Source organism: Sarcophilus harrisii, chromosome 1, assembly GCF_902635505.1.
Source record: "Sarcophilus harrisii chromosome 1, mSarHar1.11, whole genome shotgun sequence".
Taxonomy (NCBI): Eukaryota; Metazoa; Chordata; class Mammalia; order Dasyuromorphia; family Dasyuridae; genus Sarcophilus; species Sarcophilus harrisii.
The window spans coordinates 59,306,690-59,378,778 of NC_045426.1; the positions used below are offsets into that span (position 1 = coordinate 59,306,690).

Below are 72,089 nucleotides of genomic sequence, written 5' to 3' on the forward strand. Positions count from 1 at the left end.
ATTCCCTCTTCCACCTTAGAGTGACAATATTCAGGTCTCTTTTTTCACAAGATTTGGAATGGAATCTCCCTCAGAGACAAACAGAGACAAAGCCACAGACACTTACTGGCTGTATGACTCTGGGTAAATCACTTAGCCCTGTTGCCTCGGTTTCCTTATCTGTAGAATGAAGGTTTAGACTCTGAGCCCCCAGATCTCCTCCAGCTCCCGGTCCACTCGCCAATCTTTGCACTCCTTCATTTCAAAAATCCTCTAAAAACAGGCAAACGTGTTACCCGGGCACTAATTCATAAGGAGCGGTGGGGTCACGTATGAACAGCCAGCAAATCGAAGCTTGAGACCGCGCTCATCAGCCTCCACGAGTCCATCTCACTTTTGACCTTTTAATTCAGTCTGCGCCACATGGAAAGAGGCCGGGGAATGACTCAGATCCTGGAAACATTCCACAAGCGGTGACCGCGGTCCAAAAGGAAATGAGAAAAAGCAAAGGGTCCGAGCCCTGTTTGACCCACTAGCCTCCAGATGTCCCCACCTTCTCCCCATCCCCCACCTCACACAGACACACAATGTAAATGCAAAGGTATACAGACCTTTGCACAAAATACACATATGTGCCCATATATAAAAATGTACACTTTTAGGCACAAAGATGCACACATATGTACGCACACCCTGAGCTCCTCTGGCTTTTGATGGATGAAAAGTGTTCATCATGGCATGGCACTCCAGGAGCCTGTTTCTGTGGAACCCCCATTGCCGTCCTTCAGTCCCCTGGGGAGGAAGTAGGGACTTTTGGGTTTCAGCTGGGGGGGGGGGGGGACTCTGACTCAGGTAGGAAAGGCAGGATGCTTGGGCACTGAGCAATGCACATGGGGGCTCAGGTCTCTGCACCCGCCTCCTGCTTCACAGAGCTGCTGCTTCCTCCTCACCTCCAGTCCCAGCTCCTCTGGCCGCATTCCTGTGCCTGAGTCACCGAATCCCACCGGGGGAAACCAGAGCTCCTAACCCGATTTGCAGAAACCACAGTGTTTCCTGCTAATGGTGTCCCAGGGAGGGCCACCTGATCGCATTTCTGGGGGGTGAGCAGTGTGTCCCTTGACAAGGGAGAGAGAGAGAGCAAAGCCTGGGACCAGCTGAGGTTGGAGGGTTCCCCTGGGAAGAGGTTTACTGGGGGACAATTTCAGAGTTCTGATGACCATGAGCTAACGTCTGCCTTCTCCATAGTCCAAGACACATGCAAGAGCAATTTATCTCTCTCCTCCTCTTCAAGGGTCCAGCCCAGCAACAGAGCTGAATCGTTTCACATTGCTAAGGTTCGTGCGGCTACCTCCTGAGCAGGGACGCATTAACAGTCCGAACATTAACTTACTAATCACTCTCTGTTTCAGGCAAGCAACGTGTAGGACCAAAAATCTAGTCCTACCATCCGTTCTCTCAAGTCAACTTCCCCTCCTGATCTGGTGTCGGTGAAAGTATAAACTGGTCTAACTATTCTCTGGAATCATGCTAAAAAAAAATTGCTAAAATGTTCCTTTCACCCACAGATATGGCTTGCATATAACCTCCAAGAGGTCAAAGAGAGAAAGAAAGGTTCTATATGTACCAGAATATTTACTGTAGCTCTTTTTATGGTAACAAAGAACTGGAAACAAGTTGTCCAATTGGAAATAGAAAAAAGCTATCAAAGTTGTGGTTTTATATCAGTGTAATAGATTATTTCTGCATTATACAAATATGATGACTTTGGAGAAATGTGAGAAAATGTATATGAACTGATGCAGAGTGAAGTCAGCAAAGTCAGAAACACAATTCACACAATAACCATGACAATGTGAATGGAAAAAACTAAAAAACTGAAACTCAATACTGTTCAATGATAATGTCAAGCTTAGCCCTGGAGAATAGAGAAGTAAATTACTTACTTCTCTTCTTTGCATGTACAGAGTTCTATGGAAATGAAACATCATATATGCTGTCACAATCAATGAGTATGCTAGATAATTTTCCTAAACCACTTTTTCCCTCTTATATTAGGAGAAATACTTGCTTGTAGGGAAATGAGGAAGATATTAAAAAATGAAGATAATGTAAAAATTTTTAAGTCCATAAATTTTTCTTGAAAAACAACAGTGCTGTACTAGATTATTTCTATGGTCTCTTCCGAATCTAACATTTTAGATTCTGACACTCCACGTGTCTAAGCTCCTTTTTGGTCATAACAATAATTCACAGCTTTATAGCTATTTAAAGTTAGCAAAGCACTTCCTCAGAAGGAGGTAGTGCATATTATCATTATCATTCTCTCCTCTCACCTCATTTTTCAATTTGGAAACTGAATTTCTGAAAAATTAAGTGAATTGTTCATAATCACTTAACTAGTTAAGCATATGCCTTGGAATTTGAAGCCAGTTCTCTATCTAAGGCCCAAGTACCAATTAAGCCATTGCTGTATTTCATCTCTGGAGTCCAAAGTTCCTTCTAACTTCTACCTTCTACAGCTTCGTAACCCATACTCTAATCTCCCTTCTAGTTCTGACATTTCTAAGATGAGTCATGCTAACACTAAAGCCTGTTTCCATATTTCTGGTCTCCAATTCCAAATCAGAATTCCATCTTCTCACCACATGGTGCAGACCTATAAACACTTCACCAAAATCATCATATTTGTATGATGCACAAATATCCATTACATTTATATAAAACCACAATTTCGATAGCTTTTTTCTATTCAATGGACTTCTGTTTCCCATTGGACACTTGTTTCCAGTTCTTTGTTACCATAAGTTGCCCAACTCAGAACTGGCAGTCACTCTCTCTCTTGCCCTATCATCATCTCTTCTTGATACTAACAGAGAGCTCTTAGGTCCAATTGATTCATTTCTACAAGAACTTTTAAAATACCTATCATGTTCAAGGAGCAAAAGAGACAAGGGCAAAAATTTTTTAAATAATCCTTGTCCTCCAGAAACTAACATTCTATTGATGAAATACAACAAATCAGAAAATTCACCATTAATATGATATAATAAACAGTTACTAAGTACCAACTATGAGCCAGGCATTGTGCTAAGTTCTAGGAACAGAAATAGGAAATTTAAGAGAATTTGAGAAGACTAGTAGAATGGCAGTCCCCTTAGTAAAAACTGAAATGTTTTGGGGGAAAGCACTCTTATGAATTCCCAGGAAGTTTCTAAAGAGAAAATACAATCTCAAGGCACCACCTCCAATAGCAAATTATTTCAGTGGAACAACTGGTTTTCTGCTTTGTCACCAATGGTCCAGAGCCTGATATTGGTAAAGGAAGAAGCATCCTGTTAGTTTGCTCCTAAGTGGATAGAGGTTTGGGAGCAGATAGATCATACTTAGTATGATATTGAGTAAATAATAAGCTCTTAATAAATACTTGTTGTTACCTTGTTGCTTGACCACATGATGGGAGTACTTCCACCATCCTCTAATAACAATTCAGATTAAATTAAAGCTAAAGCTAGAAAATACCAATAAAACCATACCTATGTTCTTGGATCTATCTACAAGCAAACAACAAAAATGAAAATACTATGTTGTGATCCACACTCAGTTCCCACAGTTCTCTCTCTGGGTGTAGATGGCTCTCTTCATTACAAGACCATTAGAACTGGCCTCAATCACTGTTGAAGGGGAGTTTACTTTAATGAAAGAAGACAACACATTAGAGGGAGTTGTAAATGGGGACAGAAAAGTACCTAGAACATTAGAAGCAAGCCGGGAGAGCTTGCATAATCACATAATCAGAACTGTAAGACCAGTGTTCCATAAGAGAACATTTTAAATGAAATGAAAGTTGATTGATCTTTGCAGAGGTGAATGCAGAAAATCATCTTTGCATATATTTAGAAAAATAAAATACTATTTTAAAAAGTTGATTAATCATAGTAATAACAAAATTTGCCTTTAACTCCATTTTGTTTGTTTCCTTTAAATGAGTGAAATAACCCTTTCCCACATGAATTTATATTCACATTCCTTCACATGTTATTTGCATCAAAGAGCTTACAAAATCAATTTGGGAGGACCAGACCTATTGGAAAAAGATATTCCCTCTGAGGAAACTCTATCTACCAATACTGATTGGCATCTGTTTTGCAATTTATAGTTTTAGAGAATTGCCTAGAGTACTGGGAGATTGACTATCTTGCACAGGACCCCACAGATACTAGCTATTAGAGGCTGAGGCCCCTCTCCATTCATTAAGCCATAGCTTCTTCTCATTTTCAAATTATACAAGTCTATTAAACTATATATTATATGATATATACTATATTATATGTTATAATGGAATATTATTGTTCTATAAGAAATGATGAATAGGATGATTTCGGAAAAGCCTGGAAAGGCATAAACTGATGCTAATGAAGTGAGCAGAACCAGGAAAATATCATATACAGCAGCAGCAAGATTGTATGATGATCAATTATGATAGACTTAGCTCTTGCAGTAGTAATTCAGTGATCCAAGGCAATCCCAATAAACTTTGGAAGGAAAACGCCATCTGCATCCAGCAAAAGGACTATGGAGGTTTAATTTGGATTGAAGGATACTGTTTTTGTCTTTTTGTTTTTTCTCATGGTTTTTTCCCCCTTTTGTTCCAATTTTTCTCTCCCAACATGATTCATAAGGAAATATGTAAAAAGTAAATGTACTTGGATTACCTCAAAAATAATTTTTTTAAAATTTTAAACTATATGCTTTAAAAACAGGGACTATCTTTTGTCTTTCTCTATATCCCTATCCTTAGCACGGCACCTGTCAATAGTAGGCATTTAATAGATGCTAATTGACTGATTTCTATCTTTTCTTTTGATATACCAACACAAAGCTTCTTTATAATGAAATCAATCCCCTGAAGTCTCCTGTATCTATTATTTGTTGATCAGAAAGAAGTAACTTTCTACCTTACCCCTTTTAGAAGAGTGAAACTGCCTCCTCCCTCCCTTTTAATATTTGTTTTTACCAGTTGACTTGTACGCATGCTAGTAATTTCCTTAGGAAGGTTGTTAACAACAGTTTCAGCATATAAACCTCCTCTGAACACAAAATCATCAGACTTTATGCTGGAAGAAACTTAAAAGATCATCTAATCCAACTTGATTACTTTAGATAAGGAAACTGAGACTCTAAGAGACAGACTTATAACCTTTATTGAGCTTTTCAGTTGAAAGTGATCTTTTCCTATTCAAAGTTTCTTAGAGAACCCTATCTCCTTCACCCTCTACTTTGTACACCTTTCAGATCTGTTTATATATCACATCCCTATCCCTCTAGATTCTAAGCTTTTTTTAAAAAAGACTATTCTTTTTATTTATATGCCCAGAATCTTGTACATAGTTAAGCATTTAACAAATTTCTATTGAATTGATTTAACACAATATCCTAAGCAAATTTTAAACAAGATATTTAAAAGTTATAAATCTGTATCATGTAGGTCTGAACTGGATAAAGCTGCAACCACGATTTGGGGTCAAAAATTAAAGCCATGGCATGTATTATTACCTGGTATAACATACATATTGAAAATATCCTTCATGTAAGCTGTATTTTTTAATGAATGATTTGATTTCACTTTTATTTATGTATTTTTTTAAAAGACTGCCTAAAATAAGAGCACTATACTTCATAAATAGACTAATTATGCAGATTCAGTATTGGATTTCTTGGGATAATTAATCAGATGGACATTAAAGATGCAGTCTTTAAACTGATAGCATCATCTGGAATGCCCTCTGTAAACCATTTAAAAAATTTTCCCTCTGCCTTTTTTTACCAACAGTGTTTTAAATAAAGACCATTAAATGCAAAAAGTTAAAAAAAAAAAAGCCATGGATATAAAATGAGCAGCTCAGAGGACATAGATTGGAAGTGGAGATCCCAGAATGTGAATTTGGAGTGGACATTCAGAGCTGAGTTGGTCAGATTGGCAGCTGATTAATGCAGAAAGGTGGAGGCCCACGGCACTACTCAGCCTACCCTTGACTGGGTCCTACAGCCAGTCATTAAGGCACCAGCTTGGACACTTTGGGGAGGAATGAATGGTATTATTACTTATCTTCATCTTGACCATCTCAGTATAGATCTAGTGCTGGAAGGAATCTCAAGGATCATCTTATTCTCTCTCTCTCTCTCTCTCTCTCTCTCTCTCTCTCTCTCACACACACACACACACACACACACACACACACGCACACATGCACACACGCACACACACCAGGTCCCTAGAGAACCTTAAGTTGATTGAAGTCACAAATAGTAAACAGCAAGGTCAAAATTTGTACTCAGGTCTTCTGGTGATATGGCTCTTTTTCACATAATCTCCAATCTCTCAGACCCCACTTTGCTTTCCCCTTCACAGCATTCCCTCCCCATTCACTCCATCCCTCCCAATATGCCCATGATCCCTTCTCCTTCACTCCTCTGGGTCCATTTCCTTGATTTACTCAATCAACAAGCATTTATAGAAAATCTGCTGTGTGTAAGGCACTGAGGAGGAGGAGACAGGGAAGAGGATAAGTCCCTGTGCTTGAAGAGCTTATAGTCTAAAATAGTGAAAAGAAAGGGTGAAACATTATTGCAAGTGACTGATACATAGGAACCATGTCAACACCAGCTGATGCTCATTAGCACATTGGCAATGGAATCGACTTGAAAACGGACAGCTCCCGGCAAACCATGAGCTGCTTGCAAACTCCTCAGAGCCATCCCAAACCCACTGAATTCCTATGTTCCCTGAACTCTTTGTAATAAACACAAACATGAACTGATACTTCCTTCCTGTGTGACCACAGGCAAAACACTTAACCTCTCTGAGTCTCATCTTCTTCACCTGTAAAAACAAGGGGACTGGGACAAAACAAATGAATCAAAATGTTTTGAAATTATGATAAGCAAGCTTGGTCCCAAGAGATGTGATATCTGACAGATGGGAGTACTTGCAACTATATAACCCATATAAACTTTTTAATCTTTCATGATTCTTGTGTGTTCTTGCGATGGTACCATTATCCATCTATATTGCCTTATATACATACATACATATATACATATATATATATATATATATATATATATATATATACTAAAAGAATATCTTTATAGACTTGCCTATCCAACTGCATGTTATAGTTCTGGGGGAAAAAAACAGGCATTTTGTATTGTAGTATTCACTTCCCCATGTTTCCCCATCATATAGAAATATAGCTAGATATATTGATATGTATTAATACATATTGATATATATGCACACATATATACATATACACATGTATGAGTATTTGTGAGCATGAATATTTAAATGTACATACATTATTTATATAAATGTATGCATATAAAAGCATCCATACATACATTGAATTAACCCAGTACAATAAAAATTCTTTGAGAGTAAAAATTATTTAATTCTTAAGCTTATGTCAAAGTAGGTACTTAATAAAAAATGCTTCTTAAAATGAGAAAAAAAAAGATGTGAGAAGATGCCTCCCTTTTTCCACATGATATTAAACTTTTTTTAGTAGATTGATTTGTTTTTCTGGACTCCCCTCTTTTTAAAAGTACTTATTATAAAGAACAGCTCTCTAGAAAGGAGAAGAGGAGGGATGCCTTTGGAAATGTAGGTGATGCGAATGTTTGTGGCAGCCCTTTTTGTAGTGGCTAGAAACTGGAAACTGAGTGGATGCCCATCAGTTGGAGAAAGGCTGAATAAATTATGGTATATGAATATTATGGAATATTATTGTTCTGTTAGAAATGACCAACAGGATGATTTCAGAAAGGCCTGGAGAGACTTACACGAACTGATGCTGAGTGAAACGAGCAGGGCCAAGAGATCATTATATACTTCAACAACAATACTAGATGATGACCAGTTCTGATGGACCTGCCATCCTCAGCAATGAGATTAACCAAATCATTTCCAATGCAGCAGGAATGAACTGAAGCAGCTACACCCAGCAAAAGAACTCTGGGTGATGACTAAAAACCATTACATTGAATTCCCAATCCTTATATTTTTGCCCACCTGCATTTTTGATTTCCTTCACAAGCTAATTGTACAATATTTTAAAGTCTGATTCTATTTGTACAGCAAAATGACGGTTTGGTCATGTATACTTATTGTGTATCTAATTTATATTTTAATATATTTAACATCTAGTGGTCATTCTGCCATCTGGGGAAGGGGGTGGGGGGGATAAGAGGGGAAAAATTGGAACAAGAGGTTTGGCAATTGTCAATGCTGTAAAGTTACCCATACATATAACCTGTAAATAAAAGGCTATTAAATAAAAAAATTTTTTAAATTAAAAATTAAAAAAAAGGAAATGTAGGTGATGGCGTGTACATTTGGCACAGCTCTGTAACTCTAGCTACTAGGAAGGCTAAGCCTGGCGGATCTCCTGAGCCAAAGTGGGTTATGGAGATCAAGATGCTGAGCCTCTGGGCACAGTAGAATCATCAGCTTGTCTAAATAGGGTGAATCTGGCCAGGTCAATCAATGGTAGGATCTGGCCCATAACAAGCCCCTTTTACTTCCAGGTTGTGAAATGGGGAGACCCAGACTTTGAAAAGGTGGTTGGATGGTGCAATGGATAGAGGGCCGCGTCTGGAGTCAGGAAAACTCATCTTCCTAAGTTCAAATCTGACTTCAGACACTTATGAGTTGTATGATTCTGGGCAAGTCACTTAAATGTTGTCTGCCTCAATTTCCTCATGTGTAAAATGGGGAATAATAATAATATTCCTCCCAGAGTTATTGTTTGAATAAAATAATATTGGCAAAGTTCCTCAGACACTTACCAGCTGTATGATCCTGAGCAAGTCATTTAACTGCTATCTGCCTCAATTTCCTCATATGTAAAATGGGGATAATTAATACTCCTCCCAGGATTATTGTGAGAATAAAATAATATTGACAAAGTGTCTCAGATACTTACAAGCTGTTCATATAAAAAATAGGGATAATAATAGAATAAAAATTCTGCCTCAATTTCCTCATATGTAAACTGGGGAAAATTAATACTTCTCCCAGGGTTATTGTGAGAAATTGGCAAAGTGCCTCAGACACTTATTAGCTGGGTGATCCTGGGCAAGTCACTTAACCACTATCTGTCTCAATTTCCTCATTTGTAAAATGAAATGGAGAAGGAAATGACAAACCATTGAAGTATCTTTGCCAAGAAAACGCCAAATGAATCACAAAGAGTTAGACAAGATTGAACAATAGCAATGGGCTTTTAAAAAATGTTCTATAGAAATAAAAGCTTTTAATAACAATGTATATTTAAAAAGGAGTTGCTTCTAAGGTCCCTTCTAGCTCTAACTGCACAAACTTAAAAGATTTATCTAGCGTGTTAAGATTGGCATATGTTTTACCTGGATTATCTTTTTTAATCCCTCCACAATCCTATAAGGTAAGTCAAGTCAATAAGCATTTATCAAACATCTCCTATGTGTCAAGCACTGTTGGTAAACCTGAGAGGGGTGGGGAGAGATACTAAGAAAGGCAAAAACCAGTCCCTGCTCTCAAGGATTTCACAAAGTCCCCTCAAGGATCTGATGGGGAGATCGACGTGCAGACAGAGAGGTACAAACAAGATATAGACCGTGGGCATTTCTGAAGTGAAGATAAACAGGAAAGCCAATTTGTTAACAATAGGACAAGATTTCCAGGGGCAGACTGGAAAGACAGGAACCCCAAAGGATGGGGCTGACATGGGAGGGTGTGAAGGAACAGGGAGTGGGGGGATCGGCAGGGGAGGGTCTGTAGGGAATCTCACAACTGAGAATCACAGGGTTTCTGGGGGAGGTATGGAGGACAAGACTATCATGCCTTTGACAGCTACAGATGTCATGCTTAGAGGAAGGAGATGGCACTATAAATGGCCAGTCTCCGATCTTATGTGATGGTCAAGGCAAGAGCTGTATCCAAACCCAGACTCATTGAGATTTTCATTGCACCATAATGCCTGTCAATGGTAGGAAATAATAGTTCCAGAAAAGCTGCTACTTACTCAATATCACAACATTAATAAGTGTCCAAGGCAATATTTGAACTCATGACTTTCTGATTCCTTTTCTTCATCATTACCTTTCTATTATTACTTATTTCTTCATTATTACCTTTCATTATTACCTATTCTTCATTACTCATATCCTCCCTGGTCCTGTTCCAAAGGAAAAAAACTAAATTCTTTAGTTCCTTTCATTGCTTATTGAGAATGGACTGATTGTGGGGTTTAATGTATTGATAATTGATGCATAAATTTCCTTCCAGCTCAACAATTCTGTGTCCTAAGGGTCTTCCTGATATTTTATGTCCTGAGGTCACTTCCAGTTTTCAAATTCTATGCTCTTTTTCTTTTCCTTTTTTTGCAAAGCAATTGGGATTAAGTGAGCTACCCAAGGTCACACAGCTAGGAAGTGTTCATTAAGTCTCTGAGGCCAGATTTTGAACTCATGTCCTCCTGATTGCAAGGCCGGTATTCTATCCACTGAGCCCTCTAGCTGCCCTCTAAAATTCTATGTCGCAATAGTCCATTACTTGAGAATCAATCAATTATTAACAAATGCTTTTTAAAGGATCTACTCTGGATCTAACCCCCTTTGTATCCTCAGAGGGGGAAGTAAAAGCCCGTATTCAAATCCCGCCTCTGACACTTAGCTTTGTGATGACAGGCAAATCACTGAACCTTCTAAGACTCAGCATTTTTGTCTGGAGGGTTTACCTACAGGATCAAATATAAAATCCTCCTTATAAAAGGCTTTAAGAACCTTTCATAACCTAACCCCTTCCCACCCTTCCAGTTCTACTCCTCTCTGTGTTTTCTGCAACTGAAATAAGTTGGAAGTCCTGAGTTCAAATGTCAGAGATTGCTTTATAGCTATATTATTTACAGCAACAACTTTTCTCTGGGGTGACTACAGGATGGAGAGAGGAACAGAGGGACCCAAAACAGTTTTTACATTGCCTGATGAATGGGGATGGGATTAAAACTGATGATGCTATTTGACAGGGAAGAAAATTCAATCCAGGATTTGGGACACCTTTTAATTTGGAGCATCCAGGGACTTTGTTCTGATTGCCATACCCTAGTTAGGACTCTAAAACCAGATAATCTTTAAGCAAGGGGAAAAGGTGTTGCATTTTTTCATGCAGATCCTTTTTGTTTTAATTATAAATTAACAAAAAGGAGAAAATAGAAAAATCCTGAAAAAGACAGAGCTTTTTATTCAATCTATCAAAATCAAAACTTAGACACTTTCTTGCTGAGTAATCATTGGCAAATCACTTAACCTCTCTGGGATACAGTTGCTTTTTTTCCTACAATGGGAATAATACATAGTTTACCTCTCAGGATAGTTGTGAATCATCAAACTTTAAGGCATTATAGAAATGTAGGTGGTTATTACTGTTATTAGTATGTCTCAGGTCTTTTTGGAGCTACAGGTAGCCATCCCCGTACTGCGAGGTGGTGGGATGGACCTCAGAAGCTCTTCCTGCCCAAGCTCCAAAGCCTGCAAGGGGCTGCCCTGAAAGGCAGTCTGCCAGCCAGCTGCTCCCTGGGGGGGCCAGATGCTGCCTGCCATGGATGAGTTATCAGCTGGGGCCGTTCCCCTGACTCTCTTCACTAGCCCATGCTGATAGATCCTGATTAAATAAAAGATGTTTCTTCCGCCTCCTCCTTTGTCCCCCTAAGATTGCAGCAGGGACTGAGAGTCTCCAGAGGTCAGCCCAGGACGTGGGAAAGGCCGCATCCAGCATTTCACGGCAGATAATGCCCCCACTGATTTACAAATGGCTCCAGAGCCTGCTGCCCTTCTGCCAACGCCAGCACCTCCAACCACCAATGGTGAGAATGCCAGTCTTCAAACACCAATACTGAGGCTGCCAAGGCTTTCAACCTCAGAATCCCACTGCCAGCCCCTCCACCCACCCGGAGGAGTCTCAGCTCCCTTCTAGCCACACAGCCACTGCCAACACCTCTATCCAGAGACTTCCACTGTCCCCGGCCATTGCCAAGAGCTCCAGCCACCAACCCAACCAGCGCCAGCGCTTCCGACCACCAATACTAAGACTGCCAACATTTCCCACCATTAACACGCAAACTGCCAACACCTCCATCATGTTTCCCACCACTGCCAACGCTTCTAACCACCAACAGACATGCTGCCAGCCCTTCCAACCACCAGTACTGAGACTGTCAGCACTTCCAACCACCAATAATGGGATTGTCGACACCTTCAGGCACCAATCTCAGCAGCTCTTCCCACCATTACGGTCACTGCCAGTACCTCTAACCCCCAACGCTGGATTGTCAGTGTCTCTAGTCATAAGCATAACTACCAATAATATATCCAACCCCTGATACAACCAGCGCCAGTACCTCCAGCCTTCAATACTTACAAACCTTAACACGACCATGGCCAATATCTCAGACCACCAACGCGAAGGCTGTCAACAGTTCCAACCGCCAATTTATATCATCAAAATGATCTGTTAGACTAGAAGCTCCCTGAGAGTACGGACTGAATTTTACTTCATTTTATCTCCCCAGTGCTTAGGACATGCCTACCACAAAGCAGGTGCTTAATGTTTATCGAATGAACAAATTGAATAAATCTATTTTATCTTTTGACTGCCTCTATTTCTTGTTTGATTAAGAACTCTGACTACAATTCCAATGAGCTTGTGATGAAGAGAGTCATCTACACTCAGAGACAGGACAGTGGGAACTGAATGTAGATCACAACATAGCATTTTTACTTTTTGTTGTTGTTTGCTTGCATTTTGTTTCCTTTCTCTTTTTTCCTTTTTGATCTAATTTTTTTTGTGTGCAGCAAGATAATTCTATAAATATGCATATATATTGGATTTAACATATATTTTTAACATGTTTAACACATATTGGATTACTTGACATGTAGGGGAGTGAGTGAGGAGAAGGGGGGAGAAAGGTCAATGTTGAAAAATTATCCATGCATGTGTTTTGAAAATAAAAAGCTTTAATAAAAAGAAGAATTAAAAAAAAGAGAACTCTGTTTAGTCAGAGCTATGTAATGTATCTTATCTGTTTCTCTTCTAATTGTTTTTAAGTTATGACCTTTAGTATTCAGTTCATGGATCCAGTTTGAGTTTATTGTGATATATGATGTAAGATGTTGGTTGAAATCTGATATCTGCCAAAACACTTCAAAGTTTTCCAAGTAGTTCTCATTAAGACAAACACTGCTGACTATAACCACCAGCATTGAAACTGTCTACATATAGATTACCCTACCAATACTCCTATCAACATTTGACATACCATTGTAACTATTCTTTTTTAATTATTCTTTTTTAATTTAATTCTCTTTCAACTTGAAAAACATCAACAAATATGAAAATTTTAATATAGAACTCAAGGTTCATATATTAAACTTGTGAACTTCTAGTAGTATTTTTATTTTTTTTTTTCGAAACATGCATGGATAATTTTTCAACATTGACCCTTGCAAAATTTTGTGTTCCAATTTGTCCCCTTTTTCCTCCTACCCCTTCCCTAGATGGCAAGTAATCCAATATATGTTAAACATGATAAAAACATACATCATAACTATTCTTGCTACCTGAAACATTTCTAGCTGCTACTACCACCAATACCTCAACCTACCTAATCACTATAGTAGCATCTCAAATACTACTCAAATACAAAAAATTCCAGTCTCTCTCTCTCTCTCTCTCTCTCTCTTTCTCTCTCCTTCCTCCGCTGAATGGCACATATATAGCTATGCCATATTATACACAGTTGAGGTATGATATATCAAATGCTGGAAACTTCTCTCCCAATTTCCAGAGGCAGATTACTGTATTTCTTATCAGGATTCAAGTAGATCCTGAGGGATGGGTAGTGGTTTTCTAATGATATGCTCCTGGGTCCCTATCTAGGTCTCTACCTAGGTCCTCCCTCCCCCCCTTCCCCCCCCCTCCTTAATTAGCAATTGAGATCAGTCAGCAAGCATGCATTAGTTTTTCCAACTAGTCTTTTGCTAAGGTGAAATAGTAAGAAGAGGTGATAGTAAGGTGGAGGAGTAAGAAGAAACACATCCCCCCAAAATCTTCTAATAGTACATAAAGATTCCAGGAGATTGAAGCAACTATATACCCTCTCTAGGCAATTCCCTTTCAAGGACTTGAATGGAACAGTCATCTCCCCTCTATACTGCCATACTTCAAACTAGCTTGCTGACTTTATAATATCACATGGTGCAATCTACCTATTTCTCAACCAATCTAGAATATACCTCCCCGTCACACTTAGATGAAATAACTTTGATTGATTGATTGATTGATTCGAGACGTTGAAGTCTTGTTCATACTTCTCATTAATTCATTGATTCAATAAGATGTTTTCTCCCCACAAAGGCTTTGGGGCTAGAGCTTTTTGTTGGTTGAGAGAGGTGAGGTAATTGAGCCACTCTATGACCCCATCCTAACAAGTAACCATCAAACCAACCACCAAAAGTGATCACCTCTTCCAATGATGATAACTGCTATCAAAGTTAGCACTAAAAATAGACAGTGTAGGTGGATGGTGTCTCAGACACAGACACAATAGAGTGGGCACATATAAAAACCACAAATCCTCCTACTCAAATACTGCAATGCATCTGTGATGTCAGAGTAGACCATCTAAGGATGAAGATCTCAAGTCACCTCTCTCTGCTTAGACCATGTATTCTTGTCTGTATCCTGTCTTAAATCCAAAACTACTGGTCCATCCAATGAGCTGGGGACCTACTTCTCATTCTCATGATGTTGTATGGATATTAAAGGAATCTTAGAAACTCCACTTTTTAAATTAGACCTTTGATTTCATCAGGGTGGGGAGTTTTCTTCCACCAATATAGATCAGCAAATCCTCTCCCATTTGTATTTGTACAGAATTGCCCAAAGCCCTGAGAAGTGAAATGATTTGGCCAGGATCACACAACAGTATGTGTCAGATATTCTGGACCTTGATGTTCCTTCTCTATCCATTAAGCCATGGTTGCCTCTCATTATGAAATATACAACTCTCTATTAAACTTGAAATTTTCTGAAACATTATAAAAAGTCTATTTTAAAACTTAAAAATCTAAGACATACCTGGAAAACTTTGGCACTTGCTATGAACCATGGAACATTAAAGGTAGAAAGAAACTCAAACACCATCACATCCACCCCCTTGCACAGATGTGTAAACTGGGATCCCAGTGAGATTAAGCAACTTGCTTGTGGTGTTACAGCTAATATCAGAGATAGGGTTTGAACTCAAGTTTTCCTGAGTGAAACCAGCTCTCTGTTCATTACACCATATAATCCATATAGAGAATGCTGAGTTTGGAGTTTAGGAGACCTGGTTTTAAAATTCTCCTTATGTCACTAAGTTGTCTACCTCCTAGCAAATCACTTCACTCCTATGTGAGTCAGGGAACATCCTAGGATTTATCTTCTATGCTCTAGAGTTCCATACTAGGAGAAAGCCAAGTTGAACCCGCCTGTCAGCCCATTTCAGAACATCTAAGGTCTAACATTTCTTTCATATAGATACTCCATCCTCTGATACAGATCTCAACCCTTTCAGTTATATGAGTGTCTGAAAAGAAATCAGTACCTGTAAGTATCTATCAATTGGAGAACGGCTAAACAAATTATTGTTTAAGAATGCAATAGAATACTCTTGTACTGATAAGAAATGATAGGATGGTTTCAGAGAAGACCTGCATAAACTCATGTAGATCAAAGTGAACAGAACTAGAACAACAATTTATACAGTAGCAACAATGTTGAAGAAAAATAACTTTGAAAGACTTAAGATCTCTTTAATTGCCACAATGAGGAATCTTGATTCCAGAGGACCCATGAGGAAAAGTGCTATCCACTTCCTGACAGAGAAGTGATAGATTCAAGATCAGATTGAGAGATGATTTTATTGGACTTGATTATTGCATCTGAGTAGTACAATGGACAGAGTGCTGGGCCTGAAATCTGGAAGGCTCTTCCTGAGTTCAAATCCGATTTCAGACACTTACTGATTGTGTGACTGGGCAAGTCACTTAACTCTGTTTGCCTCAGTTTCCTCTTCTGTAAAATGAGCTGGAGAAGGAAATGGCAAACCATTCCCAGTATCTCTGCCAAGAAAATCCCAATTGGGAATACAAAGAGTCCAATGTGACTGAATCAAATGAACGACAGCAAAATAACAGCATTGAAAAATAATTTGTTCTTTTTGACTAGATATATTGTTACAAAGTTTGGGTTTTCTCTTTTTCTTTCAGTGAGAGGAGAGAGGGAAAAAAAAGAGAAATAAATGCTTGTTAAGTGAAAATAGAGTAAATTTTTAAAAAGATAATTGCCTGACAGTCAGCCTTCTCGTGATAAGTTGCCCCAAATTTTGCTAGCTTGATCCTTGATTACTGGATACATATAGTCATCCCCAGGCCTCTTTCCCTTTTGCCTGTCCAGTTTGTGGTACCTACCAGATGAACATCTATAACTTTGAGAACCAGGGTCATTTACATAGTAAGGAGGCATTTGAGGAGGGCTTTGGTGGACATTTTAAAATATTACTTTTTATAAACAACATGTTTTTAACACCAGAAAGTTCCATTTTGCCCTAGAATGTAAGTGTAAATGTTGTAATAAATTCAGTGGGAAGAGAAACAGACCAGTCTAGTAAATGGAGTTTGCCTCAGAGTCTGGAGTTCTAGATTTGCCTCTGATACTCTGTTTATCTCATATGTATCAACTAGTTTTTTATATATCTCACCCATCAGAATGGGAGTTCCTTGATGGCTAGAACTGTGTTTTTGCCTTCCTCTGTATCCCCTGCCTTTAACATAGTGTCAAGAACATAATAAGTACTTAATAAATCATTTGCTGCCTGACTACTTGACTGACTGGCAACCTCTCCGAGCCCCTAGGCAACTCTTTAGGACAAGGAGGGGCAGAACAGGTGCTAACTATCATTGGCACAGGCAACTCATTTTTCAAGAGCTGGCCATATTAAAGAAAGAATTGATCCAGACCAAAAAACAAACCAGAACAACAAAATTTCAAAATTCGGAGGAATAATCAATCTTAAAATAATTTTTTTTAAGTTTTAATTTTAAAACCTGCCTGGGGCATACAATTTGATTTAATGTTTATTAAGAGGCAGGAACTGTGCTATGAGGCTGCTTTGACTCTCTTTTCCCAGCCATAAGGCACTCATCTCCTATCAAATGAGATAGTGCTGTGCAAATCGTATACATGCTAGTTTTCATCACCATTATCATCATTATTATCTAAAAACCTAATCCTGCTCAAGGAAGTCTTCTCTGATTCTTGCCCCATCACTCCTTTGTCCAATCATTCATTGATTCAGCACACATTAATTAAGCTTTGTATAAGGTATATGCCATGTGTTGATGATAAAAAGTCTAAAATTCAAGAGCATCATTCTCATTATCAGGTGGGGATGGGAAAGGAGAGGGAAAGAGTAAAAGATGCCCCCAAATGAGTGGGGTAGAATGGAATAAAGGAGAAGCCAAAGCAAAAGGCTCTAAGGCTGGACAGATGACAAAGCCTCCTACCTGAGTGGCCTCAGGGAAGTCCTCAAGACCCTCTGGGAATCTGGGTTTTCTCAGAATGAAAATTAAGAACTTGGATTAGAAGGTTCTGAGGTTCCTCCACCTCTGATGGAGCAGACCCCTTGGTTGGGGTCACAACTGAGCAGGACCTTGAAAGAGAAAAAGGATTTCAGCTGGTGGAGTATACTTCAGACACGAAGAGTCTAAACAGAGTGAATAAGGATAAGATCAGGATTAAGGAGATGGAACGTCAAGATCATGGAACAGCTAGGGAGTCTCTCAGTAAATGTGGAGCATGGGAAGAGAGGGTTGAGAAATGAATGAGACCAGAGAGCCGATTTCTGATGTTAGTTTTCTCCCAGCAGAACATAAACTTCTCGAGGGCAGGAGCTTTTTCCTTTTCTCTTTTTTTTCCCCTCTCATTTCTTTTTCTTTTCTTTTTGTAATTTGACTTCCCAGTCCTTAATTGGTTCATAAATGCCTATAGCCTTGACTTTGCGGGATAGGTTATCCTACACCACCAGTGGAAGATTTCTTTGTTCTGACTTACATAGCCTCATGGGATTTAAAGCTAGAGTCTCTTCCATTCTCCACATTTTACAGTGGAGATAGTCTCAGGAAGGTTAGTTCAATGAGTCGGTGGAAGGATTTGCTAGTCTCACACACACCCAGCAACCAGGTAGAGGCCAGATTGGAGCCCCTTCAATCACTTGATTCCAAATCTGCACAGCTTCTAGGTGTGTCTAGCAAAAACAATAGTTTACATTTCAATAGCATTTAAGGGTTTAAAGAGTCTTTATTCACTAAGACCTGGAGAGTCCAGTGGTGCAAATGGTCTTAACAAATTTTATGGATGCTCTGAGGTTTAAATTTCGTGACCTGGATCTCAAAGCTAACTGAGTGACAGAGACTCCTAAACCCAGTTTCTGGATTGTGAGTCACTTTTTTTCATAAATTGGATCTCCCCAATTTGGCTAAGTGCAAAAGCAAGAAGCAGGTTTCCATGTCCACTCATAGGTCCTGGGATGTGCTCAATACCTGTCGAGGTCTATCCCTGTCTCTTGATCACCTGGAGTTTCTTCCCTTCCCCTACTCCCCCAAAGGTGAAATTGAGTGGGGAGTCTCAAGTTTACAGGTTTGTCTGGACACCCAGAACCAGGGATCCAAGCAGGAAAGAGAGGCTGGGATCACTGGTCCCGAGGGATGAGGGGAATAAAGACATTTTAATAGGTTTGTGACTGGGTTGGAAAGAAGAGATGGAGTAGGGGAGTGGAGAATGCTTTGGGTGTGAGGCAGGATTCAGGCCAGAACTGACCAGAGGAGGGGGCCCAGCAAACCTTCAGAGCCAGAATTCCACTGGGCCTGCCAGATCCCGGCTCCTCCCTGGGGCAGGCCAGAGAGGAAGGGAGTAGGTAGGAACAAAGCGGGGCCCCCACCCCAACTGAGCTACAGGCCAGCCACCAGGCTCTCTACCCATTAAGGAGCAGACTGACTGGCTCCGGCCACAGAGCGGCCAGCCTTTGTCCTAGTCCCTGCCCCACCCACTCCCAAGATCACCTCCCCTCTTTGGCTCCCACCTTGAAGCCCCACCCTCTCCACGATCCTCCCAGACCTTCTCCTTGAAGGACTTCCCTCACAAACCCTCCCCCTTCCAACCCTCTTCGTAAGCCCCTCCCCTGATGTTGCCCACCCAAGCTGCCCTCATCCCACAAGCTACCTCATAGCCCCTCCCCCCACCCCTCTGCAACCCAGGGATCCCCTTTTTTCCCCAAGGATGGGGGAGTTCAAACTGAACTGAGGCTTCAGAGTCCTTGAGGAGAAAGGCTAAGAGAAAATCTGAGAAGGCTCCCAATATCTCTGACCACCCACACCTTTCCTGAAGAACTCCAATTTCAAGAAATGAAAATGCTTTTAATGAGGTTTTGCAAACTAAAAGGTCTCACCTGCCTTCAAGTCTCGATTTTTGGTTTGGGAAACTCAGTCTCCTAAGTGATAACCTGATAATAAATACCTGTCCACCCACACAAACTTACCTTCCCCCTCTTCTCCCCACCCCCCCCCCCCATCCCTCACTTGCTAAGATTGCTAAGAAAGAGTGCTTAAAAGTCACCTAGCCCAATTTTCCCATTTCACAGATGTGAAAACTGAGAACTTTCTCAATATCATCCAAGAGTCAGAAACAGGATTTGAACTTGCTTCCTCTCCCTGCAGGTCAACATTTTTCTCAAGGTTATCAGGGTGTCTGTCTTTATGTTAAGCCCCCACCCTCGAAAATCCAGCCCACAGGAATACTCCTAATAGCAAGAGCTTAGATGGTGTCTGCAGTGTCTGCAGATGCCTCCATCACTGGAGTGTTGTAAGGAAAGAACAATTTAAGCCTCAGAGGACCTGGATCTGGCACGGAGCCCACTCTCTGGACAGCCAGACTTAAGATTCCTTCCCAGCCTCCACTCTTTTGCACAGGCAGTTCCTGCTGCCTGCAATGCCCTCCTTCCCCACGACTTCTTAGAGCTCTGGCCTCCTGCTCGAGTTCTTTCCAGATTGCAGGAATCCCCTCCCCCTGGGGAATTATTGCAAGGCCAATTTTGCATTTGTTTTGTAAATAGTTTTTATTTTACTTACTCAGGTTCGGAATACGTTATCTCCCCGGTGGAAAAATAAGCTCTCAGAGGGCAGGGCTCCTGTATTCCCCAAGTTCTGCTGTCTAACACGCCACCAGCCCGGTACAAAGTTGGTGCGCTGCTGATAACAGTTGGATATTTCCTAGCTGGGTACATTTTTAGATCTCTCCCCCCTCAGCCTCAAGAGTCCTCCTCCATAAAATGGGAATAATAATAGCACCTACCTCTCGGACAGTCGCCAAGGTGAGATGAAACAATTAACACGTGTAAAATGCTGGGCAGACCTTAAAACTCTCCCTGCAAGCTAGCTGTGACTGGGATTGAATTAAATTGAATTGGATTAGCCTTGCTAGGGAGAGAATAAGCACCCCAAGGCAGGAACCCCATTATAGCCACTCCCCTGGTCTCTTCCCACAAGGCAAGACACACAGTAGGCCCCAATACATACTCTAAATTCAATTGAAGGAGAGGTGACTGACCCGAGACTGGAAGTCTGGGACACACCCAAGCCAGACTGGGTTGTTACCGGAGTGGGGGTAAAGGATGGGGGGTGGAGAGGGAGGGAGCCCCATTGTTTTGGTAACCAAGGCTCAAAGACCCTTTTGAAGGGAGAATTACAGGTGAATGACTCTGGAAGTAAAGGCTGGAGCCAGATTGGGGTGGAGGGCCTGGCCTGGGGGTGCCCCGGTCTGTCTTGCATATATGTAAGGCCGACAGTCTTCCCACCCCGCCTGGGCTGGCCTAGCAGGCCACTGGGTTCAGGCTCCAGCTGGTGGAGGATACAGAAAAAAAGGGAAGCCTGGGTAATCCTCAGGGAGAGGAGACTGGCTCCCAGCACTGGATCGGAGGGGCTCCGAACCTGGAGGACCAAAAAAGGGGCTGGGGGATTCACCGGGGCCCTCGCTCACCCTTCCCCCAGAGTCTGAGTCATCAATAAATCACTGCCATCCTCTTCCTCCTCTTTGGATTCCATCCAGTAAACAATTAAGCCCCTGCCATGTCCATAGTGTTCTACCACTTAACAGGAATACGAAGAAAATGAGATCCTTTAAGGGAACATAGGAGAGAAAGCGGAGGTTTGGAAAACCTACTAAGCCACTAATTCAGTTGCGTCTTCTGCCTCAGTTTCCTCATTTGTTAAAGGAAGCAGCTGCACTGAGAGCTAAGGTTCTCCTAGAAACGTGCTGATTATGAGAGGAAAAAAACAAGGGAAAATAGGAGAAGGATGAGAGTAGGGGGGAAACAAAAGAAAAGAGAAAATCAGCAGGGGAGAGGAAACCAGACATAACCAACAATGTGTAACTCAGTCTTAATGTCTTCCTCTACTTCCATAGCCCTCACATCTCAGAGGGAGAGAACTGGCTGAAGGAGGATGGTAGGCTGATCGGGTATAAAGCAGGGGAGGAAAAAGTACTGCATTGGGACTTAAAGATGCTTGGTTTAAACTTAGACTAATCCTTCTGACCTTGGACCACATAACCTGCCTGAGACTCAGTTTTCTCAGTTGTAAAATGGGAAAACGGAAGTCTAATCTCTAACATCTCTTGAAGACCTGAATCGAAGATCCTTATTGCCTCCCTATTTATTCCCAATCTTATCTATACTAAATAACCCTAAATAGACTTCCACATAGACTAGAATCTTTCTGGTTCCATCCCCCTACCACACAGACACACACACACAAACACACACACATTCACCATATTCTGCCTCTGTCTGGTTTATACAGTTTCTGTCCTCCCCATCCCCACCTACTGTGCTTTCTTAATCCTCACCAGAAGCTCAGACTTCATTCAGTCTCACTCCTATGAGTATGAAAGAAGCCTGAATTTGACCAAAATTCAGCTGATTATATATAATTATATCTGTACCACCTACCTCGTGGCAAAGGCTTCCAACATTGAGAGCTAAAAAGCGCCTCCGACAAAATCTAGTCTCTCTTACTCCTCGTCTCAGAGAAGTTAACTGATTCATATTTACCATTTGTTGCACTACTGAGTTTGCTAATTTAGCACTTAATTACCCCTTTAGCACTTAAAAACCCTTTGTTTCTAACGTGAGAAGTATAGACCTCCAGCTACCACAAATCAAGTCTTTCCCATTCCTTAAGGTGGGTTTAGAATCACTAGAGGTATTCAATTCTTCCATGAATCTACATTCTAAGCCTCTAGGTCTTGTTTCAATTCAATTCTACAGACTTTTTAAAAGGCAGTCAGCCAATAAGCCTTTTATGAAGTGCCTACTATGTGCTAGCTATGGTGCTAGGTCCTGGTGTTTCTGAGGGGGGAGGGAAATGAAGCAGTCTCTACCTTCTGAGAGTTTACCTTCTACTGGCTAGATGCATGCATACATATCTTAAATCAAGATTTTGTCAACAAGTCAACTAGCATTAAGCACCTACTATGTGCCAATCACTGTATTAAGAAGGAGAAAAAACTATCCCTGCTCTAAGGATCTCACAGGGTAATAAAGGACACTACATACAAGTAACTAAGTACAAATGAGCTACCTAAAGGTCAAATTGGAGATAATCTGGAGAGGAAAGGCACTAGAATTAAGAGAGTCTGATTTAGATTTTATTCTCTTTCATTTAGACTTCATTCAATTCCATTCAACAAACTCTATTAGCCACCTTTTCTGTACCAGACACTGTGCTAGGAAGTGAGGGCATAAAGACAAAATTAAGCAGTTTTTCTTCAAGGAGCTTACATTTTATTGGTGGGGATATAATACCCATAAGAATACAAAGTAAGTTCTAGGAAGAGCATGTTAGCTACTAATTTGAGGTTGAGAGATCAGGAAAAATCTCGTTCTTGGTAAGAGACTGGTGCCTGAAAACTTGATTTTGAAGAAAGACAGGGATTTTACTTGGTGGAGGTGAGAAGGGAGGGCATTTCAGATATGGGAATCCCCTTGTGCAAAGGCATGAGAAAGCACTTTGAAAATGGCAGCCATCTACAGGGAACTGTCCTATTTGACTAGGACAGAGCCCATGAAAGGGAATTTTGTGAAATAAGGCTGAAAAAGTAGGTGGACTTCAAATGCCAGTAGGAACCATCCTCCCTTTACTGGAGACTTAAAGCACAGCTTCTGAATGTAGGGGATCAGAAATATGTGACAACAGTAAAAGGTATTAAATATTCCACCAACATTTCATTTTATGTAAAAATAAACAAGCTTATCCATCTTGTTAGTATGCTTTCATCTTTAATAAATGGCAAAAGCATATGCACGTCAAAGAATTGTTTTAAAATAAATTTCTTTATGATTTGATGAACGTTTGATTTGTAAATCTTATATATCTATATAACTGGGTCTCATCAAAATTTCTCTGACAAAAAGGGATCTCCAATGGAAAAAGTTTAAGAAGTCTTGATTTAAAAGATCCTTTTCCAGACCATATTGTCAAATGTATTTTCAATGTCTGTATTTTTCAATGTCTGCTTAACTGTTTTTCTTAAAAACAAGGAAATGTTTGGGGGGAACTAAGAGGAACATAATGTCTGCTTAGAACTATTATATAAAAGCAAAAGACTTAGAGAAAACTTTTTTTTTAATGTAAGTATCCAGGTTAAGAGTTGGTATTTTATCCTAGAGATAGCATTGAAGACTTTTGAGCTATGGTGGTGAACTTGGTCAGATGTCTGTTGTGGAAATATCCATTTGTCAGCTATGTGGAGGATGCATTAGAGCAAAGATAGTCAGAAGTCGAGGAGACTAATTGAGAGACTGTCCCTATTAAGGGAGTGGAAGATCTGGATGCAAAAGATTTGGTTCAGGGAGAAGTGACAAATTTTTGAAGAGTTTAACAATCCAATAGTGGAGGAAAAAAAATGTGTGTACAAGTAATTAAGATAAAAAGGAGAATGAGATAAAATGCAAAGGAAAGTGCCAGGCAAAGGACCAAGAGGCATTTGAGAAGGAAGAGATCATACTCAGCTTGAGAGAACTTTGGAGAAGTGAGTGTCAGAGTTCACACACACACACACACACACTCACTTCAAGAATTTTAACTCATGGGGGGAAAAGGAGAGAAATATGGACTACGCATTTGAATCCAGCCATGGGACTAGGGTAAACAGTTATCCAAACTGAAAAGTACAAGACAGGAACAAGAAATGGAGAGCAGTTCCATGTGGCCAACATGCAAGTAGACCTTGAATGTCAGCATCAGGAATTTCTACTTTCTCCTGCAGCTATAGAAGATTTTCACTAAAAAGGTGAGATGAAAGGAAAGCATCTGAAGCTGGGAGTAAAACTCAGCTTCATTGCTCCTTCAGCTATGGAGAATGAGTAAATGACTCAGTTCTCACAAAATCACAGTATTGAAATACTGAAGAGTATGAAAAAGATCAGAGAACATTCAATTCCACAATTTAATTTGATAAATATTTATTAAGCATCTACTATACAAAAGGTGCTATGGTATATACACAGGTAAATACAAAAACAAAAGTAAAAGTCTCTTACTCTCAAGGGGCTTCCAATCTAAAAAAGGGGAAATGTATACAAAGAAATCAAATTTAAAATATAAAAATAAATAGAAAGTAACTTTGGCAGGAGAGCATTAACAATGGGCAAAGGGGAGTGGGGAATTGTAGAAGGAAGCACTTAGTTGATTCTTAAATCTCAGAGTTCCAAGAGGCCAAGATAAAGAAGAAGAACATTCACAATATAGGATAAAAACTTGTATAAAAGTCCAAAGGTAGGTGATAAAATATTGTGTGCAGGGAACAGCTAATAAGCCAAGATGGCAGCATTATAGAGTTAATGGAATGGTAATAATGTGAATTTAATGGGGAAAAATACTTTCTCCACTAATGCAATTGGAGGGTCCTCTCTGTTTGATTAATAGTTAAGATATTTAAATAATAGTTAGATTGGAAAAGGTTTACAATTCCAAATAGGGGAGAGAAAGAGAGAGACAGAGAGAGAGACACAGAGACAGAAAGAGAGAGAGACAGAGACAGAGACAGAGAGCACACTGAAAACTTTTAAGCTATGGTGGTGAACATAGATATCTGTGTAGTGGAGATATCAATTTATTGGCTATGTGAAGGATGCATTGGAGAAGGGACAGGCAGAAAGCAGGAAGACCAAAGACTGTTACTGTTAGGGGAGCAGAAGGTTTGGTTGCAAGAAATTTTGTTCAGGGAGAAGTGACAGATTTTTCAGGAGTTTAACAATCCAATAGTAGACAAAATTTGTGTGTACAAGTAATTAAGATAAAAGGCATAGTAAAAGGAAAGTGCCAAAGGAAGAAAAATTTGAGGATGAAGAGATCACACTTAGCTTGGGGGATCAGAGAAGAAAATGTGTAATGTGTGTGTTGCTTCATATATATGTATGTATGTATGTTTGTGTATATACACACATATGTTCATGTAAAGTGCTAGTAATATTGCTAGGAACCATGGGATCTTTCTATTGGACTTGTAGCTGAAAATCTTTAAATATGTTGTCTTCTCATTAGAATAAAAACTTTTTTCCCCAAGGTTAAATAATGTGAAAAAGGTGGAGTTACCTTATTTAGTAATTAATAATTAATACAATACTAACTTTTAAAAAATTTCCAAATGTTTGTAACTATAACAAGAATTGAAATTTGGCAATGATTTTGTATATCTCACTTTACTGATTTAACATAACACTCCTGGCTCTAATTTGCAGCATGATTACATTTCCTTGATGAATGTGAATTTTTATAGTGAGACTTAGTTGTTTCTCAGCTTGAAATAGATCTTTTTATATTTAATGTCTTGCTCTAGATTTACTCTAGCTTTTGTCAATGGATCCTAAATAGAATCAAAACTCTTGCGAGCAGAGATTGCTTGACTTTTCCATTTGTATCTTTAATGCTTAGCCTAGTGTTTGTTATATGACACACAGTAGGTGCTTATTAAATGTTTCATTCATTCATTCATTTCACGGGTTGCTCTTTAACGTTGACAGGTTCCCATGAGGAGTTAGTGGCAATGCACAGATCACAGAGACAAAAAGGATTGCTAACTTAAAAGGAGGAATAGCTAGCAGTTGTTTTTTGGTGCTTTTGTAAATGGCATTTAGGACAAAACTTGGTTCCATGCTAGATCCTGGGAATGCAAAGACCAAAAAGAGAGACAGATTTTGCTGCCAAGGAACTTAGATTGTAAGAAATATGCATTGTGATCGATTAACCACTAACTTTCCTCCCTACCTTTTAATAAGGTAGGTAGTACAGAGTATTATTATCCCACTTTATAAATGAGGAAAGTTTGAAACTCAGAGATATCATGTGGTGTCAAGATCACTTGTTCCTGGTCATACAATTTGTAAATGGCTGAATAAGGATTCAAATCCAGCTTCCTCTGCCACAAGCTACCTTTCTGATTGGCTTTCTACCCACATTGAACCTTAGAATAGACTTCCCAATAACTACCCCAGATCATTCAATCTAAAAAAGTAATCGGGGGATTAATTCAAACATACCTTTTTTTTTTAACCTAAAGTCTGATTTTATGAGAAAACTCCTTCTACTAGCTCTCCTTCTATATCAGCTCTCTCTCTGCAACATCAGGTGCTGAGAAATTGAGTGACCTGTCCAGGAAGCCCAGCTTGGGAGTGTCAGAGAATGAGCTGAGTTCACAACACATGGCTTCTGGGGACTTAATTTACATAGCTGAAATCATTGAAGACTTAGATCCCAACTTGGGGTCTGTGAACTTGTTTTTAAAATATTTTGATAACTGATGTCCTTTGTAATTCTAGGTTTCTTATTTTATGCATTGAAAAACAGAATGGGGAAGAGCTTATAGGTTTATGTCAGGGAGATTCCTGATACTAAAAAGATTAATGACTCTTTTCTGAGATCCTCAAATTCGACTCATTTTATGGAGGGTGATAGCAACTCAGATTTCCACAGAGCTTTAGGGTTAAAGAAGCAGGATCCTCCCATCTGGTGAGGTGGGCAGTACAAATGTCGTGTTCCCTCCAGAGCCACCAAGGGTCAGAGGTCTCACAGCCAGACAGAGTATCCTGCCCTGAACATCACTATCCTCATCTCTAAGATGGAGAAGCTGTAGCCCAGAGAGGGTGATGCTGAACAAGCTGCATGTTCCCACAAGATGGAACATATCCAGGCTAGCTGAAGCCAGAATTCTAATTTCCTTCCATTTTATCATGTCTGTAAAGCTTATCATGTTTTAGCTAAGAGAGACTTTGGTTATCATCTAGTATCACTTTCCTTCAACTGATAGATAAGGAAATTAAGGCTCCCAGTGGGGAAGGGACTTGCTCAGGGTGACATAACTTCAGTGACCAAGTTGGTACAAGACCCTATGTCTTCTGACTAAATCAATTATTCTCTCTACTACATCAGGTGCCTTGCTTGGATCCCAGAGTCCTGGTTCCCAGCCTTACCTATTCTTCCCATCAGCCAGAGATGGGAGGAGATAGCCAAGGTGGTTCCACTACCTCTGTCCCTTGGTGGGAATCTTCCCAAAACCTGTTCTCAACTCAGAACCTGTCACTGTTCAATTAGCCAGAGTAGGGCTAGATGGAGCTGGGCTAGTCTGGCTAAGGTCAGAGTCCCTTTTGTCACCACCTCCAACCACGCTCAGGGCACTCAACCACCCACACCCATTGCACGTAGAGCTGAAATTCCGCCTGGAGTGATGTCTGGTCAGAGTCATGGGGTTAGAGGTCATCTTGGAAGAACCAGAAGGTTCTGGTTCTTGGGACTGCCCCTTTCTGCCCCCAGCATGGAAATCTCGGACCCTACTATTCTCTGGGCCATTCCTTAGCCTTGGGCGACTCCCACGACCCTCCAACTCTAGAGGACTTTGCCTGTACAAAGGTAGACCTCTCAGGACTGGCAGTGTATCCTATACTCTGATCCTACATTAAAATGAAAAGAGTGACTTACAGACATACGTACATGCACATCCCACACAGAAAGTCTTCCCAAGAAGCACACTGTCCCACTTCTTCATGGAAATGAGTCTAGCACAGGGATAGGACACCAATGCAAAGGCTGTGTAAAACGTGATAAGATAAGTGCATTAAAGAGGGAGATGGGGGTTGTTAACTGCAAGGAAGATCAAGGAAAGCTTTCCAGAGAGGAGGCATTTAGTTGGACTCTAAAAGAAGGGTGGGGGTTCAACAGGTATAAAGGATAGTACATAGGATGACAGGAGGGACCTCAGGGACCTCTGAATTCACATACTGAGACCTTCAGAGGTGAACGTAAATTACCCAGAGCCAGAATTTGAATCCAGCTCCTCTTGACTCCTAAGCTAGACTTCTCTGTCCCATATCAACAGCTACTTCAATGTGATCTCTAAAGTTCCTACAGTTTCAAAGATAAATGGATCACTTTACTTTTTGAGTTAAATTTAATTAACAATTTTATTTGCTCTTCATCCTTCTTCCCCTCTCAATTGGTAAAAGGAAGGAAAAAAACCAACAAAATCTTTGTAACAAATATATATAGTCAAGAAAAAACAAATTCCCTCATTAGCCCTATTCAAAAATTCATCTCCTAGTATGCCCTGAGTCCATCGCCTCTGTCAAGAGATAGGGAACATGCTTTCTCATTGTCCTCTAGAATCAGGGCTGGTTATGGTGTGGATCAGATGAGCCAGTGTTTATATAGCACTTCCTTCATAACAAGCTTGAGAGGTCAGTAGTGCGCTGGGCGCAAGTATTCTGATCTTCATTTACAGATGAATCAATTGTAACCCTTTCATCTCTGAAACTTCCATCCTGAATCTCCTGTTCAATGACGACCTCACCTGAACCACTGTTTTAGGAGACCCCCCCAGGATATTTCACTTCATCTCCTATTCCCTGGTCATCTTTACAATCCAGACAATTATCTTGTGGAATGTCTGCCCTCCCCTGATCCAGTTCTGGAACCAATAATTCCAGAATTGTTCCTGGAAGGCGTATGTCAATCTACTCATTACCTTTGAAACTTTCCCACCAAAGTGTCCTTCCTTGGCTACCAGTCTTCTATATGTATGGTCTCCTGCTATTAGAGTTAACCATTTTGAGGCAAGGGACTAGCTTTACTATTGAAATGGTTTGTTTGTTTTTTTTTCTTTTCGATATATCTAAAACTCAGCCCACCCTTGGCTCAAAGTAATCAATTAATAAATGCTTTTATATTAATTATTTTTTTGTTCATTTAGAAACTTGTCTAGAGTAACCAAATAGATGTAGAGAAAGGGCTTAAACCCAGATAAATTATCAGAGAAGGATTAGGGTAGGGCAAGGTCAGGAATTGTACCTATATGCAGATTTTTAAATTTATATTATGGTTATTTGCATATTCTCACCATACCTGTACTCCCACTCCATCAGGTTTATGTTCCTGAAGGCAATAATAATGGTAACAACGATGATGATAAGGAATTATGCATACTTTTTTCTGTTATCACCCATGATTAATACCCACACTTGTAGGAGGTCCTTAGTTTGTTAAATCAAATTAAATTTCCCTCTTGACCTAAGAGCACATGCTTTTAACATTGGTAGACTGGTGGCTGACCAAGGATTTAACTTTACTGAGAGATGGATTTTGGCTGAACATCGAGAAAAATGTCTTTAAGTTTAAGTTATACAAGTGATAATGAGTTTCTCATCACTGGTGATTGATCACCTGCAGTGGATTTTATAGAAAGAATTCATTATTTGAGAAGAGAGTTAGATTAGATGATTTTTGAGGTCCCTCCCAATATTAAGATTCTATAATTCTTCGAGAAAAAAAAAAAGAGTCCCTAGTCAGAACGGATCTATTCAGATTACCCAAAATAGAGAGAGAAAAAGTGAGTTTCCTGGGGAAAAATAAAAGATGGGTAGTAGAACTCAAAGCTAGAATGATTTTTTTTTTATTCTTTTGTGGCCTTAGACTTGAGCAAAGTAAACAGTTGGATAAGAAGTTGATACTTATGAAATGAAGAATTTAGGGTAAAGCAGAGTACCCAATTTTACAACTACTACAACTGACTTTTTTTTTATATTAAGGTCTCTATTCCTCCTATTGTTTCTTGGGAAATCTTTCAATCAACAAGTCATTTATTTAACAACCAACTTTAGAGGGGGGGGGGAGCAGGGGAGATTAATAAAGAGATAGAGTATATTCTACATATTACAAATGTTTTTAAAATCATTTTTCTCAATATATTGTCTTTTATTTCCTCCAGTTTCATCAAAAGACAAATTATGACATTCTTTTTTTTAAATTTTGAGTTTCAAATTTTCTCCCTCTCTCCCTCACCGCCCTCCCCAAGAGATAAGCAATTTTATATAGGCAATCATGTAAATCAGATTTTCATATTAGTCATGTTGTAAAAGAAGAAACAGACCAAAAAGGGGAAAAATCTACAAAAAATAATAAAGTGAAAATAGTATGTTCCCATCTGAATTCAGATTCTTATCTGTTCTTTCTCTGGAGGTGGATAGCATTTTCTTTGAGTCCTTTGGAATTGTCTTGGATTATTGCATTTGAGAGGAGCTAAATCAGTCACAGTTGATCATTATACAATATTCAACATCCTTTTAAGTTGAATCTGCATTGCTAAAATTTTCTCCTTTACTTTTTAAAGTCTAGACAAATCAACAAAACAATAAATCAAACCCAGATTTGAAGCCTTTGCCAATTTCTGTAGTGTAAATGTTCACAATGAAAATTTAACAATCTCCTCTCAAACATTAGTAGGAGCTAACATCAACACACTCCTGAGTGTGGTTAGTACTGGAGGAAAAGATAGAAGGTACTGCATGAGATCAAGTTCTTGCTGACATTCTATCTGTGATTAACACAAGGCAAGTAATAAAGGAGCAAATGAGGTATTCAAATAAGGGATCTCAGGTTTGAGTGCTGAAAGAATTGAGTAATTCTGCCTTCACTCTAGTATCTGGTCCAAGCAAGGAATCTACCTTTTCCTTATTCTTCCTTCATACATAGTTTAACCTATCCACAATCACCGCCATTATTTTTAGCATCTTTATGAAATTCATTCATTTTAAGCATTAGTTTTCTTGGCATTTATTTTTCAAACTCAACATTCTATTAAGTGCTTGCTAAAGCCAAAGAAATAGCAGAAAAAATGTCGAATAAGGACAGAACCCTAGATACAGCCAGGTATTTCACTGAGTATTCTTTAGTCATTTTCATTGCATAATTAATCTGACCCTTCTTGTCCTTTTTTTCCCCCTTTACAAACATGCATAATCAAGCAAAACAAATCCTCATGTGTGCCATGTTTAAAAAAAAAAACAAAACAGAACATGTTTCAACCTGTATTCTGAGTCCATCACCTTTTTAACTTGGAGGTAGGAATATGTTTCATCATGATTCCTCTGAAAGCCTGGTTGTTCAATGTGTTGATCAGAGTTCCTAAATTTATTTGTCCAGATACTCTTTTTATAGATTAATATTTGTCCCTCCCTTCACCATAAGCGTAATTTTAAAATTCTGAGCTCACTGGATTAGTCTCCATGTATCTACAATGATTTCTTTACCTACCTTTTTTTCTTCTTCCTTGGGTTCATTCAGAATTGTCTTGTTAGAATTTCATTTCTTTTTTAAATCTCCTATCCATTATGAGTTGAATGCCCTTTTAAAGCTTCAGATCACAGAATCATATTCACATTTTCTCATGACTTTTAAAAACTTGCTTTCCTAAAGGATGAGATAATTATTTGGTTGTACCTAATATTTCTTTTCCTCCATATTATGAACTCCAAGATAATTAAATAATTTTCTATCAAGGTTCCTATTTTCACAATACCAAATAATTCCTCTTTGATGATCATAAAATTAAGTCCACAATAGTAGCTTCTCTCAGAGCCTAATCTGCCTTCTGAGATATTAAGCTATAGGTAAAGAATCAAATTTATATTAGCTACTCTTTTAGCAAGAATGAGATAATCATCAGGTATCTGAACAGTTAAAGTTTCCATCAGTACTGTTCTAAATGTCCTAACACGTGGCCTTCATAATCATTCTGTTGTCTTGGTCAGTTGGTCAGTGTCTTTATTGTTTTGTTTTTGAGAGGCAATTAGAGTTGTGATTTTCTCAGGGTCACACAACTAAGTCTTAAGTGTCTGAAGTCATTTTGAACTCTTATAGATGAGAAAATAGAGGTACAAAGAGTTTTAATGGCTTGTCCACAGTCATAAAGCTAGCAAGGGTCTAAGGCAGAATTTGAATTCAAATCTTTCTGAATCCAGGTCTAACATAACATTTTCCATTCCGTGTCATTCAATGTAGAGTGTCATTGAGGGTCAAGTTAACTCTCAGTGATGTCACGCTATGAGATCACCTGATGGCGACCTTCATTTTCTTCTCAACATTACTAAATAGTTCCTTCAGGAGAATAAAGCCAAGAATTAGCCAGTGACAAATGCTGGTGTTGGGAGATAACAGGTGCTGGTTTCAGGAGCCAGGATACAAATTGATAAAGTCTAGGATTCCCTCTTCCTTTAATAGCCTTTGGTTTCTGTTGAGTTTGGAGCCTGAAGTGGGGGTGGGGTGAGTTATTAGGAGATTTTGCAGATAGCAACTACATAAAACCATAGACTGGTCTGCAAACATGAGCTGTCTCCTGGGCCTTCAGTGGGAACCTAACAGAACAAGTCAGCAGTATTATCAGCAATCAGTGAAATCAATGATAGGAGGTATCAGTTAAGCTGACTACCAATGATCTCAGCTTCTACTTTGCAAGTTCCTTCTATGGGCTTGTGGGTGAGAGATGACTTTAATATTATATTCTTGTAAGTGACTATTGCCTGTTTTCTCCATCTGAAACCTTTGGGGCTTGCATTATTACTGGATGGTACTGCAGGCACTATATAATCCAAGCCATTTATTTTATTGATGAGGAAATGAAGTCAGAGTTTGAGTGATTTGACCAAAATTACACAGGTGCTAAGTGGCAGCTCCAGTGCTGAAACCCAGACCTTCTGATTACTGGGTCCAATAGTCCTTCCATTTCTTACATCAGGACTGTGTTTCTTGTCAGGTCTCTTAAGGTCCCATGGGAAAGCAGTGTGCCTTAAGGGGTCAGAGTTATTTCTTTCTTGGACTCAAGATCATTCTCACCAAGGTTGAGTCTATATACACTTAAAGTTGTTTTTTATTTTGTTTTGTTTTATTTTATTTTTCTTGGGGGAAGGTAAGCCTAATGTAGCAATTGGTCTATGCCCCAACAGCTATTTCTAAGAGACATCATTTTAGTGCTTCATGGATGCTGTCCATTTCTCACTCTCAAACACAAACCCACTGCTCTCTGATCAGTACTTCCCATGGTAGTGTTGTCTAAAATCAACATCCTTTTTACCCACCCATTGCCAATGTTTTCTAATTTTGTTCCTTCCTACCTATTCCCTGGTCACTAACAATCCCCTTCAGTATTAGTTGGATTTAAGTCCCTCAATCCTCTCAGTTATTCTCTCTTCCCTTCACCCAACTCCAACAGTTTAGAATTTTGTATAAATCTAAACTTGGTCAACTAAGATTTATGAAACTCTTCCCTCAATCCTATGAAATGGGAAAATGAAGGATTATCCCTATGGAATACAGTGTACACTACACCTCTACTATGATAAGGAGGAAAATGAGATGAAGAAAAAAATGACATTCATAGGATCACACAGCTCTTATAACAGAAAGAGCAATGGGTTTAAAGTCAGAGGGTCTGGGTTTAAATCCCACTTTTCCTTCTCACTGCTTGTGTGAACTTGGGCAAATCATTTAACCTTTAGAAGTCAGGTTCCTCAATATGTAGAATCTGTAAAGTTGGACCAGATGGTCTCTAAGTCTAGCTTTGAGAGTTCTATGCCAGAACCAGGAACTAAAATTTGAGAAGTTAAGGGTTTTTTGCACCATACTCTCAACCAGACTAGCAGTCTCGGCTCAATTCCAGCTCTTCCTTGGCTTCTTTGGCAAACCATCGGATGCCTATAGTTTTGGGGGCTAAGTGAAAGAAGAGATGATCTCTTCCACTCACTCACCTCCCATGTCCAAGATGGGAAAAATGAGAATCAAATGCCCAAAGGGCCCAGGGGCATCAGGGAAAGAGAGATCAACCTGATCTCACAAAATGGACCCATTGATCTCACAAAAAAAAAAAAAAAAAAAAAGGATTTTATTGTTCTTAGCATTATTCACTTTGAAGGAATATGAGGATAGCATACACTTTTTACAGACAATATATAAATGTTGTACATAATTAACAATAACTTAGTTCACTAATCCAAAATAAACAAGCAAAATAAAAAATAAAAACAGAAAATACTGCAGATTTATTTTTTTTTCTTATGCTGATACAAGTACAAAATAAGTTACTCCCAACTGTGGTGTGCCCACTGTAGCGACTGATTATATTGCACTCTGTCAATATATCACTGTATCAGGACAAAATCTTCGCCCCTCACCACCCACCCCAAGCCCCACCTCGTACAGATTATGTACAGCTGTACCATGGGAAGAATCCAGACAAACACAGGACCAATTTTGCAGCTCAGTACGATACTACCTGGGCAACAGCTCATCTGCCCTCATCTTCAGGAGAGCATCTCCCTTCTACCACTGGGAGGTACCAACCCAAGAGAACCCCTTGTCCAGGATAAGATCCTTAATATTATTAACCATTCTAGAAAACCTGGCTCAGGACACCTCCATCTTCCCCATAGCACCAGGATTTCTCTCCTGGGGACGCCACGGCAAGGTCAATCCCATCCTCCCACACCCAGAGCTGAACCACCACAACTGGATCCTGTTGCCTTGTGGATTCCCTTCTTTGCAAAGTGCAGCTACCTGTCCAGACAGAGACCAGAAAAACCCCAAAGACAGAGAAAAGCAAGCAGACCAACAGGAACAAAGCCAGGAAGCCTTCTCTCTCCCCTTCCGGTCCCTGGCTCTCTGCTCTGTTGTAGCTAATGCTTTCGAATTACATAGTTAGGAAAAAAAATAGGAAAGTACATCCATTTTCTTAAGTTTTATTTCCTTCTTAGCAGGACTTTTGCAATAATATACAATTGGCTTGATCCAAAAAGAAATTAAAAAACAAAATAAAGATCAACTCATTGGTGAGTTAAGCTTATGCAGTTTCCTATCCCCTAGCTGGGAGGGGAGAAGAGAGGCAATTGTAGTGGAGAAGGAAAGGAGGGGTCAGCAGAATAGCTAAGTATGTACATGGGGCTAGGCCTGCCCCCGCTGCAGGGGCACGGCTCCCACCAGCAGGAGGACACACTTCACACTGGCCACATTGGGGATTATGTCTAGTCAGAGGAGGACTTCTTTAGAGGATTTTTTTTTCTCTCTTTTCCTTTCCAAAACAACAAAACTCAGGTCTTGGGGGAACTCTTCCCTTTCCTCTTCCTCTCCTCAGGGTATTTCCTGGCCCTGACCCATCCTTCCCTCCTCAGCCTCAGTGCTGGCCATTTTGTGATTGTCTCTCCCTCCCTGGTGGCCCCCAACTCTGCTGAGCTGACACGCTTCCCCTGCCTTCCTCCCGTCGCCTCTGTGCCAGTCTTTCCCCTCCAATATTACCTCTTAGGCTGAAAGGAGAATAGAACTCCTCTCCAGAGACCAGTGAGTGCTCGCTATACCCAACTGAGGTCCCATTTCTGAGGCTACTAGAACCTAACCTACCCACCTCCCAGCCACCCCTGGGGAAGCAGATTTAGGATTTTCCCCCGTTCGAGGGAAGTTGAAAGTGCCCATCCCATCCCATAAGCTAATGGACTGGGCTGCTAGATCAAATGAGGCAGGTTTCCAGTTGGTCAATTTTTCTTCGACTGAGACTGCCTCCCCCCAAAGTGTATGGGGGTGCAGAACATGGAGGGGGTCAGAGGAGGGGAAGGGCTCTTGCCTCAATGGCTGAGACCCTTGCAAATTCCCCAAGTCCTTGCTAAAAACAAGAACAAAATAAATTATTTTGATACCTTTTTCCATCTTCGTTTTTTAACAATTAAGGTTCCTTTTCCCCTTTCCTTTGTATTAAGTTGTCCTATTCCCCCCAAACAATTGTCCAAGACAGAAATCTGGCTAGCCGTCTCAGACCAGTTTATGAGATTCACAGTAATAGCAGAGAGGCCAGAAGGGGGAGGAGGACAGGCATGGAGGGCTGTGGGGAACAAGGGAGGGAGGAGGCTTTGGGGAGCCCCAAGCCAGGACTGCCAGGCCCATCTGTGGGAGTGACACAGGCAACGTTGTCTTGGTTATTATCCCTGAGGGAGAGGGAGGGGAGGCTGCCCATCGCTGCCCTACCCAGAGTTCAAGCCCCTTCTGGAGCCCTACTCCCTGCCTCTCCCCACTCCCACCCTGACCTCGAGGTCTGTCCATCCATCCTTTCTGTCTGTCCATGTCCTGGGTGAGGCCCCCGAACCTGGGCTGCTGCTCTTAGCCCATGGCAGTCACCATGCTGGATGGGTGGGGGTGTCCAAAAGAGATGCTTGAGGAAGGGTGGATGGGAGTGGGTGTGGGCAGGATGTGTCCCGAGTGGCTGAAGGGGGGCAGGTGGCCCATGGGGGCCATGTGGCTGGCCAGGGCGGCTGCGCTGAAAGGGGAGGACTTCTCCTGCATGCATTTGGACAGTTCCTCAAAGCACTCGGCACCCTTCTTACTCTTCTTGGATTTGTTAGACATCTTCCGGTTACGGGTCTGAATGCCCTCCTTCTTCATGGTCAGTGGCCGATTCACCTGTGGAATAATGTCACCATCATGTTGTGCTTGGGCAGAGGGACGGTGTGGGTTAGACTTCCTCCCCCACTCCCACTCCCCAACTATCGCAACTGATAACCACTTTGGATCCTCGGTAAAGATGGGTGAGTTTGGTTCTTTCCTCCGTTCTTATCGTCTCATGAAATGTTATGGATCTTAGATGGGGAGCAGGGGTGGGGAGGGAAGGACCAGACTGGAATTGGACAGTCCTTGCTCCCCAACACAAAGCTCTACTCTTCTCAGGTGGGAAAGGGAAAAGCTCTACTTTGCAACCACTTTATCCTTTCCAATCAGTCGGTTTTTGAATTGTAGGAATTTTTTCTTAGATTTCAAGAAGGGCTTTATAGGGATCATTTCCTGAGACCCAGCAAGAGAAAACTAACTTGCTCCAAGTCACACAGGAAAGCAGGAGAGCAGGGATTCGATCCTAGACCTTCCTACAAAGCACAATAACAGTTCTCTTTCTATTACCACAGATGCCTGCCGCTTGCCCTTCAGACCACCAGTAATTCTGCCTGTAGGAAGCTTCTCGGGTCTCAATCTCTTGCCATTGGAGCGGAGGGCTTGGGGGAGGAGGAAAACGCAGAGACTGGATCCCTCCCGACAGCTTCCCAAGCCAAGCGGAGGACGCAAGCATTGTCAGGCTTAGGAGGCAGCATCACTCTTCCATCAGCAAAGAAAGGCCGGGGGTCCCTGGGGAGGGGGAAGGGGCGGGCGGGGGTGGGGCACACTCACATTGTGCAGTTTGTAGTAGAGGCCACAGGCGTTGCAGACGGGGTCCCCGTTAGCGTTTCGGCGCCATAAGGTGGTAGTGGTTGTCTGGCAATTGGCACAACAGGTCCCAGCTCTCCTGGCTGCTGACTGGGGGAGGGAAGAGGTATAATAGATGGTCAGGGGGAGGGAGCCAAGTTATCCTGGCCCTCAATCTACCCCCACCCTCGGCACTGCCAAACTTTCATCCAAACTCCCCGCCCTGGAAGAGAAAAGTTAGAATTATATAAAATTATTCAGAAAATCTCGGAGCTGGAAGTGAGATCATTTCACCAAATCTCCTATGCCATCAAGGCCCGGAGAGAGGAAATGTCCAAAATTACATGGTGTACTTTCAACAGAGTGGTCCCCAAGTGAGACACTGATCCCCCATCCTTTCTCCTATTTTGTAAAACTACTTTTCCTTCGTCCCTAACTTTGGAGAACACATTCAGGCAATCCCGACTCAATCCTATCTTGACCCTTGAACTCCTTCCTTCAGTCCCCCTGCCCCTCCTCAACTAACCCTTCATATGGGGCTAATAAAACAGTCTGCCCTGCCTCCAACCCCCCAGAAGCTGAAGAGAAATGTCATCCATACAGCGAGAAAGACTCCACAGCCACAAATACAGACCCTGCCCCAGGGCCTCCTCAACCACCCCAGTACACTTGAGGCGACATTAAGAATTGGGGGTGAGAGGATGCTGAGCCTCTGCCAGTGATTTTACATTTTCAGATGGTGGCCCAGTCCCTCAAGCTAGAGGACAACATCGACTGACCTTCCTCAAGACAATCAAAGCATTTCAGACATTAGTAAAGTGAACACCCAACCTCCTCATTTAACTGACCAGAAAACCCAAGCCAAGAGTGACCGGTAGAAAATCAACTAGAAAAACAGTAGCCGTGTTAGGATGGGAGCACAAATTTCTCAAATACCCATTCTGTGGTCTTTAAATTGTACCATACCGAAAGGAAAGGGGGGGAGGAATGACAAAAATAATTAATAGCAGCGACAACCCCCTCCCCAAAAGAGAATAATATGAAAAATGGCTGCTGGGCCACACCCCAGCCTGAGGGTATGTGTGTGGGGAAATGGGGACAAGAGGGGCCAGGGAAAAGTTTCCTACTCTGGAAATTCAGCTTTGAACTGAAAAGATGAGTTAAGAATATCACTGGCCTCCCCCAATTGTCAACTCTGAAAACAAAATCTTCTCCCACCCGATCTCCTAGACAGCCACAGGCCGGGAGAAAAACTGACAAAACAAGTTCCCCCAACCCCTCTCAGTGAACCAGGCTGGAATCTTCCAACAGAGGCTGCTGGGCCGGGAGGCCGGGAAGCAGGGGGCTTATTTGCAAATGCTTTTCTTGTTTAACACATTAGCCTGACTATCACTGTAGGCCGGCTACCCAGTCTTAGCCCCAGCCCCAACCCTGCACGGGGCCCTCATCCTGAACTCACACACTGGCAGGGGACATACAGTCAGATCCCTCCTTCCCCTGCTTTTCAGGAGGAAAAGCGGCTAATTAAGCAGCTGCATAGCTGGAATTCTGACCGACTAGCTGTCCGGGACAGCCGGCCTGGGTCCCTCCCCCACCTTCACCCTCCAACCTCCCATCCCCAGGGCTCCAGGAGGGGGGAAAAAATGTCCCCAAAACGGCAAAACGATTTAGGTCTCATAAATCACATCTCCCTGAAAAAAATATATTTATTATTCTTAGCATTTTACACATTATTTGCAGAGCGGAGGGTATTAGAAATTTCAAAACAGCCCAGCAAGAGGCAAAGCCCAGCCTAAGAGACACTCTCAAAGCTTGCAGAGTCCGGATACAGATACACCAAGTTTCCTTATCTTCAGCCTGCAGATGTCCGGATAGGAAACTCTGGCCAGGAGCTTAGAAAGGGCATTTAAAAAAAAATCACTCAAATGAAAATACACAGTATAGGTGACTCCATGGAAAAAATAATAAAGGGAAGGTTTTTTTGGTGGTTCGGGTTTGCCTGTGAGTGTGTGTGTTTTAAATAAGCACCAGGAATTGTGTGCCCTGTTGGGAAGCAGAGTGAGGGCTGCCCTGGGCTATGAGAGAAAACGGCTTCATGGCCCTATTTTTAAAAGTGAAATAGAGGACATGTAGTTGGACCCATGGAAGTCTACTGGGACTTACTAGGGGGAGTGTGCTAGTCACAATAACCCCTTCATGGCCAAAGAGCTTCTCCGAATACTTAGAAATCAGCTAGATAAATACTTTTAAAAATGAGTCACATATTGTCGGCTCTTCCACTAAACGCTTTCTCAGCCTCTGGCTTTTAGTTCATTGGGATTGTGATCTAGGAGAGATTAATATGGATGGTATAGAGATAGGAGAGTCCCAAAGCCCTGATTTTAGATCCAGCTCTGCCATGTGTGACTTTGTTCAAGTCACTCACCAATTTGGGGCTCGGTTTCTTCACATGCAAAAAATGCTAGAATTGATTTCGATTCCAACTTTTCATTCTATGACTTCTTGATTATTATCTCCGAAATTTGAATTTTAAGTTTGCAAAGCAAATTTAGATTCTTAACCAGCTCTGCTTTCTCCTGTCCCCCCCCCCCCCCCCCCCCCAGTGACCCATAGGCCAGATCTACCTACCCTTACCCTGGCCCTTCCCAGGTTCCAGACCTCCCAATGATCCTCCCACATAACATTTCTAATCTCTCCATCCTTCCGAAAGTGTACCAGCTCCAAAGAGAGAGGGCCATGTAGCCACCTACCAGTCTCCGTTTGGGCTTGATGAGCGGCCGGTTTTGCCCATTCATTTTGTGGTAGAGACCGCAGGCGTTGCACAGGTAGTGGCCGGTGCCATCCCTTCTCCAGAGTGGGGTAGCTGTGGCCCCGCAGTTCACACACTCTCTGCCTTCTAAATGGAAACACGGAGACACGGGGTGTCTTTCTTTAAAAACAAATTCACAAAAGTTTTTTACCCCAGGGCATTAATCCCAACTTTCCCAAGGATGTGGGAGGGGGAGTGTGATACCTCTCAGCATTGTTCCTGCCTACAAGTTAAGCTTTAAGGTAACATAAATCAAATGCTGTACTCTTTAGGTATGAGACCAAAAGGGAAAGGAGAGCAAAAAAGAGAATTTCCCACAAGATTGGAGTCCTTTAGACATTCAAAGAAATAAATCCATCTGAGAAATAGCATTCCCAAATATATATAGTCATTCCATCTCTGTCCATTTCCCTCCTGCCTCTCCTTTCATCTCATCTATTTATTCCAGTTTTTCTATACCAATGACTCTTATTCTCTTTTTCCTTAAACCTTCCTTTCAGTGGTTCTGAACTCAACACTATAATTTCCCTTGATTTTTCTCTAAGAAAAGGTATCGATAAAATATATATATACATATTACCAATGCTCATTAACTAGTTGACACACACACCTTTACATAAATGAAGGGAGTCTCCGCACCAAGAGTTTCTCACCTCCAATGACTCATAAATTCAAAACAGATATAAACCCATTCGATTTTGGAATAGCCTAAATTTGACCATTAACAAAAACACCTAAATCCAAATAAAAATTAAAAAACCTACCCTCCCCAAAACACACCCCAATTATCACCATCTAAATTGGGCCCCTCTGAAGCTAAAATCCAGATTATGCCTGATTGCTAACAGTGGAATTTCTCTGGGAAACCTTCAGTCCTCCCAGGGCATGGGGCTATAAGGAAGAGACAGTACAATTGGGCTGAGATCTGGACCCCAGGAAATTCCTTCAAATACAGTTTATGCAAATAAGGCTGATAATAGGATCCAAAAAAAAGGCTTTTTTTCCCGAAGCTATGCGGGTCCAATAGGTTATTCCAAGAACCAGAGAATTTTAAAACTAACTCCATGGCTACCTTCTCTCCAACTTAAAAAAGGCTTTTCAGAAGGAAAAAGAAGAGGCCAGAGGAGGGATCTCAGGAAGTTACATCTTTTTAAAGCCCTCTGTGGTTACCTCTCCCAAGTTGGCCGACTTATTGGGGAGAACCCGGGGTCAGACCATAGGGTGTTCCACAAGGCTTGGACTATGCCACTGGGATGGAGACGACCAGGCTATTTGATTGCTTTAGAAAGGGACTTTCCAGAGAAGTGAAGGGTGGACTCTGCAAAAGACGTGGGCAGTGCTGAGATCATTTAACTGAACTCATTTAAGAACAATTTAGGACCTTCGGAGTACACAGGTACATAAGATCATACTCAGGATATTGAGGTCCTGAGAGGATCTCTGCTTGGAACTTTGAACTGGAGTCAAGGGTGTTGGAAGTTTGGGCTACTCAGTCTCCTCTAGAATGAAAGTATTAAAACTTGGAGACTTCTCCAGGGCAGGGATAAAAGAAGAGAGGGTTTGGATCGTGTTTCATTTTACCCAACTCTCCCAGGAGCCACTTTCAGTTTGGGAGGGAGGGAGGGGATTTTAGAAGATGGCTTTTCTCGACACTTTGGAGTATCAGGGCACTATGTTTCAAGAGAAAGGTGCAAGTTGGGGGGGTGTCTGGTTTGAAACTTTGCCTAACTATTCATCCCAAACAACATGTGTGCCCAGGCTATGGGCCGGCTTCGAAAGAACTCTGAGTCTCCTCCGCACCTCCAACCAGGCAAAGTCTTTCAGGCGCCAAATGCCCCATCTCCACCCCCCAGCCGGCGGCGCCAGGGCTGCCTGCAGCTAGGGAAGGGGTGGGGGCAGGGAGGCAGGGGAAGGCTGGGGAAGAGAACGCTTACCTGAGCAGGAGCGGGCCTTACTGCGCTGCTTGGGGGTGAAGCTGGAGGCGGGGCCGCCCAGGAAACCGCCCGGGTGGAAGAGGTTGCCGCTGTAGTCGTGGGCAGCGGGCACATAGGAGGGATAGGTGGGAATAGGGTGGTGCGTGGATGGCTGCCCGCTCATGGAAGCCAGACTGCTTCGGAGGGGGCTGCCGCTCTCCATCTTCAAGCCGTCAGACAGGGTCACTTGGTACTTGACGCCCTCCTTGTCCTCTGGCCGGACCCCTCCCGCGGATGAGGAGGCAGGCGAGGCCGCGCTGCTGGCGCTGGGGTCGGGGGACACCTCTTTGGGCGGGGTCGGGGGGAAGCCGAAGAGGTGCGACCCGGAGTGGGAAGCGGGCGTGAGAGAGGAGACAGAGCCGCCGCCGCTGGCGCCGCTGCCTCCGCCGGGGTACACCGAGAGCGTGCCCGGGCCTCCGGCTGCCGATGGGTGCAGGGGTGCCTTGGAGAAGGGACTCACGGTCCAGGGGTTGTGGTGGTGGGCCGCAGCCGCCGACAGCGCCGCTTTGCCGCTATCCAGCCACGGGATCCCGGGGCTGTGAAGGAGGTGAGGCCGGCACATCTGGCTCCCGGTCAGGCGTGCTGTGGAGGGGGAGGCAGCCATCGATGGGGGTAGGAATCACAGACAGTGCAAGGAGACCTCCCGAGACCCCAAAAAACCAAGTCGGAGACGCTCGGGGAGGTGAGAAAGAGCCCAGGATTAAGGAGTGGAAAGAGAAGCTAGGACTTAAAGGCGCGGGGAGAGAACAGCAGAAACCCGGCTTCTGCGCCGACCACACACAAAAGTACAACTACACACAAACCACACAAAAACACGCTCCCCTCCCACCACCCTCGAAGGATATTCAGTTATTAATCCGAGACTAACCCGGGAGAGAGGGACAATATGCTGGAGGAAGCGGGGGTGGGAGACTGAGAGGGGAAGCAAAGTCAGCGAATGAAACCGCTACCTCTCCCCCAACAATTGCCCACCCAATAAAGCCTCCCAAGAGCCTAGCGCAACCGGAGGGATTCGGCAAGGGAGGTGACAGAGAGGTTGCCTCTCCCCCACCTCTTCCCTGCCCGATGCTCCCTCTGGTCGCCCAGCCCCCAAAATTATTAGCGATTTCGATTCGTTTTGATTTCACATCCGGGAAACGGACGTGTCTAGTTTCTAGTTATATGCCCAGCTTCTCGGCCGCCCTGCGTCCCCACCCACCTCTCCACTCCCCCCTTCCCGATGTCCCCCTCCCCTTCGCCGTCTTTCTAGGGTTAAATCTACTTCCCCTTTTTCCTCTCTCCCGGAGGCACAGCCAGCGAAACTAACTAGGAAGCCGGCTGGCCAGAGTCACTTTCACACTCCGCACCCTGAACTCACACACCACTACCATTACTCCCCCCACCCTCAGCCTTTCCCCTTGGCCCTCGCCTCTCTGGCCCCTCAGGAATTTACCGTGTGCCTGGCTGTAGGAGACTCGTGCTCGGGCATGGGCCGAGTTGGCGTAGTAGGGGTTGCCCTGGGAGTCCAGATGATTGAAGAACACGTCCACTTCATCTGGGGGCAGCAGCTGAGCGGGTTCCATGTAGTTGTGCGCCAGGCCCGGGTGGTGCGAGTCCGGATGCTGCGCGTTGAGCACGGCGTGATGGGCCATCCAGCGGGGCTGGTCCGGCGCCACCTCCATGGTGCCCTCAAGGCCCCACTCTTGGCCCTTCTTGCCGCTGCTGGGGTCCGAGAGTCCTCGGTCACAGGAGTGGAAGGGTCAGGAGAACTGCCCCGAGCAAAGCTGAGAGCTGAGTCAGCTGGGCTGCCGCTGCTGTCGAGGTCTCCGGCGCCGGAGTAGAAAGTGGTTGTCTCTATCTGGACGCGGAGTGGAGGACGGAGCCCGGAACCCGCACGCACCACCTGCGAGGGTGGGAGTGGGGGGAGTGGAGAAGGAGACACTGGTTAGAGCCCAAAACCCTCAATAGCTGAGGGACAGAGACGCTCTCCCCAAGTCCGTTGCCGGGCAAGGCAAATCCCTCAGTCCTCCCGGAGCGACCAATTTTTTTTTTTTTCTTCTACGGAACGATGTTCGGGTATAGTCCAAGATCCCGGCTTTCCCTAAGAGGGACAAGCCTAAGAGATAACTTTCTAAAAATGAGAAGCGATCCCCCGGGAAAAAATAACAAAAACAAAAAAACCCCAAAACTTGGAAGTCGGGTCCTCCTACCCGCCTGGGATGAAGGCTTAAAGCGAAAGAAAAGTGAAGTTTAGTTAAAAAGCTAAAATATCTTGGATCGACACTAACATGGGGAGAAAGAGAAAGAGAGAAAAAGGAGAAATAAGCTTTAAAATACTAGACAAGAAGCAGAAACCGTGCCCCGACGAGGCCAGAAAGGAGACGGGGAAGCCCGGAGAGCTGATCCAACCACCCTTCCGTGGCGCCTCAGAGAGAATTTAATCCCAGCTGTAAACGAAGCGCTGGTGGGGGGTGGAGGGGTAGGACGGGACGGCAGGTTATGGGAAGGAGGCTAGGGGGCCAGCGCCGGGGAAAGAGTGTAAACTCGAAGAGGAGGAAGAGGAGAGGAGGGGGAGGCTGGACCGAGAGGAGGGAGAGAGGCTCTTACTCAGAAAGCAAACTCCACTGACTCTCGCCTTTTTTGTAACATCCCCACAGCATCATCGTCGGCGGCCCTGGCGCCAGCAGGACTCCCTTCAGTGGACATAGGGGGACGCGCACGGCTAAGAAGCTCCAGCCAGCCAATCAGCGGCGTCCGCTGCCCTGCCTCCAGCTGCCATTGGCTGGACCCCAGAAACTCCAAGCTTCTAATTTACTCCAAATATCTTTGAGAGACTAACCCGCCAAAGGGAGAGGAGCTCGACCTCCCCCACCCGCCCTCCAAAACTTTCCCCCTCCCCTATACCCCTAACTCCCCTCCCCCCTTTCACTTTCGCTCAGGTTAAGGCGCCGTAGAGGGTGGGGTGGGGGACATGTGAAAGCAGCTGCTGCCTAGGGGGTGGGAGGGTGATGACCAGGGCAACTTGGGGTGGGGGGAAAGGCGGGAACAAATGTTGCCCCTGGGTAGTTGTGGCTTGGTTTGGTGCACTGAGTCGCTGTGGGCCTCAAGGTGGACCTGACCAAGCGGCGAGTTTTGTCGGGGTTTTTTTTTGTTGTTTTTTTTTTAAGAGGGTGTACCCACCTACAAGGCCCAGATTTCGCAGATCCGAAGGCAGGCCAGCAGGCCAGCCCCTGGCGACTGGCGGGGAGGGAGACGCCGGCCGGGCTGGGTTGGGCTGGGCTGGGGCGGTATTTCCTGGGGGGCCAAACGGTCGTCTTGCCCCAGGGCCTAGAGGCGTATCCAGTCCCCAGGAAAAGTGCATTAAGGGGAGGACCTAAGTACTTCTGGATTCATTTCTTTCCCTCTTCTCTAACCCTAATTTTGCCAGTTGCCTAGCAAGGGCATCTCTCCGCACAAAGGCATTTTCTTTTACCCTCCTCCCTGAGTTCAGGCTAAAGACTCCAAACCACTGTAACAGGTCTATCGCAGATAAGCCTACCCAGCCTAGTGGAAGCGGGGACAAGGATTTTGTGTGTATATGCGCGTGGGTGGCATTTTGTTTGTGTTTTTCCCTCGGTATAAGTTGGAGTTTAGACGTGACCATGGGAACTGTCATCATGGGGCAAAATTTTTGTTAAAAATAGCTTGAACACCCATTACCACCATCCGCTTGCAAGACTGGTTGAGGAGGACGATCCCTACTCTTAAAACTTCACCTTTCTGGAGGACGAGGAGAGTTCTCAGGGCCATTTCGCTTCCCAAGCAATTTATCAGCAGAGTGAAGGGTGCAAATACCCAGAGAGAGTGGGAACCAGGGTTGGGGGGGTGAAAGTGGAGGGTACTGGAGACTAAGTGACCTTTACTTGACAAACACCCAGAAAGCAGGTGCCTGGCAGAACGCGAGAGGGAAATGAGGTTTCTACTTTCTTTTGAGTTATTTGCTGAAATCTACTTAAGTAGAAAGATCCTCTCCGCAGGATATAAATTCCAAGAACGTGAAATCCGCATCTTTAATAGCAGAAGCAGGAGGCCCTGCTCAAATCAAGTTCTAGGTAGGCACAGGGTGGCTGCCAGAGAAGGGAGTTCTAAAAGGGAGGATGGTCGGGGACAGGGTAGCTAGGTCTCTGGGTGGGGGTGGGGGGGCGGCTTTGTGTGGCGGAGCGGGTCGCGGGGCCGGGTTCTTCTAGCCTTCTCCAAGGGTTAGGGGAGGAGGGGGAGGGGGAGGAGAAAGGGGGAGGGGAGGGGAGGGGGCGGCCGCAGGATTGACAGTCCGTAATTGGGTAACTGGAGGCGGCTTCTCCCGGCCGGGCGGCCCCGCCACTGAGACGCCGGGCCCCTGACGTCACCTGATTCGCCAGGAAATGAACTTTTTAATAATCCGAGAAGGAAAAGACCCTCAGCCCTCTCACCCCCTCTGCACCCGGGACCAACCGTCCAGCCCCGGGGAACCCGGACCGAACTTCCAAGAACACTTCACCCCCTACCAGGGCCCCAAGGGGCCGGGTTCCGACCTCTCCCGTGGTAAGGAGGCGGAGGCGCGTGACACCAACATTTGTCCCACTTTCCTTTCTACAATTCGGTTTCCCTGCTAGGCTTGTTTGTCTGTCCAGGTAGGGTGAGGGGAGGGAATCTCTGCAAGAAAAGATGGAAGATGGAGCTGGGCAGCCTAGGCTCTACCGTGGGTCGTAGATTCCTCCCCACCGTCTGCTCCCCTTCCTTAGCCCAATGCTCTCCTCCCCGTTCGCCGATCGCCGCTGGCGGCCTCAGCCCCAGCTGGCCCTAGGACCGAAGGTCAGCAGAGGAGAGCTGGGGTGAGTTGGGGACCAGACCAACCGAGACGCGCCGCAAGTCCCTGAAGACGTAGATCCCGAGAAAGGAACAGCAGCCACGATTACCAGGGTCCGGAGGTGGGATGCAGTGGGAAGGGGAGGAAGAGGAAAGGGAGTAAGAGGAACGGAAAGGTAAAAACATTTCGTGCCCGATGCCTCTTCCATCGGGTTCCCTCAAGTCTTGCTCCCCATAGCTGTCTTATCCGGGAGGTAGAAAATGATCCAGAAGGTTGGGAGAAGCAAGAGGAACTCAGCCCGAGCCATCCCCAGTCCCTGGGTTCTTGCTCCGGGAACCGAAAACTGGTCTGAGGCGGAGAAACCCGGCGCCAGTAGGTGGGACACGTTTTCGGGCGGTCTTAGGCTGCGGCCCCCGGGGTCAGAGCCCAAGAGGTCGCGCAGCGGGCGGCCGGGCAAAAAGCTGGGGGGGTGGGGGGGAGTTGTTTGAAATTATTTTTCCTCTTAGAGTGACGCTGGCGCCTTCTGGGGAAAGTTTTTGTTGCAAATTCTAACTGCCGTGGCTCCAGGGGGCCAGCATTGGGGCTTCTCCGAGAACTTGCAACCTTAACTTTCCGCAGGTGATTAAAAAAAAATAAAACGAGCCCCCCTCCCCTCCCCAAGAAATGGTTTTTGTCTCTATTATTTTTCTTTTCTTTTTCTTACTTTATCCCACAAAAGGAGGAAAAGTAGGGTCCTGGGAATCCTCCACCTCTTGGGCCCAGGGAGAAAATCCCCACAGAAAAGAGAATAGACTAGGATTGTTTTGATTGAAGCCTCTAGTCTCTTGCGGGCTAGCATCTTCCCCGGCCACCCCCGCCCCCTTTCCTTTTTTGCTCGACTGAAAAATCCTTCAAATGCAAGGTGAGCAATGTTTTCTTGCTTTCCCAAAACTAGGAAGCTAAAGATCTCTCCTCCAGTGTATAGGTCCAATCGCTTTATTGGAATAGGACTCAGGCTGGTGAAAAGGAGGGAGAGGAGACAGCCAGGTTCCTAGCTACTGCTTAGGTTGCGAGGCAGAAAATCTACAATTATTTACCCCAAATTCTAAAATGTATATATATATATATATATATATATATATACACACTTTTAGAATCAATCAATACAATCTACTGTTTTTGTCATCAGAAATCATAACCACCGTTTTTATAACCAACATCAGAGTTCCAATTTTAAAAATCCATATTGTTCTCTTGTTTATTATAAATGACACCGGATTCCCTGCTGTCAAATTCAGTATAACCAGTTCGCAGTGTCGTCGTTATCACCCTTCACGGAGCGGTCCTCTCTAGAGGCTCACAAATAAGGGGGGAGACAGGGGGATCGAATTTAATTACCTCGCTCAACCGAACGGAAAATAGCCGGCCCTTGACTCTTTACGGACCCACAGGCTGTCGGAGAACACGGCTGGTTAAACACTTTCCGTCATGGCTGGCGCCTCACTACAGGAACCCCGGTCCCCACAGCCTGCAGTGCGGGCCTCAGCCTTCCCCAGGTTTGGGACCCAGCTTTGCCCTTGGAGAAAACTAAGCCCTTCTTCCTAAATTCAAAAAGATTAAGGATCGGAGAGACCCTGAAGTGGTACCAGAGACAAAATGACTTTCCCCTTTGAAACTGCAACCTGTCTCTAAATTGTGGTTGAGTCCTGCGTTGTATGCGGGTTAGGCTTGGTAGGGGGGAGAAATGCTTCCTGAATAATAAGGTAAACCGAGAGTCCCGCTAATAAGCTTCGGGAAAGCTGTATGAGAGAGAAATCGAGACAAGAGAGCTGGAAATCTGACTGAATGCTGGAGCAGTGATTAGAAATGAAATGAAATTCTCCAGGTAGAAGGAACTAGAGACTGCACCGCACTGCACTGCATTTAGCATGGGCAGTAGGGTGTTTAAGAACTGGCTTTTAGGAGGTACCAAGGTAGAGATGAGCTTACTGGTTCCTTTGGTCAGGGAACTTGTTCTGATAATGTTTTCCTATTTGGGGGGAAAAGAAGAGCGCTTTGAAAGGTGTTTGAAATTGGACAGCCGGGTCTGTCTTTGATTTGATTGACAAGGGCTATCATATTCGTTAAAGGGAAACAGGACTCAAGTAGCAAATACTTGCTGGGAGGATTAGAGCTGAAAGGGGACATCTGGTATTGAATTTAAAGAATAAAAATATCTTTAACAAAGTTACTTGAAGAAACAGGCAATATGTGTAAATAACCGTTGTGTTTTCACTCTTTATATGTGAGATGAACCTGGGTATGTACTCACATGTTCTCATAAACTCCCAAAGATCCAAGCCTTTTCTTTAATTGAAGGTTTTTACTGACACTTGAGAAAGATTTTAAACTACTATCTTTGCGATCTAGAGGACCAATAAACCGTCCCTTCCCCACACCAAAAAATAAACTATTCCTGATGGTTTCCACCTTACGAAGCGAAAGAACCCCTGTCTGGGAACTCGCAGTCCTCCATACGGGGTTTAGATCACCTAGCCTAGGACAGACCGACTCGGCGATGGCCACAACGCTGTAAGGAGAGCGCCCTCCCCCAGCTCAGTCCTGGATCAGCCCATACCGCGGTCCTGGCTAGCCCAGCTCAGCTCCGTTCCCGGGAATGAAGACGCATTGTTCAGCTCCCAACCCCGGCCACTTTGCTCTTTGTTTAAACTTCACTCATCCTGAGGCAGCCCCACTGGGACCATAAGTTTTTCCTCCCTTTGTAACCCTATTCTTCTCGCCTTTTCCTATGGGCAGCTAATTGGTGCAGCAATCAAACCGAGAAGGGAAGAGAGAAACAGGGGGAGAGAGACAGAGAGAGAGAGAGAGAGAGAGAGAGAGAGAGAGAGAGAACGAAAAGGGAATTTTATTAGCTCTGACAGACCTTGAAGATGATTCTATATTCACAACGAAGTTCTGGCAGTTCTCACCAGTATCTGCGGATCTTCCGCCCCCTCCCAACCTCACCCCTCGTCCTTTGACAGCATGGTTAGTCTCTATACTCACGGCTAGGTTTCCACGGCAGCCTGAACCTGCTGGGGGCGCAACAGGAAGGGAGAGGCAAAGGACCTCGGGTGGACCGCGGGCTGCGCTGAGATGTAAATACCAGCAGCTCTGCAGGGCCTCCCCGCTCTCCCGAACTGCAGCTGCCCGCAGGTTCCCAGTCACCCGGGCTCTCCAGGAACAGAAAGAGAAGCACGTATAACTGGCGTCAGATACCTACGTTCTCTCTGGCTCTCTTCCGGGTTTATTTCAAGCTGCCCCCTCTTCTCAGTCCAGTAAGGACCAGGCTCGATCTTCTCTCCTTACCTACCCCACCCCCTTTATGCCCTGAGAGTTCAATGATGGATATCCGTGGCCCGGGTTAGTCTCCACTGCCACTCACCAAGGCCCAAACACTGGGCCACCTCAAACTTTCTCTGCAGCAATTAGGACAGTCCTTAGGCTTTCTTACATCATGGACACAGTTGCTCCCTCCCTTGCAGATGTGCTGTTCTGGGCTCCCTCTTAGAGTTGGGGTTCCCGCCCTTGCCCAAGGCTGTAAGCCATGGACACCACTAATGGCCACTAATAGGGTTATAAAATGACAGTTCCCTCTCAACCGCAAAGACCCCATTTAAGCTATTTAAAAGGGTCAAATAAATCATCTGCAATTTACCCTGTTCAAATCTGACTGAGGGGGTGGGTGAATGGGGGAGGGAGAGTCTGCAGGTCTGGACTCTGTTAATCCCTTATCCTAGACCCTTTCTCCCAGCCACGGTGGTTGTACTCTTCCCTGTCTCAATCCCTTCCCTTGGCCCAATGGGGGCCCGAGCCTTGAATTTGCCTTGACAACTTGTAAATACGTTTCGCTAACCTGCAATTTGTTTGCAATTTGTCAATCAGGCGAATGTAACAGTGTCCAGCCGTGGAGGCTCGGCCCAGAGGCCTGCTTGGGAGTGTCTCTCTTGCCCCCAGTCCCCTGGTTAGCTTCCTCCCACCTTAACCGATAGCCGCTGAGTTCTGCAGCTGCAGGGCCAAGCGAGGTTCCCCAAACTTAGAGCCTAGCAGCTTCAGCAGCAGAATCTCCTTACTGTTTTCACCTCATAATTATTCACTTAGGGCCAGGACATCGATAGAGTCTGGACTGTAATCTTTTCGATTATCCGCAGCCCGATATTGATGTTCCTGTAGGCTAGCGCTAACCCCCCCACCCGGCAGACTGGGCCCCTGGTAACAATAGGGACTGGAGCGAATCGCCAGATGTTTCTGGTCACAGGAGAATTCGTTTTTTCCGATGCAACGAATTCCCAGCTGTTCCGGGAAAGTGGCGGCTCCCCCTGGCCTTGAGGGCTGGGTGTAGGAGCTATAGCCCCGGATTTCCCAAAGAAGACTACTTTTGAGGGATCCTAAGGCTCATGTCCTCAGAGGCTGAATTGATTTTAGCACCTCGGCTTTCAGGGTAAATTTACCACTCCAACGCTTGCCAGGGTTAAGACTCAGAAATAGTGGGGCCTTGGAATCAGCAGGTATGTAGGGACTACCTCGATTCCAGTGGGCCTCTCCAGATGTGTCCATCAGGGCCCGCCATCTAATATCACCGGGTGGGTTGGCACGGGCAAACAATACATCTCTAATAAATCCCCCTTAATCAAGACACAAACTTGGGTCACAGTTTTTTCCTCTCTGGCAGTTTCTACCTCAAGTCCCGAGCTGGTCTCATTCTTATTGAAATCCCCTCTAAACGGATTCCGGCTCAGGCGCCCGACTGAGAAGGGGGAGACCTAACTCTTCGCTCCCTCCCGTCGCACCCCACAGCAATGAAGAATAAAAGAGAGGGAGGGGGGAAGGAGCCCCCAGAGGCTAGTGGCCTGAAAGGAGCCGCCGGGTGCAGCGGGAGAAGGCAGAAAGGAACGAACGGGGTTAAGTCATGCAAAGCCGAATAAGCCAGCGCACGGGACCCGGGCCCGGCAGGTGCAAGGAGAGCCAGCAACCAGGAGGGGCCGGGCTCCCGAGGACTGCACTGTCGCAGCCACACGGAGGGGGAGGAGGGCTTTGAGAAGGAGATGGGACAAAAGAGGGAGGGGGCCGGTGGAGGGGTACTCGGCTGGAGGGAGGCAGGCTACAGCCACAGAGCTGAAGCCAGCCTCAGTGAAGGCCTTAGTCCTCCCTAAATGGGTCACAAAGAGGATATGGTAAGATCCACTGGATCCAAATCCTTTATTCACCCTGTCGCCAATCTCCCCAAGGGGGCAGAGATGGCAGCCCATGTCAGCTCCCAGACTGGGGCCGTGTAGGGGCGAGGTTACTCTCTACTGGGGTGAATCGACAAGACCTCAGCGGAAGGCCTGAGTGCGGAGTAAGTGTCCCAGCCTATCCATGCAGCCACTCTAGTCACCCGCATACAGCCCTCCCTAGCTAAATAATCCGAGAAAAATTTTGCTCCCGAGAGGCCCAATCCCCGCATGCCTCTGGTCCCTGCCAGCTGCCTCCTTGACCCGAGGACTTCCCCTCTCGCTTTGGTTCCGCAGTCCCGGCACTTTTTTTTGCCTCTAGCTCGAGACCTCAGCTTTTCCCGGATCCTTACTTTTTTGGAATCGGAACCACAGGCGGGCCAGGGCCTGAGGGAACTGTGCTGGGAAAGGGCCCACGGGCACAGATTCTGAATCCCTGCGCAGAAGACAAGGCCTTGCACAACGAGAGTTCCGGGCCATCCAACAGCATATTTATTTAATCGGAATCTAGCGTAGCGTTTCAGGAAGAAAAAAAAAATTGACTCGGAGGAAGGGGAATTTCTACCTCAGACAGTTAAAAACTAGGCCGGATCTTCTTGCCCGCCACCCCCTCCCGCTTCATCCCTTACTCCTGGGGTCCGTGTCCCAGAATTTGGGCGCTGTTTCAGGAATGTGTGGCTCCTCCAACCCTGGCCTTCGGGAACGGAAGCCTCCAGTTCCCAAGCTGTCCTGTCTCCTACCCACCTCCACTTCCACCCCGCGCGATCTCAGCTCGGAAAGAACGCGGGCTGCGGGGCTCCGGGGCCCGTAAGAACACCCGGCCTGGGTTCTCCTCGGCTCCCAGAAGCCCTGAAGCTTGCAGCAAACGCCCCGAGCTCCCGAAGCACAGAGCCACCCGCAACCCGCGTCTTCTGCACACCTGTCCTTTAACTAGCGCCACCCCTGAGCTCCCAATGTCCCCAAAGCGCAGCTCTCCTTCGCCTGCGCTCAGAACTCGGTTGTCCTACCTCTCGCCCGGGCGCTCAGGCCAACGTTGTGCGGAGTTCCCTTTGCAGGGCTTCTCGGCCGAGGCTCGTTAGCTCCTGCTCCCTCTCCAGGGGCCTCCCCGTTGCTCCCCTGGGTCCCTGTCGGCCGCGGCCCGTTCCCAGGAAGCGCTGGGGGTGGTAGCCCGGAGCGCCGAGGTTGCCGAGATGCTGCGGCGGGGTGCTGGCGGGCGGCTGCACGGGGAAAGGCGCCACCCGGCCAGCAGAGGGGTTGCCAGGGGAGTGTGTTGCAAACTGGCAGAAATGCTCCCGGCTGCTTTTCTCTGAGTCCGTCTCCCCTGGACGGCGCGGCGCGGGAGTCGGCGCGTGTTTATGTACACAATGAGCGCGCCCGGCTCGCCGCCTTCATTTGCATGAGGACGATCTTGCTACAAGCCCGCCGCATTGTCCGCCTCGTGCACCTTTTGTTATCGGGCTCTGTCACAGGCTACGCGACTTGACTTTCATATTTAAAAATGAATTGATATTATAGCAACAACGGAGGAGGAGAAAGAGAGAGACAGACAGACCCGGTGGGAGAGCCAGGGAGCGAGCAAGCCAGAGGCTCCAAGCTCCGCAGAAGGCGAGCTGGACCCTGCTTGCTCGACTTTCCCCTTCCCTTGGCCCGCGCCTCCGCTTCTTTCTATTTATTTCGACCCCACTTTGAGGGGGCGGGGAGGGGAATTGGAAGGGAGGGGGGCAGAGGCTCAGTTTCCAATTGCCCTCGGTAACGAATGCCTTTCCAGAATCTGCCCATTCCAGCGGTTGGGCTCTGCCCTGCTCCCCCACCAGAGAATCTGTCACATACAGACTTTGTTGGGGGAGAAAGCCCTCTGGACACGCACAATCTCAGTGAAGTTTGCACACACGGAGAGGCATAGATCTACACTACTCACATGCCCAGGAACACGAACATCCGTACACACATCTATTTGATCACACACAAAACACATTCTCGTGTCATCAAACAAACATGTGGAGACACGGGTGTGTAAATATGTATACAAATGTAGTCTCTCCACAGCTTCACGGACATTCATTCACACACTCACTCACAAAGACATATCATATTCCCGAATACACACTTTCCACAGACCCACACATACGCACCTAAATGATAACACAAGCACGCACACACACACACAGCCACACAAAAACCCAGAGACACACTGACACATAGATGCAGAAATGGCGACATTGTATCGGTGATGCAGTCATACCCATAGACCCATGGGCATAATTCACAGGCACTGTTACATACAGTCACGCAAAACTCACTCGAATTCTTTTCGGTGGGCCAATGAGTTTGGATCAAGTGGGGGCAACCCTCCCCACACCACCTCAGTTGGCTAACTGTGGGGACCCTCACCTGAGGAGAGGAGGTGAAGGATGAGAATAGAATCGATAGATTAGTGAAAGTTGGGGGCGGGAACGATGTTATTTGTCAAAAGTTGTTTTGTGTTAGGCAAGGGGTTGATGGTTGAGTGTTAGGGAAAGGGATAAGGACGAGGTGACTGGGTGAGTGTAGGCAAAGGGATAATCCTGCTCCTCATCTAGGATTCACAGTCAAATTGGGCAAGAGTTGTGAGCAAATAACCCGCCTACCTGAACTGGAGCGTCTTGGAGTAAAGGGGGCAGAGACCCTTTAAGCTGGAGAGAGAGCATGAAGCATCTAGGGCAGAGAGAATTACTATGTAACCCTTATCATTAAGAAAATACACACATTTCCACACGCAAGTGGAGACACACTCCAAAAGGACTGAAAGGTGGGGACTTCGCCCACTTGCCGATGTTCTTTATGCATTTGTCTAATTCTGTTTGTTAGCATGCCGGGTGCGTGGCTGTATGCTTGCATTTGGGTATTATGCATATATCGTGCGAATCTCTTTGTAATGCATCCTTCTGGAAGATTGTGTATTTTGTACATGCTTGTCTGTCTTGTGTCTAGGTGTACATACATATATATGCATCAGTATAGTCATGTCTTTGTGTCCGTGAACATGGGTCCAATGCCTCTTCCTGTGTCTGTTTAACCGGGTCTATATAAATGTGTACATGTCACGTATGTGTATGGTATATGAACGTCCACTCATGAGACCGACAACTTTATAAAAACCCAAGCCCTGGGGAGAAGAAAAGTTGAGCAGTGAAAGAATTATCATCATAATGGTGGCTAAAAAAAAAAAAAAATTGTGACCAAAAGCCTGAGGGAAAATATATTTAAAGGCCCATTTCGCTGGCATTTTCTGTCTGTCTTTGTGATTCGGTTGGGGGAGGGGGCGGGTGTTAGATATGCCGCCGATAAAGCTTATCTGCAGCCACCAGCACATTTCCAAAATAACTGCTTTAATTAGTCTTCAGGACTCGGGACTTCGGGCCCCTGAAGCGGAGGGATTAGGCTCGGCTGGACTGGGGCTGGGAACCTCGAGGCTCATTCCTTGCCTGGGCCGGCTCCGCTGGGCCAGAACCAAGGTGTGCAGATGGAGGGAGGGAAGGAGCAGAGGGTTCTCCTTACCCACCCAACCCCGCGGGGCTCCTGGCCTCACGTAGAGGCCGACTCACAGTTTCAAGGGACCTCAAAGATTATTAAATTGAACCCTTTCGTTTTACAGATGAGCAAACTGAGTCCCAGAGAGGGGAGGAGCTTGCTCAAGGTCATACTTCGGAGAAGAGGCTTTCTTTGCTCTTAAGATTAAGATTCTTCCCCCCTCCCCTTCGTAGAGAAGCCTTTGCCTTTCCAAGCAGACTAAGTCTTGGAGACGTAGAAAAGAGAGGTCCCGTTAGTTTGTCCAAATTTGAGAGAGGTGTGATGGTGTGTGGGGAGGATTTTAAAAATCAGGTCAGTTCAAATCTTGTCAAAGGCCTGGAAGTTCGGGGTTCGGAGATTAAAGGGGAAGCGAGGGATAGAATGTTGCCAAATCTGTCCCGTACCCTCCTTCTCTCTCGGGCCGTGAGCTTACTTTTCCATGGGGGTGTCTGAGGGAATCAAGGTCTGGGTGGGTGGGAAGGCGGGGGATGCCGGAAAGCGCAAGAGCTAAGCAAGGTCGAATTCCTACGAAAGATACGTCGGAGATTGTAAGAAAGGGCCTAGCGGCTCGCTCTCTCGCCCCGACACCCGAGGAGAGAGGGAGCGGACATCGGGTGGCCTTGCTTGGTGCTTTTCTGCCACCCCAACACTTCTTTGCTGTGGGTTTAATAAAAGAGAAGGAAGAAAGACGTCGATGAGAAACAGAGAGAGAGTCATTAAGAGAAAGGGTCAGAAAGACTGACAAAACGGGCAGACAAGCAAAGGATACCTTGGCAGACAAACGGAAAGAAGGGACAGAAACAACTGCAAAAGCGGATTAAGAGAGAGAGAGAGAGAGAGAGAGAGAGAGAGAGAGAGAGAGAGAGAGAGAGATTGAATCAGAGAAACCTAGAGACAGAGAGAGAGACAGAGGCCCAGAGACAGAGAAGTGGGGGTGGGGGGGTCCGACTGGGCGCCTACAGAGGTTCTCCTTATTGCTGCTATCCGGGGGTAATTTTTCATCTCGGCCGGCTAATCTTTGTTCCCGGCGAAGATAATGAATAGCCAATCGTTATCTGCCCGGCTCCTGGAGGCTGCAGGAGAATGGGGTTGAACAGGGTTGGAAATTGTTTCCAAAGTGCTGCTGAATAAATGGTGTTCCTTATCTCTGGCTTCCAGATTATCAGAACCCTTTCAAAACTCACACAACAAATACGGCCACTGCATCGAATGCATCATTTACTAGTGCAGATCCTCGCGTCTGATGGGCAGATAGGCAAAATCTATGTAGGTCTCGCCTAACTTAGCATGCAAGCTCGCGATTGAGCCACGGCAGTGATGGGCGATCGAGAGAGCGCACCGGGGAGTGGATGGGGGTGGGGGTGGGGTGGAGATGAAGGGAAGATGGTGTTCACGCTGCCTGCCCGGGCTGGGGTGAGCACGGCTGCGGTGTGTTTATTTGGAAGTGTGTCCTAAGTAAACAGTGTGAGCTCCGGGTACACCTTCTCTTAGTGAGAGATGCTACTTGCGTTGAGAAGTTGTGAAATATATGTGATGGAGGAGTAGAGCCCGACCGAGCCTTCTCACTTGGTCTGCTAAAGGGTGCAAATTACACAGTACCGGGAAAAGAAAACATGACTGGTGTGTGACTATGAAAGAGACAGAGAGACAGACAGACAGACACAGAGACAGAGAAAGAAACAGAGAAACAGACACAGACACAAAGAAACAAAAAGAGGGAGGGAGACAGACAGAGAAAAAGAAAGAAAGAGAGGGAGGAAGAGAGGGAAAGATAAGGAAATAGAGGTAGAGACATGTTGGGTCATAGAGTTGTGTGTCATGAGGGAGTATATGATGACAAGGGGAAAGTGTGACACCAGAAGTTTGTATTTTTATATGATAAAGGGAGTGTTTGTTGATCATTTAGGGAAAGGGTGTGTGACACAGGGATGGGACATGTGATAGGGGTGTGTATGTGTGTGCTTTTGTGGGACACAGGAAGAGTGTGTGGGTGGATGATTGGAAGGGGTGTGTGCCTGTCTGGCAAGAGGAGGGCTGCACTATGTCTATATGTAAGGCAGGACGGAATGTTGGGAGTTGAGGATTACATAGGAAGGAATGTGTGAGACAAGTAGGCATGGATTAGGTTGTGTAGGAGATGACATCCAGAGGAAGTTTGTAAGACTGAGAAGTGTGTGTGACACAAAGAGGCACCCACCAGGTATAGTTCCTTTTGTGATAGCAAGAATTGTTTTTATCTTTTTTTGTATCCCAATTTTTAAAACAGTTCACAACGCATAGGAAGGTGTTTAATAAATGCATTTTGATTGTGAACCAAAAGAATGAACCAGAGATAATTTGACAAAGCATCCTCTCCCTTATATCCAATCCTTACCCAGTCTCAGGAGATCAGGGTAATGAACAGTTTTTGAGTTTTGTGGGCAAAGTGTTACAGGAGAGGATACTAGAAAAGTCAAGCCTTCTTCCCCTCATTTTGGAGACAGGTTCACTAGGGATTATAAACTTTCTCTAGTGGTAACACTGTGTTGGCCACAGGCACAGAGGAGTTAAGTGAAGAACATATGGCTCAGCCTTGTTTATCTAAGACAGCATCCCATTCCACCACCATTCTCTCCACCAGTGATTACTGCGCTTCTCAGTCTCAGTTTCCTTTACTTCTCTCCATTCTCTCTGGAGACTTCATTTTTCCACCCCACCCCCACCCCCATACATCAATTCTAGCTTTCCCCAGTCCTCTAGGGGACTCTCCTGTTTTGTTCAGATCATCCAGAAATCTGGGCTGTGCCTGAGGTAATAGGGATAAAGTTAGGCTTTGATGAGGCCAAATCAGGGTGATGGAACTCCTTGGAGATAGTCTGGGGATTAGATAGGGGCGCCAACAAAAGGTGATACCTGAGATCAGGACAAAGGGATAAAATTGATATAGATGTGTGATGGAGTGAAGGGGATGGGTAGAGAATAGGGAGATAGGGATGGAGAGTTGGATTTGGGGATAAGGGGAATCAGTCAGACAATGGGATTGACGGAACAGAAAAAGGATGGATTTGAGAATGAGGGAGTCGGGAGACTAGGAGAAGAAATGTTTGGAGATGAGCATAGAGATGGAGAAGATGGAGTGTAGTCGGGAAGATGGGATAGGGATAAAGGAGATAGAGAAGATGGAGAGGATCAGGTGGAGATAAAAGAACAGCAAGATGAAGATAAAGGAGCTGGAGAGCCAAAAAGATGATGGAGATGAGGATTGAGTAGTGAGACCAGGATATGAGGTGCAGATTTTTAAAAGATGAAGGAGATGGGTATGGGATGGAGATAAAGGAGACAGGCAAGATGGAGATAAAGGAGATGGAGAGCAAAAGTGGGTGAAAAAGATGAGAGGGAGACCAGGAAGATGGGGACCAGATGGGAGATGGACTGGGATAAAGGAGATAAAGGAGACAGTCAAGATGGGGATAAAGGAGCTGGGGGAGAACTGCATAGAAATAAAAGGGACAGAGACCAGGAAGGATGGGGTGCAGATGAAGGAGATGGAGAAGAGGGGGAGAATTCGGTAGGAATAAGGGAGATAAGGGAGACAGGAAAGATGGGGCAAAAGGAGATGAGGAAAGGAGGTCGAAGGAGTTGGAGAGGTGGGAGAATAGAACGAGGATGGGAGGGGGGAATGGGGTGATGTGGGGGACACGAGGTGCGACGGGGGACAAAGCCGACAAGCGTGAAGGAGGGTGGGTGGGGGTAGGGGACGATGGGGTCCTTCGGTTCCCCAGGCTGGAGCGCAGGCAGCCGCGTGGGCCGGGCTGTTCTGGGGCGCCCCGCTGAGCTTGGCCTCGGGGAGCCCGGGCCCCCGGCCCTCGGAGGCCCCCTCCGCTACTGCTCGCGCAGGAAGGGGCCGTGTTCGGTTATTAATAACCCGACATTACGTGCGGGCCCGTGACTGACACGCGGCGACAAAAGCTGTATTTTTCCAATATCCACGAGCGCCCCTTTAATAACCCCCCCCTTCTCCGCGCGGCCGGCTCCCCGATGGTCCCCATGGCAACGCAGATAACGAAGCAGCCATTTTCCATATCTCTATGAAAGTCTATTATATTGCGGGATTAGCTCATCTCCTCGTAAGGTCAAACACAAAGTCAAACAACCTGAAATATTTAGCAGCAGCCGCCGCCGCCGCCGCCGCCGCCGCCGCCTCCGCGGCTGCTGGCCCCCGGCCCCCTCCCCCAGCCCGGCCCGGGCCGGCTCCGCGCGCGGCTCTTCGGAAAACGCCCAGCCCCGCGGCCCAGAGGCGCGGGGAGAGACTCGGCCAAAGTTGCTCATCCCGCGGCAGGCCCCGGTCCGGGCGCGGGAGGAGGAGAGCGGCCCGCATTCGTGGGCCCCGAGCGCCACCTGCCGGGAGCGGGGCGACGCGGCCCCCGGGGCTAGGGCCGGCCGCTCGCTTCTCAAGCGGAGAGCCCTTGGGTGGGAGGCCGGGAGCTGGAGAGACCCAGCGTGAATGGGAAGCCCGAGGCCTTGTTTCTGCTGGGGGCTTATTTCTGGCAGCACTCCTCCCCCCAAGTCTCCCCGAGTCTGTGTAAAAGACGCCCTCATCCTGCCCTAATCCCATCGTCTCCATCTCCTTGTTCTTTCACCCAGCTTCCTTGTCTCCAGTGTCTCCCATTTCTTTTATCCTCATCTCGCCTTTATGTCCACCCCACCCCCATCTCCATCTGTATCCCATCTTCCTGGTCTCCTTCTTATGCCCACTCACTCTTCCCTCATCCCCTTCATCCCTTTTGTCCCCATCTCCTTTATCCCCCTCTTGCCTGTCTCCTGCATCTCCCTTATCTCCACCCCATCCTTCATCTCTTTTATCTATACCCCAATTTCCTGGCCACCATCTATTTGTGTAAATGAAATGACATCCTCCACAATGCCCTTCCACTCTCCTCCTGCCGGTCCAATAGGGCTGGGTTCTCCAGACCTTTTTGCCTAAGGTCCTCTTCCCACATCCTAAAATAGACCTCAATTTCTGCTTTATATGCTTCCCAGCATAAGTGATTAGTTCATATCTATAGTCTGCCCCACTAGGGCTCCCTCTCTCTGTTGATGTGGGCACCAGGACCCATCACTCTAGGAAGAAAACTTCCATCATCATATATCTTCTCACTTATTTTGATTTATCCAGGAATAGGATAATAATGAAAAACCGGGATCAGATCACCACACCTTCAAACCCCATATATAGGGTGTCCCAAAAGCTTCGCTAAGCTTTAAACTGCACCAAGACACTAAGGAGTGTTCTCAAACACTAATGTCCATCTTCTCAAAGGAACACATACTTCAGAACACACTCCTGGCACATACATATACATAAGTATCCTACTAACGCCTTAGTGTATCCCAGCAACATCCCTCCCCTACTGCTTTATCCCCACACGCTTTTCCTCATCAAGCATAATCAGGTATCTCGGCAACATCCAAATCCCGGGTCCCTGATACGGATCACTGACTTTATATTCAGCATTTCCCTGAGATCTAAGTGATGAACAGAACACAGGGAAACCTGAAGACTCAGTGGCCGAGCCCCTTGGAGGGTAGATGGTGAGCTTCTTCCCTGTTATATTCTTGACATCTGCCTCAGTCTGAGATGGCAGTGGAGTCTTAACTGGGGGACTATGACTTTGGGTTTTATATACATATATAATATGTGTGTGTGTGTGTGTGTTGTGTGTTTGGATAATTGTATTTCAATATAACAGTTTCCTTTGTAGTGCTAGGTGTTTTATGTTATGCATTTAAAAACATTATTCTACGACAGGTTACATAGGCTTTATCAGACTGTCCAAGGAGGTCAAAACAAAAAGTTTAAGAAGTGGGGCAACTAGTTGGTGCAGTGAATAGAGCTTGAAGTCAGGACGACCTGAGTTCAAATCTGGTCTCAAACACTTAACACTTCCTAGCTGTGTGACCCTGGGCAAGTCATTTAACCCCAATTGCCTCAGGAAAAAAAAAAATTTAAAAAGCCTTAAATTCTATCTGGAGCCATAAGACCTGGATGTAAACTGGTTGAACAACAGTTATTAGGCACCCAGCACTGTTCTAGGTACTGGGGATACACACACACACACACACACACACACACACACACACAAAAACAGAACAATCCCCAACATGAAGGAGTTCATACTCATTTCCCTGTTCAAGTTTTCATTCTGCTACTTTCTACTTCTGTGATATGGGTCAATGATAATCTCTTTGAACCTAGATTTCTTAATTTTTAAAATGGGCTAGAGGAGGGCTGAACCCTATGATCTGAGGTCCTTTCCCTTTTTTTTTTTTTCGGAGGCATTTGGGGTTAAGTGACTTGCCCAGGGTCACACAGCTAGGAAGTATAGGAAGTATCAAGTGTCTGAGATCAAATTTGAACTCAGGTCCTCCTGACTCTAGTGCTCCATCCACAATGCCACCTAGCTGCACCCCTTCCAATTCTTAATCTGGAAAAGTGAGTTCTTGGAGAGCAGGGACTGATTCAGGTTTTATTTTACCTTTCTTTGTATTCTCAGTACTTAGCACAATATCTAGTATATAGTAGGGACTTAAAAAATGTTTGGTTACTTGACTTATGATTCTGATAACTTCTGTTCTTTTGGGAAATGTCTTCTCAAATTAATTTGAATCTTAAAGTAAGAATAGCAGGAAATGTTTGCCTGTGTGTGTGTGTGTGTGTGTGTGCGTGCGCGCCCGCATATTACATTCTATAATCGAGATGTCTCTTCAGATATCTTCCTGGAACTTTCTCAGGATTGAAGGAAAGGGGATAAGATGGAATGTAATAATAATAAATAATATGTATATGTTAGATTATATTTATGTAATATATAATATGACATTTATTTATATAACACACAATACATTATACAATTATACATTATATTTGTATTTATAATGTATAACTTACTATATGCCAGGCACTGTGCTAAGCACTTTATAATTACTATCACATTTAATCCTCACTATAACCCTAGGAAATAGGTGCTATTATTATCCCCATTTTACAGATGAAGAAACTGAGACAAAGAGAAGTTAAGTGACTTGTCCAAAGTTATATAACTAGTAAGCATCTGAAGCTGGATTTGGTTTCTAATGTCTTCTTGTTGACAGGCCAGACACTCAAGACATTGTGTCACCTAGTTGCCCCGATAGCATCCCATGGTTAAAGGGAGAACGGATCATAGGTTCAGAGTGCCCCACATCTTTCCTTCACCCAATCCTGGGAAAGTCACTTATATTTATCAGTTTCCTCATCTGTAATGGGGGCAATTATCTCATTTTCTTGCCCTCCTCTTAACTTCTGAATATTTTGAGAGTACCACAGTTCTTCCAGTCATTCAGCTCAAAATTTAAGTTTCATCTTTGATTTATCCTCCTTCACCCCTTCCATATCCAACTAGTTGCCAAGACTTGTTGTTTCTACTTTTATAATATCTCCCCCTTATTCATACTCTTTCTGACAATACCACCATCCAGGACTAGTGCAACAGCATGTTGGTCCTCCTGACTCAAGCCTCTCTGTACTGTAGTCTACCTTCTACTCACCCATCAAACTGATCTTCCCAAAGTGAAAGCCTATGTTACTACCCTCCCCCCAAAATCAGTCATCTTCAGTGGCTCCCTATTGCCTCTAGGATGAAATACAAAATCCGATGTTTGGCTTTCAAAGCCCTTAATAAATTGATTCTTTCCTACCTTTCCAGTCTTGTTAGACCCTCCCCACCCCCATCCAGTTAAACTATTGTCCTTTCGGTTTCTCACACAAAACTTTCTATCTCCCAAATCAGGGTATTTTCTCTGGCCTCATGCCTGGAACTCTCTTCCTCTTCATCTCAACCTCTTGGCTTCTCTGGTCTCCTTGAAGTCTCAGCTAAAGCCCCACCTTCTGCAGGAATCCTTTCCCAGTTTTCCTTAATCTTAATGTCTTCTCTCTGAGATTCCTCCGACATTATCCTATCTATATCTTGTTATATATAATTGTTTACATATTATCTCTCAAATTAGACTGTGAGCTCCTTGAGAGCAGAAATTGTTTTTCTTTGTATCCCCAGTACTTGGAACAATGCGTGGCAAAAAGGAGGCAATTAATAAGTGCTTGTTGACTTGACAATAAGTTGGATAAGTTTTTTTTTTTAGATGATATATGTAACTACTTTGCAAACCTTAAAGTACTATATCAATCAATCAATCAATAAACACTTATTAAGCACCCTCTGTTTATTAAGCACCACATTTTGCTAGGGGCTGGGGATCCAAAAAGAGTAAAAGACAGTCTCTCTCCTCCAGGAGTTTACCTTCTAAAGGGGAGGAGGGGGGAACAAACAAATAAAAGTATACAAAGCAAGCTATATTCAGGATAAATGAAAATTAATTAGAAGAGAGAAAGCATTGGAATTAAGAGGAGTTAGGGAAGGCTTCCTGCAAAAGTGGGATTTTCTTTTGGAGAAGATGGCTGGGGGAGGGGGCGTAATTAGAACTAATTGTTGGTGGAATTGTGAACTGATTCAATCATTCTGGCCAGCAATTTGCAACTATGCCAAAAGTACTATGCAACTTTTCCTACCTGTTGTTCCAGCAATATCACTACCAGGTATGTGTTCCAAAGAGATCATAAAAGGGAGGAAAGGACTCACAAGTACAAAAAGATTTTGAAATTGGAGATGGAGGGCATACCGATTAAATGGGAAATGGCCAAACAAGTTATGGTATATGAATGTAACAAAATACTATTGCTCAATAGTAATAGTAATAGTAAATTCAATAGTAATTGTAAATTCAATAGTAATAGTAAAAGTTCAATAGTAATAGTAAAAAAAAATGATGAGTAGGAGGATTTCAGAAAAACCTAGAAAGACTCATGTGAACTGACGCTGAGTGAAGTGAGCAGAACCCAGAGAACATTGTGCACAGTAATACATTCTGCGACGATTGACTCTGGTTGACTTTGCTCTTCTCAGCAATACAACAATCCAAGAAAATTCCAAAAGATTCATGATGGAAAATTTTGTGCACATTCAGAGAAAGAACTATGGAGTTGGAATGCAGTTTGAAATGTTATTTTCACTTTTTGTTTGTTTTTTGTTTTTCTTTCTAATGGTTTTTCCATTCTGTTCTGATTCTTCTTTCACAATATGAGTAATGTGGAAATATGTTTAACATGATTGTACCCGTATGACATATCAGATTGCTTTCTGTCTTGAGACAGAAGTGGGAGGAAAGGGAAAGGAAGAAAATTTGAAATTCAAAATCTTACAAAAATGAATGTTGAAAACTATATGTAACTGGAAAAAAATACTACTAAGTATAAATAAAATAAAGAAAAGTGGGATTTTGCCTGGAAGGAAGCCAGAGAGGTCGATAGTCAGAGTTGAGGAGGAGTATTTCAGGCATGAAGGGCAGTCAGAAAAAATGTCTGGTACTAAAACATAGAGTGTCTTTTTGTATAACAGCCAGAGAGTCAGTGTCACTGGATCTTTGTGAATCAACTCTAGGAGACAAAATAAACTTTTTTATGTTCTCCTCTCCCTGAAGCCTTCTTACCATCCATACACCCAGAGGTCATATAATTTACAACCATATGGATTCCAGTAGGTGAGCTCTTTATCTTCCTCAGTCCATAATTAAATCTTCTGTCTAATTTTCTAGTTACCTCCAGAACATGTCATCTCATTATATTCTTCTTTTGCTCTAGACTCAAAACTATTTTCAGGGACCCCTTTATATATTGCCTTTACCCATTAGAATGTAAGTTCCTTAAAGGCAGAGACTGTCTTGCTTTTTTCTTTCTGTTCTAAGCAATTAGGATACTACATGGAATCTAATAAGCACTTAATAAACATTTTCTCTAACTATGTTATCTATCAACTTCCTTTGTACCCATCCTCGAGCTAGACACTGTACAGATGCACTAAGAAGAAAACAAGAACCCTGTCCTTTGAGAACTCACAATTTAGATGGAAGAACTTGATTAAAACACGTAAAAATTAACAAAACAAAGCAATAATACAAGAAATGGCGCAAGGTAGTACGTGAATATATGATACACCACAAGTGTATATATGAGTAATGAAGACAATTATCTACAGGAGTTCAAGGAGGGAAAAACTGGCATGATTTGGGGATGATCAAGGAAAATTACACAGGGAAGATAAAACTTGAAGGATTGGTTAATCTTCTTAGTTGGACACTGAAGAGACAAATTTGGCTTATGCTGCTGATCAACTAAATTATAGCCCCTAACTGGTAGTTTTCCCCTCAAGGATCCATTCTAGACTCTACTCTCTCAGCATGGCGAGATCACCCTTCCACTCTTCTCCCCAGGAAATGATGGTAAAGTTACTGGACAAGTATTTGTAATAAATTAGATACTAGATCATTTTAAAAACCAGAGCTTGTCCAAAGGATGATGACTAACATGGCTCTCTCAAATGAGAGAAATGGATGGTACAGCTAAGTTCTAATTAGTTGGAAGAGGAAATCTAGCAAGATTCTCTTTAAATATATGAAGGGCTACTCCGATAGGAAACACACAAATACCCTTTGCATGATTTCAGTACAAAAGTATTCAATCAGCATGGGAAAGTTACATGGAGTCAGATTTTAGCCCAGTGTGAGGAAGAACTTTCAAACAATGCAAACTGTACAGCAATAGAAGAAGTGCACTAGCACTTCTATTGCTGTACAGTTTGCATTGTTTGAAAGTTTGAAAGAGGTGCACTAGCGCTTCTTGTGGTGGAAAAGAATTGCAAACTCGGGCAGCACCCAGCAGTTGAGGAATGGCTAAACAAATATAGGTATATGGTATAGGAATGTGATAAAATGCTGTTGGCGTGTAAGAAATGATGAACAGGCTGATTCCAGAGAAACTTAGGAAAATTTGTATGAATTGATGCAAAATGAAGTGAGCAGAACTAAGAGGATGATTTCTACAATAGCAATATCATGACAAACAACAAAACACACAGCTTTGAAAGACATAAAATTCTGATCAAGCATAATTCCAGAAGAATCATGAATAAAGCATGTTATCTACTTTCAGATAGAAAAGTGATAGCCTCGGGATACAGAATGAAACTTTTTTTTTTTACACCACCAATAAAGAAATTTTATTTTCTCTACATGTTTGTAAATTTATTTTATTTTCTATACATGTTTGTAACAAGGATTGTCTTTTTCTTCTTTAGGAGGTAGGTAGGAGAGAGAGAAGGCAACTTTTCATTGCTTGATTGAAAAAAAATTAATTAAATACAAAAGAGAGAGAGACCACTTTTTTGGGAGGCAGTGGGAACCTTATTATCAGACATGCTCAAGCATAGGTTAGCTGGTCATCTGTCAGAGGTGAATTCCTTATCTGATAGGAGAGGTCATCTCAAAAGTCCTGTCTTCCTCGGTGCTATGACCTGAATGTGTGTGTTCTTATCCTTTGCCATCAGCAGTAATGTCATAGATATTCCACGATAATTTTTCAATTAGGTCAATCCCCAGGATGTGGTGCAGGGATAAGGCAGTTTCCTTCAACAAGTTGCAACAACTCTCCTATCAGTTTGCTCTCGAAGTCAGAATGTAGCTCCCGGGAAAATGATAATAGCTTACATTTATTTAGTGCCTCGAGGCTTGGAAAATGCTTTAAATATATTATGCTCCTAGATTCTCCCCACTACTCCACGGGGAGGTATTATTATTCTCATTTTAGAGATAAGGAAAGGGGATCAGAGAGGTAAAGTCACTTGCCTAAGGTCACTCAGTAAATGTCTGAGGAAGATTACAACTTAGTTTTTCCTTACTACAAATCTACTGTCTTATCCATTAAAGTATAACGACTCTCATAAACCCAGAAACTGAAAGACTCCTATCTCAAAGCTTTCCAGCTTTTGGCACCTTTTCTGCTGCACTTGAGAAAAAGCATGTGCTAACTTTATGGAGTGGTCTGTTCCAATAAGTTCACATTGTCCTTGGCATCAGACTGCACTAACTGGAAGTGTAGTGGGAAGAGGACACTCTTTGGAAGAAGATCTGGGTTTAATCTCAGTGCTGTCTTAGAATACTTGCGGGAATTGGAACAAGTCACTTAAACTCAGTTTGCTCCTCTGATAAATGGTACAGTTTGGATTGGGAGATTCCCTAAGATTCCTCCCTTGCCTGAGTCCCATGACGCTGTGGCCTTTGGACAAAGTGGGGCAGTTGAAGGGCTTCACTTCTAATTAACTCCAGAACAGCCCTTGTTGCAAGCTCTAGAATTTTTTCCTACTCATTCAAAAACTCTGACATTTCTGGATGTCAATGTGAAACAGAAGAAGGGAGCTGACAGACCTGAATTCATGTCTTGGTTCTGCCCCAAACTCATTGTGACCTTTGGGTCAGTCACTTTATGTGTATGAGTCTGTTTTCTCAAGAGTACAGTAAGTAGGCTAAGGATTGCCTCTAAGGTCTGCCTGAGTTCTAACTTTCTCTGTTTCAAATTGACTTAGAAGACTTTCTGTCTCAGTAGATGAATATTTCTTACCAGAAAGGAATGTCTAAAATTTTCATCATTACCCTTCAAATTTTCTTCATTTTTCTGACAATGGTAGATTTTCTTTTCTTTTAAGATTTTATTATTTTGGGGGCAGCTAGGTGGCTCAGTGGATAGAGCGCCAAACTTGAAGTCAGGAGGACCCGAGTTCAAATCTGGTCTCAGACCTTAACCCTTCCTAGTTTTATGACCCTGGGCAAGTCACTTAACTTCAATTGCCTCAATAAAACAAACAAATAAATAAATAAAATGAAAATAAAAAGATTATCTTATTTTTTATGATTTATTTTCTAACCGTATTTTATTTTTCTAATTACATGGAAAGACAAATTTTTAACATTCTTATAAAATTTATAATTCTTATAAAAATATAAAATTATAAAATTTGAATTTCAAATTTTCTCCCTCTCTCCCTTGTCTTCCCCCTCTCTAAGAGGTATGCAATTTGGTATAGGTTATTTATATGCAATCATGTAAAACAGATTTCCACATTATTCAGAAGAAACAGATCAAAAGAAAAAAAAACTACAGAAATCATAAAGAAAGTGAAATTAGCATTTTTCCTCATGGGACCTTTGGAATTGTCTAGGATCATCATATTGGACCATACTGTTTGAGTAAAAGTAGGTCTTGGATCATAGTATTTCTAGGAATAGCTAAGTCATTCATAGTTGGTCATTATACAATGTTGTTGTTATTGTGTACAATAATCTCCTGGTTTTGTTCATTTCACTTTGCATCAGCTCAGTTAAGTCTTTAACTGGTATATTTTCTTCACCAATCTGGTTTTTGGTGAAGAATTCCATACTAGTTTGTACCAGGGTTTTGCTTTGCCTTTTTTTTCTTTTTTCTTTTTCTTTCCTTTTCTTTCTTTCCTTCCTTCCTTCTTTCTTTCCTTTTCTTTTCTTTCTTTCCTTCCTTCCTTGCTTCTTTCTTTCTTTCTTCCTTGCTTCTTTCATCCTTTCTTTCTTTCTTTTGAAATACCTGCTCCTCTATATCAAGAAAAAACCCTAACTTAGCTCAATTCCAATAGACTAGTGATGGAGAAAGCCAACTGCATCATGGGGACTGAGTGTAGATTACAATATAGTATTTTCACTTTTGTTGTTATTGTTTGATTGCTTTTTGTTTTCTTTCTCATTTTTTCCTTTTTCATCTGATTTCTCTTGTGCAGCATGATAATAGTGGGAAAATTTATAGAACTGCACATGTTTAACATATATTGGATTATTTGCTGTCTAGGGAAGGAGGTAGAGAGAAAGAAGGAAGAAAAAAATTGAAACACAAGATTTTACAAGGGTAAATGTTGAAAACTACTTATGCATGTTTTGAAAATAAAAAGCTTTATATAAGAAAGAATTCCAAGAAAGCTGTTATATGTTAATGTATCTTGGAATATTGCAAGACTATTTGTTTTATTTCAGTGATCTAATTGGTTCCTCCTCTGATACTTGTTTGGAAATTTGAGTAACAGGTGACTGCCTGTATAAACTTCAAAGTGACAACTCTCAAATGGTAAGAGAGATCTTTCTTCTCACCCCCAATCACAGATATCTATCCCCTTTTAGGAAATTGCCTCTTCAGTTCAAATAATAAGTTAACTCTTGTGTAATCCTTATTGAAGGGAGAAAGAATAGTAGAGGAGGGACCTACTTTTCTCATCACCACCACCAACAACTGCTGACCAATTGCCACCAACAGGCAGATGGGCACAGGAGCCCTAAGAGTGGTAGGACTCCCCAATACACACAGATATCCTTCTTTCGGTCTATCCTTCACAACCATCATCTATGAAAGTAATTTCTGTGGAGAAGGGATCATTCCCCACCAACCACTAAACAGCTGCCACACACAGGACAGGGAAACCAATATAGCTGAAACAATGAGATACCATGAGGGAGAGAGAAAAGGAAGGATGTGTTGAGAAGGCCTGGACATTGCTTCCCCTTTGGCCATCCATCTCTCCTCAGATCCAGGTGAAGAAAACCCAAAGCCTCTTGAACTCAAAAACTTTGAGAATAACATTGCTTCTGCACTCCGGTGCCCTCAACCATCATCCTGGGAAGCAAATCTTATAGGGATGCATGTTGGCAACATGCTCCCACAGGAGTTATGGTCACCGCTACTGAAGACTCAGAAAGGAAAGTTCTTGCCATCAAAGGCCTTGGTACTGTTAAATAATTCAACATCAGAAACTGATATGATTTTATCCGTGGAAATGCCATTAATGAAGAAACATTTATATCTGTTTTGTCACTACACCCTAAGGATCATGGAATTTTTCCATCTGACTTTCAATGAAAATCTTCCATATATATTGCTTCTTCTTTAAGAATGTAAGCTTGTTAGAGGCAGAATCTTTTCTATTAACTTTCTCTGTATCCTCAGTGCTTTTCATATAGTTACTACTTAATAAATGTTTTATTCATTCACCTCTTCATAGTTTACAAAATGATTTCCTTAGAACAACTCTTTGAGGTGGGTAATACCAGATATTGTACCCATTTTACAGATGAGGACATTGAGACTAAAAGAAAGTAGGTAATTATTCACAGCCACATGATTATGGAGTAGAGTGGTGCTTGAATCCATCCCTTCTGACTCTACATCCAGTGTTTTTTCACATTAAGCCATCCTACTTTTCCCATTTAGCATATGGGATCTACCAGTAAGGTCCCTTACGAATACAACAGAATACAACAGAAGGCCCAAATGTTTTGCAACAGCCCTGCCAAGAGAACTGCCATTAGAGTCAGAAGACTTGGATTTTAATAAGGCTATATGACTACTCACTACTATATGACTTTGGATAAGTCACTTATTTGGGGCCTCAGTTTCCTTACTTACTAAAATGAAATACTAACAATACCTAGCATGTATATATTGATTTTAAGTTTTCAAAGCAGTTTATCTCTCTTAACTTATTTGCCCTAGCATGGACTAGATCACCTCTAAGTCAGGACCCATCCAGGTATAGGTCATAGGATTCTAAAGTTTTCAAATGGATAAAACAAGAGAACTTTTATTACATGACGACTAGACTCTGTAGAGATCACATTTGGTGCTCTGTCCTTGACTCCCTTGGAGAAAGAAATTGCAAAAAAAATACTGGATTTTTTTTTACCAGTATTTTTACCAAAAAACCCTCAAATGGGGTTGGACATGACTGAAATGACTAAACAACAATAACAACAACCAGTACTCTCTACTTGATAACCTTTGCAGTTCTGGCACTCTATAATTTTATGATCTACTGATCTTTGAAAAAGATGAGCATCTTGTGTGGCTAATGCTTAAAATATTCATAATTAGCATGACAGAACCACAAGCTAATGTTTAAATCTTCAAAACTTTCAGTTGTCTGTTGTTTCATCAGTATCTTTCACAAGAGCAAGTTAAAACCTTTACGTGCCTTAGGAGGTTTCTGGGACCAAGATTTCATTACTCTGAGGTTATCCTGCTGATTGGCTATTTGAACTTGGCTAAGCTG

The 72,089-nt window shown here is 43.7% G+C and overlaps 1 protein-coding gene across 3 annotated transcripts; it reads right to left on the reverse strand.

The window, feature by feature from the left end:
• Positions 1 to 35,209: 35,209 nt before the first annotated feature.
• Positions 35,210 to 54,154, reverse strand: GATA2 (GATA binding protein 2). 3 transcript variants are annotated; one of them, XM_031956374.1, is made up of 6 exons: positions 53,526 to 54,154; positions 43,916 to 44,365; positions 42,445 to 43,065; positions 40,452 to 40,597; positions 37,687 to 37,812; positions 35,210 to 36,930 (listed from the first exon to the last, which is right to left on the reverse strand). In XM_031956374.1, the coding sequence occupies exons 2-6, from the start codon at positions 44,142 to 44,144 to the stop codon at positions 36,631 to 36,633; spliced, it is 1,422 nt and encodes a 473-aa protein (XP_031812234.1). In that variant the 5' UTR covers positions 44,145 to 44,365; positions 53,526 to 54,154; the 3' UTR covers positions 35,210 to 36,630. The 3 variants fall into 3 exon arrangements, with proteins under 3 accessions (XP_031812234.1, XP_031812238.1, XP_031812230.1); XM_031956378.1 differs by lacking the exon at positions 53,526 to 54,154 and adding an exon at positions 50,312 to 52,207; XM_031956370.1 differs by lacking the exon at positions 53,526 to 54,154 and adding an exon at positions 45,070 to 45,294.
• Between the last annotated feature and the right edge of the window lie 17,935 nt (positions 54,155 to 72,089).

Coding starts and splice junctions, on each gene's coding strand:
- GATA2 (XM_031956374.1), bottom strand. CDS start 44,144: ATGGAGGTGGCGCCGGACCAGCCCCGCTGGATGGCCCATCACGCCGTG. Junction 40,598..42,444: donor TAAGGCCCGCTCCTGCTCAG/GTAAGCGTTCTC, acceptor GTTTCCATTTAG/AAGGCAGAGAGTGTGTGAAC. Junction 37,813..40,451: donor TCAAGCCCAAACGGAGACTG/GTAGGTGGCTAC, acceptor TCCCTCCCCCAG/TCAGCAGCCAGGAGAGCTGG.